This window comes from Eublepharis macularius, chromosome 19, assembly GCF_028583425.1.
Source record: "Eublepharis macularius isolate TG4126 chromosome 19, MPM_Emac_v1.0, whole genome shotgun sequence".
Lineage (NCBI taxonomy): Eukaryota > Metazoa > Chordata > Lepidosauria > Squamata > Eublepharidae > Eublepharis > Eublepharis macularius.
This window is the reverse complement of record NC_072808.1, coordinates 25,686,892-25,755,945: the sequence shown is the minus strand read 5'-3', so window position 1 is coordinate 25,755,945 and position 69,054 is coordinate 25,686,892. Positions and strand designations below refer to the sequence as shown.

Here is a 69,054-nt window from a genome sequence, read left to right as displayed (position 1 = left end):
CACAGGTATATACGGCTAGATGCTAGTGCACCTCTTTATGGACACACACGTTTAAAAGGAATCAAAGAGCTGAATATTTTTCTGAAAAAGGAACAGCTAGCTAGTTAATGCAGCTGAGGAAGCCCGGAAGCTGTTTGTCTGTTAGGAGCACCAAGTTTTGACAGAAGCAGAAAGAACGTAATTTGGTATCACTGCCTATTTTCAAGGGCTTGGGGACCCAGCTGCATCAATTGCGCCCCCCCCCCCAAGAAGCAAAGGGCTCCGAGCGCAAGCAGGAGGCAATGACCTTGCGTCTTCCCATCCACATACCTATAGACACTTCGGACGTCTTCTTGGCAAACCAATTCCTCTTCTTGGAAAACCAATTCCGCAGCCTTCGCCACCCGGACAGTCTCTTAACACCTACCTGGTGGATGTCAGAGCAGAGACTGAGCATCACTTTCAAAGTCGCAGGGCACAACCTTCAGCATTGGGGAACATGGGGTGTAACTGGGGTTCATGCTAAAGGCTCTTTGCCAGGGCGCCAAGCTGGCAAATACCCACCATACCTGCAGCACTTCATTGGCCTCACGAAGGTCCGTCCCTCAATAGCACACAGAATGGATTTTATTTTTGTTTCTAGCCATTCTACCCGCCCCCATGAAGATGCATCTGCCTCTTTCTGGCCTCCAACCTATGAAGATGCGCCTGCCTCTTCCCTGTATTCTGGAGTTTCCTGGGCTGGGGGCAGATTGGGGAAATATTCCCCGGTGTCTCTGCAAATCAGGACGTGACCCAACATTTTGTTCTGAGAGCACACTGAGAAAACTAACGGAGGACTCATGAAGATCTGTGAAGATCCATCCTTTTCTTTTTTTACATACTAAAAGGCTTCATTCCTGTGGCTTTGCGTTCTCCCAGCTCAGATTCAGCTGGGGTCTAGCTGCCGCCTGTATTCTTGAGGGATTGGGGGGGGGGGGGAGAAATCGGGGAAGCATTCCCCAGTGCCCCTGAAACTGAGGAGGTCTCCCCACATTTTGTCCTGAGAGCACACTGAGAAAGGATGTGGTGGCTCGAGCCAGGATGGGGCCAGATCTGCCCCATCTTGACTCCCCGGCTGCACCAAAGTGAGCAGGGAACATGGGAGCCGGTCGCTCGCCCTCCCTGCCCAAAGGGCCTGCTGGGATCAGCACCGCAGGAAAGGGGACACGGGGGGGGGGGGAGGAACGAGGCTGCAGGCCGTGGGAGTGGCAGAGCCCAATGGAAAGGGGGCTCCTGGACTCATCCCCCACCTCACCCCAGTCCTTGGGGGAGCTTGAGCCAGGGGTCCTACCTCCTCCATGTCGAGAGACAGTTGGGGATAACGGACGCCTTCAGAATCTATCCTCAGGGTGACATCATCAAGCTTTCCTGGCCATCAGGAAATTTTACGTGAGCCAGTTTGTTTAGATGAGTAACAATAACAATAGCACTTATATACCGCTCTTCTAGACAGATTAGTGCCCCATCCAGAGCAGGGAACAAGTCAGCGTTATCATTATCCCCACAATACAGCTGGGGAGTTGGGGCTGAGAGGAGTGGATTACCCAAGGCCAGGGCTTTTTTTCAGCTGGAACAAAGTGGGAGTTCCAGCTCCTCTTAAAAATGGTCACATGGCAGGTGGCCCTGCCCCGATCTCCAGACCGAGGGGAGTTTAGATCGCCCTCCGCGGAGGGCGATCTAAACTCCCCTCTGCCTGGAGTTCAGGGGGTGGGGCCACTAGCTATGTGACCATTTTCAGAGGGAGATTTAAACTTTTAAAAACTCCCTGCTTGTTCCAGCTGACTCAAAGTGATGTCATTGTGCAGTCCTGGGAGTGTGCGCGCACTTTGCGCATGCGCACGTGGTACCAGGGGCACCACCTCCCACCAGGAGTTGCCCCGTGCTGGCAATCCGCTGAGTTCCACTACCTCTTTTCCCAGAAAAAAAGCCCTGCCCAAGGCCACCTACTGAGCTTGTGGCAGAAGTGGGATTTGATCTTCTGTCTACCACCTGCTTTTTTTATTCCAAACCCTTGGAGGCCATCCAGCCCGGACTACACTCCTCTTTCCTCTAGGTTTGCCAGTCTCCAGGTGTGACCAGGAGTTCTCCGAGAATTATAACGCATCTCAGACCAGTGCCCTCCGGAGAATGTGGGTGCTTTGAAGGGTGGACTCAACGGCATTATACCCCACTGGCAGGCCGTTCTTCCCCTCCCAAATGCTGGCCTCCCAGCTTCCCCCCCCCCCCCCAAAATCTCCAGGAGTTTGGCAACCGCACATCCCAGCTCAGCCTTCTCACTTTGCTGGGCCTCCCCATGGCTCCTGCGCATCCCTTCGCTTCCTGTAACCCCTTCCAGTCATTTGCGCATCTCTCAGCCCCTGGCCTTCATTTTTATAGCAACAGGCAGAGGCTGGGATCCTGTGCTTCCCTGGGATGAATTCAGCGGGATCGACGTGCGGAGGCCTGCTTGAGCGGCTACCCTTTACCAGAGTTGTTAATTGCTATTATTTTTGGAAGGGGAAGGAGAGCTCTTGAAGGGGGCGGCATCCTTTCAGGCTCCCTCGCCTCGTCTCTCCAACCAGCCAGGAACTTCAGTTGAGCCACATTCCCGGGTATCCTTCTCATTTCCCCTTTGCTCTTTGGGTTGCCAAATATTTGGGGGCAGGTGGGGTGCCACAGCCTGTGTGTCAGAACTGTGGCTAGATAATGTCCTTACTTCAGACTTCCTTCTGCAATCAGACAACTGTCCATTGTTTCCAAAAGGAATTTATTGAAGAAATAGTTCATTATAGTCCACTAGCCTGAATGCAATATTCAGGATGGTACATATGCATTGTTACCAATGATAGGCAAGGCATAAGGTACAGAGTAACAGATCCCAGCGGGCCCCTCCTCCCCCCCACGGTTCCCAAAACAACGCCTTTGAAGTAGGGAGAGCAGTAGTTTCCCAAGGCTGATTCTCGGTGGAACATCGGTAGCCAAAACAATCCTCTTCTGTTAGATAGCTGCCTGGGAACCTTGGCACCTGTGAAAAGAGCACTAAATACTGAGAGGATTAAATATGGAGTTGGTTAAGCAAAGATGTACTATACAGCATTCTGAACCTGACACTGTGTAGGACAAAAAGAACACACTGCGCAGCTCCCCTGGCCTGACGCTGCTTGGAAGGCCATCTTGGGGGTCACTCACAGCCCATGCACTCACCCCCCCCCCCATCACATGCTGAGCTCAGTTCTCTTGGCACCAAGGAAGTCACTGCAGGGTCTCCCGACATTCTGCTGACGGGCCAAGGAGTGGGACCCACAGGGCCAGGCTCAGTCTGGGTTGGGTGTCTCCACTGAAAACGTCCATTTGTCCCCTTAATGCCTGGAGCCAAAGACTGAATGCTCCAGTGTTGGAATCATAGGGCTGGAACCTCGAGGATCATCTAGTCCAACCCCTCTGCACAATGCAGGAAATTCACAAGTATCTCTGCACCCCCCCCCCAGAAGATGGCAAAACACTGTCAGGATCCCTAGCCAAACTGGCCTGGGGGGGATGGGGGGGAGCAGGAGGCTCAGATTGTCAATCTGAGATTGCCTTGCCTGCCACCCTTCTGCATTTTCTGTTCATCTCCTGTGCCAGGCATAGCTTGCAGGTCCTCATACTCTGAACATATGGAGGCGTCAGGCTGCATTTCTTTGTGCTTGAAAGCCACCCCCCCCCCGCCACTGTTTTATTCTCTGCCCTTTTTCTGGCACACTGGCAGTTAAGGGGGGGGTCTGGACTTGTGGTTCAGTATCCCTTCCTCCCATTTCTGAATCATCCTTAGAGAGGGGCGGGTGAGGTTGTGTCCTATATGGACTCACTTATGAAGCAGCTCTGTGTAATGGTTGGCGCATCAGAGGTGGCCCTGGGGTCCCCAGGTCCAAACCCCTGCTCTGCCAGGACCTCGGCCCAGTGACACACGCAATCTAGCCTACCTCTCAGGGCCGTTGTGAGGCTAAAATGAAAGCAGGGGAAAACGGATGGCTTCAGCTTCTTGGAGTAAGGGGGAGATTGCAAGGTAAGCCGGGGCTCCCCAGTGCCCTTTAAGCTCCAGGGGAGCCCCTTGGCGGCAGGGAGCGCTTGCGACTGAAGCGCGTCTGAATTCGGGGCGCTTCCGAGCCCGGTTGCCCGCGCTTGGGTCGTGTCGAGCGCGCGGCTCCCGCTCCTGCCTTCGCCACGGCGGGAGAGGGCGCCGCCCTCAGCCCCGGTCGCAGCAGAGGCCCGCGAGAGGCCGGCCCGGGACGACACGAGCCCGGGACGGGACAGGGGGCGCCGCCGGAAGAGACGCGCGGCCAGCGGCCCGCCGGGCGGAGGAGGAAGGCCCGGCTGGCGGGAGGGCTGGGCGGGCAGCTCCTCCTCCCCGGGGGAGGCAGGCAGGCAGGCGCGGCGAGCGGAGGCGAGAGGAAGCGCAGGCCGAGCCGGGAGGGAGGGAGGCGGCGGGCTCGGGCCATGTTCCCCCGCGGCTCGCGGCGTCGCCGATCCGCCCGGACCGTGAGTGGCGCGGCGCGGCCCGGGGCAGGGCGGGGCGGCGGCGCTGCGGACGGGCCTCTCGCCTCCGCAGAGCCGGGCTGGGCCGCTGCGGCGAGCGCTGGGCAGGGACGCGGCGCCCTGGCCGGCCCAGGCGGCGGCGCGGTCTGTGCGGGAGAAGCCCCCGGCTGGCCCCGCTGCCCTCCCGGGCCGGGCCGGCGCAGGCGGGCAGGAGCCCTCCGAGGCCGCCCGAGCGCCGCGGGGCTGGGGCGGGGGGCGGGGGGCGCACGCGGGGCCCGGCGGTCTGGCGGCTGCCCGCCGCGGGGCCGCTCCCTCGCCGCCCTGGGCTCCTGCTCGCGTGCCAGGCCGGGGCTCGCCCGGGGGCTTCGCCCGCGTTGCCTCTGCCCTGAGAGCGGGCCGGCCGGGGGCGGTCGCGCGTGCGCGGCTCCGCGCGTGTGCCGCAGTCTTGCTAGCTCAGGCCCGTCACGCCCACTGGCAGGGGTATGGCTGGGGTTGCCGTCCTCCCGGTGGTGGCTGGAGACCTCCCGGGATTTCAGCTGAGCCCCAGCTGGCAGGGTTCAGGCCGCCTGGAGAAGACGGCTGCTTTAGAGGGCGCGCTTTATGGCATTACAGCCTGCCGAGGTCCCTTCCCTCACCGAAGCTCACCCTCTCTAGGCTCCACCTCCCAAAGCGCCAGGAATTTCCCCACCTGGGGCTGGCAACCCTAGGTATAGCAGGGCCTTGGTGTGAGTGTCTGCGTGGCTCCTCTGGGCTGCTTCCTGACTTGGCACGCCCAAGCCTTACAATCCAGACCGTCCCCCGGCACAGGCCTTCCATGTGCCACGTCCAAAAGAGCAGTGGAGCGTAGGTATTTTTGGCCCATGGACTTAGTGGTCTTATAGGGGCCCCTTTTTATTGAAGAGCATACACTTCACATGCAAAGGACAGAAGGGGCTTTCAACAAGTGTGTCTCGTTCCATGCGCTGGCTCCACAGATAAACACACCTGAGATGACCTGATTAATAATAATGATGATGCTCAGGGCTTTTTTTCAGCCGGAACGTGGCGGGATGGAGTTCCGGCACCTTTGAAAATGGTGCCAAGTGGCTTGTAGCGAGACTTGCGAAATAGCGCAATAACAAGTCAGTATGGAAACAATCCGGATTTGCTCTTGGAATTTTGCCCTGCTGCCTATATGCTCCGATGCCATCCTGTCTTCTCAGAAAAGTGCCATCTTGCCCCAGCCAGCCAGCAATTCAGCACATCGGCCCAGAAGCACCCTCAATTGGTGGAAGGCCCCCCCTCCACTTGCACCTGCCCCCCCCCACAGAGTACTGCTAGTATTTTTGCCCATGGTGGGGGAAGGAAGAAGAGGCCCCGGGAACGTTTCTGACCACCAGAACTTGCCATCAGTGGCTCGGAATAGATATTATCCAAAGCCACACTCTCTCTCCCCTGCAGGGCTGCCGAAACCATGCGGGGCCCCCAGACAGAGATTCCACCCGGGCCCCTCCCCATGTGACCCTGATCCAAACCAAACAGTATTGCTGTTACCATGAATCGATAGCGATAAAAGGATCCGCCTGTCCATCCGTTGGCATCTGTCCATTTGCGGCCGGCGTTAGAAAATTGTCATGTATGTCTGTACCCATCCATCCTTGTCATTGTTCTATAGGGTTGCCAGCTCCAAGTTGGGAAATTCCTGGAGATCTCTGGGGGGGGGGGTGAAACCTGGAGAAAGTGGAGTTTGGGGAGGGAAAGGACCTTGACATAGCATAATTCCATAGAGTTCACCCCCACCCCCCAAAGTAGCCATTTTCTCCAGGTGAACTGATCTCTGTGGCCTGGAGACCAGTTGTAATTCCAGGAGATCTCCAGCCGCTACCTGGAGGCTGGCAAGCCTCTTGTTCTAGGGGATGATGATTGTCTGTACTATGGTTTGATTTCATATTGGAAAGACTGTGTGCATCACTTTTGTTTCTCTCCCTCCCTGCCTGGGAACTCAGCTTCATAATCTGGGTATTTCTCTGAAGCTCCCCGAAATGACCTTGGACTGTCTGAAATGTTACTATTACTCTTATGCCTCTGTCTTGTCTAGCTCTAGTATAAACTCCAGCAAAGATTCCCAGACTTTTTTCCGCTGGAAGTGGTGGGTTGGGGGGGGGGATGTTTGAGTATTTAGACCTGTATGTTCCTTAAGCCCCATTCCTTTCAAGGAAGCTGTACTGCCTAGAAGCATTTTAGCTCTTAAGTAAACTACGGACCTGCACATGGAAATGATTTGATTTCTGAATAAAAGCCATTAACCAGGAACCTGTGTCTTGATGCCAGTGGCCCAGAGATCCGTCTGCTGTATCCTGTCATCCATAGCCTGACAAAAATAAAGCTCAGGATCTGAAATGGACCGTCACCTTCAGCATGATTGTGAGTGTTTCAGAGTTAAAAAGGAAGAGAATCGGAACATCTGGCCCAGGTTGTCTCCAGGTCTCCCCCCCCTCCCCTCCTGCTATTTGCAACAGAAGCGGACGGTCTCTCTTTCCGGCAGGCCTCTCCCCTCAAGAAAGCAGTACAACGTGTTTGAAAACTGGCCCCCACCCTCAGGATGCCGAAGGGAGCTGCAGCTCCAAAGGGAAGAGAATCGGGACATCCCGGCCCAGGTTGTCTTCAAGGCAGGCAACATGTCATGCGAGCTTTTCAGCAACCGGTCGTCTTTCCCTAATACGCCATCCCCCCAGTCTGCCATAGAAAGCTGATGGGTGGCCTTGGACCAGTCATGCTCAGCCAGACATCCTTCACAGGTAGGGCGGCCGGGTCCCCTGGTGGGGGCAGAGGATCCCCTGTCCCCGCCCCCCTCACCAGGCCCGCAGGGGGAGGGGGAAAGCTGTGGGAAGAAGCCTCCTGGCGTGCTCCCAGGGTGGCATGGAGACATCACTCCCGGAAGGGACATCATCGTGCACGGCCCTGAAGCACTCCTGCGTTTCTCAGAGGGCCAGTTGGGCCCCCAGTGGGGAGGGTTGTTTGAACAGGTGATGTGAGCTCTCTGCAGCTGGAGTGGCCCTGTGAGGGGGCGTGGGGTCTCAATAAACAGTGAACAAGGGAATGAAGTGGTACGCTGGAGCTTTCCCAAAGTCTGCAGGGGCGCAGATGGGGGCGGCTGCCCGGCCCACCAGACAGCTGCAGCAATGAGACGGTTGTGTCCCACACAGCCTCTGCCAGCGCTCTCAGCAGAGGCAGGGCGGAGGAGGGGGCTGCTTTCTGCCAGCACCAAGCTGCTTCGCAGTGCAGCTGAGAGAATGCTGCAGACAGTGTTTTCGTGATGAAGGGGAACTACACAAACGGACTGTCGTGTTCTTATGTGCCTTGCCCATGAGCATTCCTTGCGGTGATTTTAGTTTGCGATCCCTCCTCAACGGATGAGGTAGAAGAACCTGAAAAGCTTGATATATTTTAAAAGCATGAGCCGAAGGGCCGGAATCGAGCAATAACAGAGGCAGGGCCTTTTCCAGAAAACCTGGGAGGGAAAACCGTTGTTGAACTGGAAAGCCTGCCATTTTGGAAAAGGAAACTGAGGCACGTACCTTCCTCGCCTTCACACCCAATGAACAAAGAACGGTCACTGACAGCTACGGCGGTGCCATTTCATCCCCCTCTCGCACAGGCTGGTCCACACGTGAATATGCATTACTTGCCAACTCAGTGCAATGACTTGTGGCTGGATGCGTAAGCCGGCACGGGCCCAGTTCTCTCTGAGGTCCAGCCCTCAGGTTGCGGGGAGCATTTCACCTGGCTGAGTGCCTCCTGATTTCAAAACCCCTTGCAAACCTAGTTTCAAAAAGCCTTGGACGCCGAAAACTAAATGTTAGGGAGAAGTCCAGCCCATCCTGGCATTCTCCAGCCTAGCCTGGCATTCGGTCCTGCGGGGGCCATCCCAGGTGGGGCCCTGCCCTGCCCTGGAGCAGCTGCGGCCTTTAGCCTCTGCTGCCGCTGCCGCACCCCACGGGGATAAACAATTTTAAACAGGGCCTCTTTAAGCTAAGTGAGATGGTGTGAAAGATGGCAGTTAAAGGACGCCTCTTTTTTGCTAATAGTTCCTGTTTCTGAACAAAGATTTTCTGGAGGCTTTTTAAACTCAAAAACAGAACCTTGGGTTGGCAGTTTGTATCAGTTATGGGGTGGTATAAATTACTTGTCATTTGTCTTTCATAATTCAGTTCAAAAAAATTAATGAACACTTTAATAATTCAAACGACAAAGAAGAACTGCAATAAGAACGTTAATAACTATAAACACAACAATTACTCCAATATTAATAATGATAATAATAATGAGAAGTAATAATACAAATACTATAATCATAAGGTTACTAACTCAATAGGAAGGGCAATATTATGAATAATGACACAATAACATCTGCAAAGATCTTACTTACTTACTTACTTACTAACTAACTAACTAACTAACTAACTAACTAACTAACTAACTAACTAACTAACTAACTAACTAACTAACTAACTAACTAACAGACCCAAGAACTGCAATGGTGATGTTGGGGGGTGTCAGCTCTTTCCTCCCCCAGCTTTCCACACATGGTCTGTTGGGCTGTAGGGCCCTCGGTGGTTGATGGGCAACGGAGCCACGTCTGAGCTGACTGCAGGCAGTGGTGGCGCTGGTGCCGCATGGAAGCAGGCAGCTGCCCTCACACACGACTACCTCTCCCAGCCCCGCCTCACATATAAGACAGACAGTATCTGGAGTCAACGGGCCACTAGTCATCTTGGGTCAAGTGACGTTTCCTAGATATGAGGTTGTGCATATGATACTTCCTGATGGAACAAAGAGAAGCAGGCTGGGTCAGCCAATCAATCTACCCAGAAGAGGTGGTTCCGACTGGGATTCCTGCGATAGATGGCATGAACGGCATTGCAAGAGGACGGAAAATCCCCCTTCTCAGCTGCGGGCTTGCCCCACAATGAGAGAGCAGCTCAGATCTGTCGCCAGGCAGGATTGGTGAATGCTGTTTGGTGTGATGGACTACCATCGACAGAGTTTTGCCACTGCGTTTGCTGCTACGGGAGTGAACATGGAGACCGCTAAGCTCGGCAAATCAGACTTTGAAGAAGAAGAAATAGAGGGCCACTTTGGATCATCAGAAAAACGTGACAGGGTTTCCTGGAATGGATTTGAATACATCCTGGGATTGTAAAAAAATGTGTCCCAGAAGAGGTCTGTGGCAGTTTTTCTGACCTTGAAGGCAGTTGCAATGCCAGACTGCTTTGCAAGGTTACCGGAGGAGGGGCGGGCTAGGGAAGGCGGTTGCGGAGGCAGAGGTTAGAAACCCCCCTTTCTGAATTGTTTGCCCTGCCCGTCTCCTGCTGTCATAATCTTTACCTGTTCTGTAATGTGATAATGAAATTTTCTAAAGCCTTTTCAATAAATTAAGAAAGGGTGACAGGTGCCCTGTCCCCTTCTAGGGCCTAAGACCCACCCCTAGCCCCTGGAAGCACTACCTGTCAGGTCATGGCACTACCCCAGGGGACAGGAACGGACCTCCTGCACCCCTGCTCCATAGAAGGGCCTAGCGGGTCCATGTGACCCCTCTATGCATTCAGCTCAACCCCTGGACCAACAGGAAAGGGTTTGGTTTTATGGGGTGCTAGTGTGGAATGCCGGGGGGCAGGCCCAGCACCCCTGCTCCTCAGAAGCGCCTAGCGGGTCCATGTGACCCCTCTACGCATTCAGCTCAACCCCTGGACCAACAGGAAAGGGTTTGGTTTTATGGGGTGCTAGTGTGGAATGCCGGGGGGCAGACCCAGCACCCCTGCTCCTCAGAAGGGCCTAGCAGGTTCATGTGACCCCTCTATGCATTCAGCTCACCCCCTGGACTAATAGGAAAGGGTTTGGTTTTATGGGGTGCTAGTGTGGAATGCCGTGGGGCAGGCCCAGCACCCCTGCTCCTCAGAAGGGCCTAGCAGGTTCATGTGACCCCTCTATGCATTCAGCTCACCCCCTGGACTAATAGGAAAGGGTTTGGTTTTATGGGGTGCTAGTGTGGAATGCCGGGGGGCAGGCCCAGCACCCCTGCTCCTCAGAAGGGCCTAGCGGGTCCATGTGACCCCTCTATGCATTCAGCTCACCCCCTGGACAAATAGGAAAGGGTTTGGTTTTATGGGGTGCTAGTGTGGAATGCCGGGGGGCAGACCCAGCACCCCTGCTCCTCAGAAGGGCCTAGCGGGTCCATGTGACCCCTCTACGCATTCAGCTCAACCCCTGGACCAACAGGAAAGGGTGTGGTTTTATGGGGTGCTAGTGTGGAATGCCGGGGGGCAGGCCCAGCACCCCTGCTCCTCAGAAGGGCCTAGCGGGTCCATGTGACCCCTCTACGCATTCAGCTCAACCCCTGGACCAACAGGAAAGGGTGTGGTTTTATGGGGTGCTAGTGTGGAATGCCGGGGGGCAGGCCCAGCACCCCTGCTCCTCAGAAGCGCCTAGCGGGTCCATGTGACCCCTCTATGCATTCAGCTCACCCCCTGGACAAATAGGAAAGGGTTTGGTTTTATGGGGTGCTAGTGTGGAATGCCGGGGGGCAGGCCCAGCACCCCTGCTCCTCAGAAGGGCCTAGCGGGTCCATGTGACCCCTCTATGCATTCAGCTCAACCCCTGGACCAACAGGACAGGGTTTGGTTTTATGGGGTGCTAGTGTGGAATGCCGGGGGGCAGGCCCAGCACCCCTGCTCCTCAGAAGGGCCTAGCGGGTTCATGTGAACCCTCTATGCATTCAGCTCAACCCCTGGACCAGTAGGAAAGGGTTTGGTTTTATGGGGTGCTAGTGTGGAATGCCGGGGGGCAGGCCCAGCACCCCTGCTCCTCAGAAGGGCCTAGCGGGTTCATGTGAACCCTCTATGCATTCAGCTCAACCCCTGGACCAGTAGGAAAGGGTTTGGTTTTATGGGGTGCTAGTGTGGAATGCCGGGGGGCAGGCCCAGCACCCCTGCTCCTCAGAAGGGCCTAGCGGGTCCATGTGGCCCCTCTATGCATTCAGCTCAACCCCTGGACCAACAGGAAAGGGTGTGGTTTTATGGGGTGCTAGTGTGGAATGCCGGGGGGCAGGCCCAGCACCCCTGCTCCTCAGAAGGGCCTAGCGGGTCCATGTGACCCCTCTACGCATTCAGCTCAACCCCAGGACCAACAGAAAAGGGTTTGGTTTTATGGGGTGCTAGTGTGGAATGCCGTGGGGCAGGCCCAGCACCCCTGCTCCTCAGAAGGGCCTAGCGGGTTCATGTGACCCTTCTATGCATTCAGCTCACCCCCTGGACTAATAGGAAAGGGTTTGGTTTTATGGGGTGCTAGTGTGGAATGCCGGGGGACAGCCCCAGCACCCCTGCTCCTCAGAAGGGCCTAGCGGGTTCATGTGACCCCTCTACGCATTCAGCTCAACCCCTGGACCAACAGGACAGGGTTTGGTTTTATGGGGTGCTAGTGTGGAATGCCGGGGGGCAGGCCCAGCACCCCTGCTCCTCAGAAGGGCCTAGCGGGTTCATGTGACCCCTCTACGCATTCAGCTCAACCCCTGGACCAACAGGAAAGGGTTTGGTTTTATGGGGTGCTAGTGTGAAATGTCGGGGGGCAGGCCCAGCACCCCTGCTCCTCAGAAGGGCCTAGCGGGTTCATGTGACCCCTCTATGCATTCAGCTCAACCCCTGGACCAACAGGAAAGGGTTTGGTTTTATGGGGTGCTAGTGTGGAATGCCAGGGGGCACGCCCAGCACCCCTGCTCCTTAGAAGGGCCTAGCAGGTTCATGTGACCCCTCTATGCATTCAGCTCACCCCCTGGACTAATAGGAAAGGGTTTGGTTTTATGGGGTGCTAGTGTGGAATGCCGTGGGGCAGGCCCAGCACCCCTGCTCCTCAGAAGGGCCTAGCGGGTTCATGTGACCCCTCTATGCATTCAGCTCACCCCCTGGACTAATAGGAAAGGGTTTGGTTTTATGGGGTGCTAGTGTGGAATGCCGTGGGGCAGGCCCAGCACCCCTGCTCCTCAGAAGGGCCTAGCGGGTTCATGTGACCCCTCTATGCATTCAGCTCACCCCCTGGACTAATAGGAAAGGGTTTGGTTTTATGGGGTGCTAGTGTGGAATGCCGTGGGGCAGGCCCAGCACCCCTGCTTCTCAGAAGGGCCTAGCAGGTTCATGTGACCCCTCTATGCATTCAGCTCACCCCCTGGACTAATAGGAAAGGGTTTGGTTTTATGGGGTGCTAGTGTGGAATGCCGTGGGGCAGGCCCAGCACCCCTGCTCCTCAGAAGGGCCTAGCGGGTTCATGTGACCCCTCTATGCATTCAGCTCACCCCCTGGACTAATAGGAAAGGGTTTGGTTTTATGGGGTGCTAGTGTGGAATGCCGGGGGGCAGGCCCAGCACCCCTGCTTCTCAGAAGGGCCTAGCAGGTTCATGTGACCCCTCTATGCATTCAGCTCACCCCCTGGACTAATAGGAAAGGGTTTGGTTTTATGGGGTGCTAGTGTGGAATGTCGGGGGGCAGGCCCAGCACCCCTGCTCCTCAGAAAGGCCTAGCGGGTCCATGTGACCCCTCTATGCATTCAGCTCAACCCCTGGACCAACAGGAAACGGTTTGGTTTTATGGGGTGCTAGTGTGGAATGCCGGGGGGCAGGCCCAGCACCCCTGCTCCTCAGAAGGGCCTAGCAGGTCCATGTGACCCCTCTATGCATTCAGCTCACCCCCTGGACAAATAGGAAAGGGTTTGGTTTTATGGGGTGCTAGTGTGAAATGCCGGGGGGCAGGCCCAGCACCCCTGCTCCTCAGAAGGGCCTAGCAGGTTCATGTGACCCCTCTATGCATTCAGCTCACCCCCTGGACTAATAGGAAAGGGTTTTGAGTTTATGGGGGGCTAGGGTGGGATGTTGGAGGGGCAGCCCCAGCACCCCTGCTCCATAGAAGGGCCTAGCAGTTTCATGTGACCCCTCTATGAGCCCAGCTTGCCCCCCTGAACCAATTGGAAAGGGTTTTGTGTTTGTGGAGTGCTAGCGTGGAAAGTTGGGGTGCAGCTTTAGTACTCAAGCTCCATATAGGTTTCTAAGCGCTCACGTGATGCGGCTATGCTCGCGACATGAGCTGCCTTACCTCCTGGATGCTGTTCCAATGCGCCAATGAGTGTGAAGCAGCCGAGGAGCCGCCCTTTAAATGGAGATGCTGCAGGATGATCTCGGCAAAAATGCCGTTGACTGATAGGTGAGGAGGAGGAAGAGGCCGAAGGGGTGAAAAGCATGAGAAAGGATGAACCCATAATGGATCAGGAAGTGGTGACCGTTTATGAACAAATGCAGACTGTATAGGGAGTCCGAGAGTAGCCAGAAGAGGATTTGGTGTGTGAGGAAGACGGCACCATATCTGGGTCTCTGGAAAAAAAAAACCTTGCAGGGCATACCGACTCTCCACCCAATTGTGAGTTCTAAGAACAGGGGAAAGGGGAAACAGGGAATACCACACAGAGCTACTGTTCCTTTTGCAGACGGGAAAGCTAAACTTAGACATGCGCACAGACAGGGAAAACTCCACAGACCGTCAGACCATGGTCCATCGATTTTCACAGACCATAGACCACTCACAAACCCACCGTGGTTCGTGGACTGGTTCCTCGGGCCATGGTCCATCAGTGGCTAGGGGGAGACTTGCGCTCCTGTATACTGAATGGGGGAATGGGGGACACTTACACACCAGTACTCTGACTGTTGGCAGGAGCAATGCTCGATTTGCTGGAATCCTCTCAACCAGTTCCTTAAAGGATTTCTTGTTCCCGTGAGAGGCCTGCTCATTCACTGAGATTGGCCCCCCGAGTCTTTCCCGAGCAGGGACTCCATGGTTGTTATGGAATATGGTTCCCCGTGAGGTCAAGCCAGGATTGATGGTGTTGAGATGCTAGGCAGAGGCCATTTTATTCTGTCTGCTGTTTGGTTTAGTTGCTAATTTCCTTCTTATCTGAGATCCAAGCTCCACTCCCCATCGAAAAGTCCAACAGATCAAGTCACCGGTCTGACGGTGCTGCAAATATGCAGGAAAGAGGGTAACCCCCTCCCCAAGTATCAAAAGTGATGTCTGTGGATGAATGTGTGTGTCTGTGTGTGTTGTCAAGACACACTTGAGTGATGGCCACCCCGGCAAGAGCTTTCGAGGCAAGTGTTGGGCAGAGGTGGTTTGCCCTTGCCTTCACCTGCAGAGTCTTCCTTGGTGGCTGCCCGCTGTGGAGGAGTGGAATTTGGGAAACGGACATCCTCAGCTCAGCTGCCATACTGGTTCACTGTAGCAACCCAGACTGGGGCCAGGAAGACGAGGAGGAGGAGCCAGGCAGTAAAAAGGGCAAGAAAGGGGGGCCAGTCCCTGACGGGGGCAAGGGACAGAAAGGAGGAAAGTGGAGCCAGTCCTGGGGACAGGGCTGATTGGGGAAAGGGATTTCCCTTTCTGCTCTCACATCCTCGGAGATCCCCTCTTGGGTCTCCTAAATAGGAGGAAGGGATTCAGAGCCTCGCTACAAGCTATTTCGCAAGTCTTTCTGCAACCATCCAGTCATCAACGGGGGCAATTGCACGAGGAGCTGAGGTAGTGCAGGCCAGCTAGGGTGCAGGTAATGGTCTGTCGTCAGGGCACATCCCTCATGAGCAGCCACTTGAGGAAGGAAGCCTCCTCCCCTAAACGAGTGATCCTCACCTCTTTCCCTTTGCATCTTCCTCCGAGGCTCAAGAAAGCTGTCCAGACTCTCAGCCCCCGAAGGCCTGACCCTTCTTCGCCCTACAGTTATTGTGTTCTTCTCGTCACCCGCAGCCGTCCAGCAACCAAATGGGAGCGCCCTGGACAACCAGGCCGTGGAGGAGACGAACCGAGATGCAGGTTCCCAAAGTCCCCAAACCAAGAAACCTGGGTGACGGACATCCCCCAGAACCACAGCCCCCGCACTGATGATGCCTTCCGAGCGTGGGGCCCAGTGGCCTTTCGAGGAGCACTGGTGATGGCCTCTGAAAGTGTGGAGGTTGTGGAAGAAGTGCTCGAGGACTTTGCAGCTTTTCTGGAGCACAGGATTCCCTTGAGCTCAGACTTGTCTTTTGGGGACTGCAGGAGGAACCCCCCAGAGCCACACAGGTCGCCTCCCCACTTCTCGCGGCTTCCGTTTCCATTCCAAGAGGTCAGGGTGCCCATCGACACTCTGGAGGCCCATGCAGAGAAAGTGGTCACCGCAGTGCTCCAGATGATGAAACGGTCTTTTGATCAGATGATGAGATCTGCTGCCGTTCACCAAAGCCTGTTTTTCGAAAGCCACCTGATTGATCTGACTTTAGCGAATTTCAGACCGTTTCAAGACCTTTGGGACATGCTACGGGAGATAGAGCCAAGCCCTCCTTCTGCTACAGGTGAGTAGCTCAGGCTGGCCCCGGCCACACTAGCAAGAGAGGTCTGAGATTTTGACAAATGTCAAATATTTCAGTGGAGCAGACCAACAGAGATGCAGGTAATGGTCTGTCTTCAGGGCCTGTCCCTAATTTTTCCAGGTCTGGGAGGCATTTTGGCACTTCCCTCACCTCTCACCCCATTGTGTTCTTTTTGTCCTCCATAGGCAGCCCGAAGTTCAAAGAAAAGTTGTAGTCCTGGATCCAGTGGACTACACAGGGCACGGCTCCTTCCTGACTATGTGCAGTGCCCAACAGCTGGACTGAGATCACAGCAGATTTCCTGGAAGATGCTTTCGGGAAGGTTGTAATTGAAATGCACTGTCTACATAGTTATATGTCCCTGGCCACTGAAGAGTACTTGGCCCACTACGTAAGCAGGCCCTTGGGAGAGCTAAATGGCACTCACTGCCGTCTACAACCAGTCCCCTCTGGGGTCTCCTAAATAGGAGGAAGGGATTCAGTTTCCAAGACGTATATGAAAGAGCCCCAGTGAGCAGCCACTTGAGGAAGGAGGGCTCCTCCCCCAAACGAGTGATTTTTTTTTTAAAGAAATTTTTATTGGGTGAGTAAAAATTAATATTACAGATTTTCAATTGAAACCCTCATTTCCATATTCTCCCACCCTTTCCCCTCCCCCCTTAATCTAAGACTTCCAACAGTTTTCCAACCCGCTGTCTAAATCTACTACTTATATCTGCTTTTCTATTCTTAACTGTCTTAATACTCTACTAAGATAGATAATATATATTAAATTAAGCAAAACCTAACATCAAACTATCAATTACATTATATTTCTAACTTATCTCCTCTCTTCTCTTGTAAAGATCAGTATCTCTTCCTTTCTGTAAGCTTAATAGTTATCTAACAACCATAATTCTCCCTTTACGTCCCACTTCTTTTCCAAATACTGTTTTAATTTCCCCCAGTCATTAAAAAATTCTTCTGGATTCTGTTCTCTCAGCTTTCTCGTCATTTTGTCCATTTCTGCCATGTACAGCAATTTTTGTATCCAATTTTCAATAGATGGTACTTCTTGCGTCTTCCATTTCTGAGCATATAAAATTCTTGCCGCTGTTGTCATATAGAATAATAAAGTTCTTTGTTGCCTGGGAATCTCCTCTAATTTCAGGTTTAACAACAGCAGTTGTGGGTTCTTATTTATTGGGATTTGTAAAATTTCAGTCAAAGCTTCTATAATATCTCCCCAGAACTGCTTTGCTACCTCAGAGGTCCACCACATATGATATAATGAACCTTCATGGTTTTTACATTTCCAACACATCTGACATTTTATTGTTCCCATATGCTATTTTCTTCGGCGTTAGGTACCATCTATATATCATCTTGTAGACATTTTCTTTGATATTGGTACAAGTCGATATCTTCAATGTATTTTTCCACAAGTGTTCCCATGCCTCCATTGTTATGTCTCTATTGCAATTTATGGCCCATTTCACCATCTGGACTTTAACAGTTTCATCTTCTGTATACCATTTTAACAAAATCTTGTAAACTTTAGAAATCATTTTCTTGCCTTCTTGTAGTATACTTTCTTCCAATTCAGAATTTTTCCACTTAAACCCCGATTTTGAACGATCCATGTCATATAAGCCTTTAATCTGTCTGTATTGGAACCATCCATAGTGGGAGGATAGTTCGTCTCCTGTTTTAAGCTTAATCATATTTTGCTCCATTTTCAACACCTCCTTATATGGCAAACATTCCTCTCGGTTGTAAATTGTTCTCGGGTCAATAACTTCCAATGGCACCGCCCACGTCAGGATACCTTCGTCTAAATATTTTTTATAATTTTGCCAGACCGTGTAGAGGCTTCGTCTAATATAATGATGCAGAAACATAGAGTCCGCTTTGATTTTATCATACCATAAGTACGCATGCCAACCAAAGAGTTTCCTATATCCTTCAAGTGTTAAGAGTTTAGGATTTTCTAACGACATCCATTCCCTGAGCCACACCAGACATGTTGCTTCATGGTATAGTCTTATATTTGGTAACTGTAGTCCCCCTCTTTCTTTGGCATCACATAGAACTTTCATCTTCACTCGGGGCTTCTTCCTTGCCCATACAAACTCCGATATCTTCCTTTGCCACTTGTCAAATTGCTTATTATCTCTTATTATTGGTATTGTTTGCAGTAAAAACATAATCCGTGGAAGTACATTCATTTTAATTACTGCTATTCTTCCCAGCCACGACAAATTCAACTTATTTCCATTCTGTCTATTTGTTGCCATAGCTTTTCATAATTGTTCTTGAATAAATCAATATTTTTAGCAGTAAGTTCTATTCCTAAATATTTTACTTTATGTGTTACCCCAAACGAGTGATTCTCACCTCTTTCCCTTTGCATCTTCTTCCAGGGCTCAATAAAGCTGTCCAGGCTCTCAGGCCCTGAAGTCCTGAACCTTCTTCGCCTGACAGTTATTGTGTTCTTCTTGTCACCCGCAGCCATCCAGAAACCAAATGGGAGCGCCCTGGACAACCAGGCCGTGGAGGACACCAGCAGGGATGCAGGTAATGGTCTGCCATCAAGGCACGTCCCTCATTTTTCCGGGTCTGGGAGGCATTTTTGGCACTCCACAACCACACTCGATTACCTTCCCTCACCTCTCACCCCGTTGTGTTCTTTTTGTCTTCCTTAGGCAGCCCGAAGTTGAAACAAAACGTTGTAGTCCTGGATCCAGCGGACTACACAGGGCACTGCTCTTTCCTGAGGGGCCTGTTCGCAGTGCCCAACAGCTGGACTGAGATCACAGCCGATTTCCTGGAAGACGCTTTCCGGAAAGTTTTAACTGAAATGGACTATCTAGGTAGTTACACGTCCCTGGCCATTCAAGACTACTTGGCCCACTACCTGAGCAGGCACCGGGGAGAGCTAAATGGCACCCGCGACCATCCACAACCAGTCCCCTCTTGGGGCTCCTAAACAGGAGGGATTCAGTTTCCAAGACGTATATGAAAGAGCCCCAGTGAGCAGCCACTTGAGGAAGGAGGGCTCCTCCCCCAAATGAGTGATTCTCATCTCTTTCCCTTTGCATCTTCTTCCAGGGCTCAATAAAGCTGTCCAGGCTCTCAGGCCCTGAAGTCCTGAACCTTCTTCGCCTGACAGTTATTGTGTTCTTCTTGTCACCCGCAGCCACCCAGAAACCAAATGGGAGCGCCCTGGACAACCAGGCCGTGGAGGACACCAGCAGGGATGCAGGTAATGGTCTGCCATCAAGGCACGTCCCTCATTTTTCCGGGTCTGGGAGGCATTTTTGGCACTCCACAACCACACTCGATTACCTTCCCTCACCTCTCACCCCGTTGTGTTCTTTTTGTCTTCCTTAGGCAGCCCGAAGTTGAAACAAAACGTTGTAGTCCTGGATCCAGCGGACTACACAGGGCACTGCTCTTTCCTGAGGGGCCTGTTCGCAGTGCCCAACAGCTGGACTGAGATCACAGCCGATTTCCTGGAAGACGCTTTCCGGAAAGTTTTAACTGAAATGGACTATCTAGGTAGTTACACGTCCCTGGCCATTCAAGACTACTTGGCCCACTACCTGAGCAGGCACCGGGGAGAGCTAAATGGCACCCGCGACCATCCACAACCAGTCCCCTCTTGGGGCTCCTAAACAGGAGGAAGGGATTCAGTTTCCAAGACGTATATGAAAGAGCCCCAGTGAGCAGCCACTTGAGGAAGGAGGGCTCCTCCCCCAAACGAGTGATTCTCACCTCTTTCCCTTTGCATCTTCTTCCAAGGCTCAATAAAGCTGTCCAGGCTCTCAGGCCCTGAAGTCCTGAACCTTCTTCGCCTGACAGTTATTGTGTTCTTCTTGTCACCCGCAGCCATCCAGCCATCAACTGGGGCAGTTGCGGTGAGAGAGGAGTGTGGTAGAATTTGGGGGTGTTTGGTTCTGAAACCAGGCCATTAAGAACATGAACCCGACTCAGGCTCTTTGGAAAGCTCCTAAAAGCCTCCTCAGGGAAAGCTTTAGTTTTTCTTTTCCATAACTCCCTGAAGGCTGGCTGGAGTTTCGCTTTCTGGGAAAAGGGGGAGAACACTAAGTTAATTAGCACAAATTGACACATAATGGTGTGCAAGGTCTTTCGCCTTGCTTCTAAATTACAGCGGGTCATTTAGATAGAGGGGCTCCAGGTCATCTTCATCTTGTTTTGAAGTACATTGGGGGAGCCTGGGCCGGCAAAGTGTGAAATTCCTTTTTGTGACCTGTAGAAGATGTTCTGATTTATTGGACCACTTGTTCCTGGGAAAGGAACAACGTGGACCCACAGAGAACAGTTTTTTGTATACAACACCACGACTTTGGACCATAAAAGGAGGAGCCGAAATCCCTTCACTGCTGCACTGCCAATTGGCAGGGAAACTTCTAGGAGTTCCCCAGCGATTGGTGGGCAGCCCGAAAGCTTTCGACTTGGGAGGGAGGAGGAAATAGTGTGTTGGTACCTTTAGCCTTAAGCCTTCAACCTATATATATATATATATTTCTTAAGTCTTAGTGTTAAGCTGTTTCCTTTTGTGGTTTGCATTATAACCTTTGAGATATATTCAATAAACTTTTAGATTTGGTTAAGCATCTTACTTTTGTGCAGAGGGCACCTTTTCTAGATAGGGACAGTTAGAAAGTTGAGTCTGCACCATATAATCGCCTTGGTAAGAGGCAACCTGAGCGGCGAACCGAGGGGGAGTCGCAGGGCCCGGCTGGGTCTTCCCCAAACAACAATTCTCGCAACAAGGAGGAGGAGAATGAGGCAGAAGTGCAGGCCAGCCAGGAGGTGTTCTGAAGGGGGAAAGGGGGGAGACCTGCGCTTCTGTAGTCTGACTGGGTCAGGGAGGGGGTCCCTGCCCACCTCCCAGCTGAACTCGCCCATCTGCAGATGAAATAGCAGCTCGATACGCTGTTCTCTGTTTCCCCTTTCCCCTGTTCTTAGTGCTCACAGTTGGGTTCAGAGAGTGTATGCCCTGCACCGCTTTTTGTTTCAGAGGCCCAGGTACCCCTGCCGTCTTCCTCATACAACAAATCCTCTTCTGGCTGTTTTTGGATACCCTTTCTAGTCTGCATTTCTCCACTTCCTGAGCGAGTGAAGCCGATTTTGGAGAAATGGGAAGGGAGCCGTTTTGCAGAGGGGAGCCGTGGTAGGGAGCCGTGGGGTAGCAGGAAGGAAGCCTTGGTGCAGAACCATGGTGCAGAGGGAAGGGAGCCCTGGTCCGGTAAGAAGGGAGCCGTGGTGCAGAACCATGGTGCAGAGCGAAGGGAGCCCTGGTCCGGTAAGAAGGGAGCTGTGGTGCAGAACCATGGTGCAGTGGGAAGGGAGCCATGGTGCAGTGGGAAGGGAGCCATGGTGCAGAACCATGGTGCAGTGGGAAGGGAACCAAGGTGCAGAACCGTGGTGCAGCGGGAAGGGAGCCATGGTGCAAAGGGAAGGGATCCGTGGTGCAGAACCATGGTGCAGCGGGAAGGGAGCCCTGGTGCAGAACCATGGTGCAGTGGGAAGGGAGCTGTGTTGCAGAGGTCGGTTCGTGTTATGTGGGGTAGTGCTTCCAGGGACTAGGGGTGGGTCATAGGCTCTAAACACCCTAAATGTGTATGGATTGTAAGGGCCTTTGGCCACAAACAAGAAACCTGCCTACCTACCTTAGGCCCTAAATGGGGGCAGGGCACCTGTCACTTTTTCTGATGATCCAAAGTGGCCCTATTTCTTCTGAAGAGAACAGCTCCAGGGCTCCATGGAAAAGGTGTGCCTGTTTTTGAACTTGAGACACGATCCAACCATTGAATGAGTGATCACACCTCGCCTTGCTTTGACCACCGCAGAGTGGCCAGTATGAAAAGCACGCCTCAGTTATTCTGGCAGATACAAGTTCTTATAACAAAGCTCTACGATGGGTCCCAGCAGCCTGGGAAGAAGAGCCAGGCCGGCGTGGCCTTCCTTGTCACATGTGCGCAGATCTGGCCGCTATCCATGAACGGGCTAGGGGAGTGGAAGGCAGGAATTTGCCCGTGACTGAGATTCCTGTTCTTACTTTGCCCAACAATGATGTTACTCAGCCCCTTCCTGACTTGGCGGATGCTTTCCTGAAGGACAGATGTACGGGGATAGGCAGCTGCACAACAACCAGGTTTAGCTATCTTTGTCTCGGTTGATGAAGTCAGCTATTGGAGAGGGGATGACGAGGAAGCGGCCTTGGTGGGGAGAGGCTTGGGCGGGCACGTCAATCCCCCTCCTCTTCCTCCTCCTCTTCTCTCTCTAGCCTTTCCGGCATTGCTAGGAGATCCGCTCTCGGATCAAGCCCTCGTCTTGCTGTTGGCCCCATCAGTCCCCCTGGGAGGAAGCTGGTGGCCTTGGCTCCCTGCCTGTGTGCTGTGTGGGCAGGAAGTTGTTGGCATCGGGGTCATGGCTGCATCCACAGGGGTTTGCCATCTTTGTTTCTACCGGTCCAGGGCCATCATCAGCCCTCTGAGCCATGGTTTCTGGATGATGGCAGGCTTGCCGCTGACCCGCCGCATTTCCTAGGCTGCCAGGACTAGTTAGTGTCACTTCTTTCCACTCTGCCTGGCAGCATCACCAAAAAGCTAGTTTCTAAAAGATGTCATGCCTCCCAAAGGAACGATTCTGACTCCCTGGTTCAGGTTCAGGTTTGTTGTTCCGGACTGCAACCAGCACAAGGAAGACAATCTACATAAATCAATTTAAAAACAATTAGGATTGAGTACGAAAGGAGAACCATGAGTAAATACAGAAGTAGGAAAGTAAAACCATACCATAAATTAGTTGTTTAAAAAGTTAAAATACATTCAGACCGCCATATGTAATTTACGATGCTTATAAACCTGGGCACAGAATCTCGCTACTTGTCATGTTGTCTGGTGATTCCGATCCGACAGAAGATAGCCAAGTATGATTTTATTCAAACTACCAGGGAACCTTTCTACTAATAGACCTGATGGTTGCACCCCTAATTTTTCTGTGATTTGGACCGTTGAAGAAAATATGTTCCATTGACTCAATTTCTCCTCGGGGGCAGGAGCAAAGCCCCGGAGAAGAAGGGACTGCTTTAAACTTTCCTTCTAGAACTGCAGGGGGCAGAGTCAAGCTTCTAGCTAGAGAAGATGCCCTTCTGGAATTACTGGATTCATAAAAATAGAAGTCAGCTGCAGGGGTGGCAATATATGGCATTTCCCGAGGAAATAAAATCTGGTGATAGGAATAAATCTGTGTGTCTTTCAATATCTGTCACTCTCTGCTTAATGAGTGATTCTGCCCAGTCTGTCTCAATGCCTAACAAACTTTGGGGGGTAAAGACCCAGTTTTTCTAGCCATTTCAACGTCTCCTTTTGCCAACTGGATTGTGTCTTGGAGTATTAGAGGCAACAGACCTTGGGGGTTTACACCTCCTATCAGCCATTGGAAAATGGAAAGGATACAGATTCTGGCCTCTACCTGTAACATTCCTGTTTCCAGTCTGACCCACGAGTTTGGCACACATCTGGGCACTTGTAGTAAGAGAGCTCTGAGGAATTTGGACTGCCCTCTCTCGAGGGGAGCGAAAGAAGAGGATGGCGGCCCCAAAAATGATCCGTATAATAACTGAGCCCGTGATTTGGCTTTAAACATTCGGAGTGTGGCCGGTACTTAACGTCGCCCTTGTGATAGAATTTCAGTATCCTGTTTGCTGGTTTTTCTCTTACATCGGCAACAAAGCCGCTATGTGTTGTTTGGGTTTCCCCCAAAGTCTAATTCTAGAGACTGTGTCAACAGCTGCTTTGAGGTCAATAAATGCCACATCAGGCGACGTTTGGCCTCCCGTGGCGCATTTCTCTATAAGGCAATTTCTCTGTCAGGCAATAGTCTACCGTTGACCTGCCAGCTCTGAACCCTGCTTGCTCGTCGACAATTATATCTTCGTGTTCTAGCTAGTCTCAGAATTTCTCCAGCAGGTATTCTGAGTGTAAACAAGAATCCAATTTTTCCAGAGGAAAATGTAGCTTCCATAGGGAACAACTTTGCACATTGCACATTTTGTACATTTTTAGATACCTTAGGACCATCTGCCCTTTTCTCCAGAATTTCATTTATTTCATTTATGTTATTTATACTCATCCTTTCTCAGATGAGACTCAAAGGGGATCACATAATGTAAATCAATATGATCTACTGCTGGGATATTCAATAAACAGTGCAATAGGGTATGGGATAGCAGAATATCTCGGGTGGGTTGAAATTTGGGTTTGAAAGAAATGGGGGAGATTGTGCATGGCACTTCGTAGATGCATGCAAGCATTTGGACCTCAGGTTCCCCCCACCCCCCATGAAAACTGCTTCGTGTGTGGGAAGGGGAAGAACTACTGCTAGGGCAGCCGATCTCCAGGTGGTGGCTGGAGATCTCCCAGAATTACAACTAGTGACAGAGATCAGTTCCCCTGGAGAAAGGTGGATTCTAGGGCATTATACCCAGCTTAGTTCCCTTTCCTCCCCTGGCTCCGCCCCCCCCGAATCTCCAGGAATTTCCCAACATGGGCCTGGCAACCGAATCCCAGTGTAGTGTAGTGGTTAGAGTACTCCTTCTCCATTCTCAGGCTAGTAACGCCGATTGCAAGTGTACCTGTCAGGTCTGTTGCCCAGTGCCCACAGTCCTTCCATATTGCCTGCTTGCTGTATTTTTCCAGTAATGTTTTTGTGTGTGTATTGTGTGTGTTCCCAAGACAGCCTTATGTGAGATGGCTCACCACAGCGGCCTTGGGACAGCTCCTTTCACTTTCCCACCTTCTGTACCAGCTGGGTAGACACCGAGGGTGGGGGGTGGTTTAGAGGGTTTGATATACTGTAGCAAGCCCTTAATACGTCATTCTCAACAAGAGATCTATGTACAGCCAGAAGCCTGCTTTGGCCTTTGGATAGCCTATGGACACTTGTACTTTCTGAATATATAAGCTCTCGATAAAGAACCTCTGACTCAAGAGACCTTGGATTTCTCGCTGCAAGGGGTGGGAGAATAAATCAGAGTACCCTGTTTTCCTGACTGACAGTACCTCTGATTGGCTGACAGTCATAGAAAAGATGGCTCCTCTCAGCTCTCACAACCACGCTACACACTCGCACTGAGACTTCGTTGGATTATTCCACGCTATCCTTTTCCATCAGCATGTGAGAGACTTTGCTCCATGCCAGGCCTGAGATGACCAGACCTGCCTGGCATGGTTGATGGACTATGTTTGTGAGTGTGATCCTCAAGCCTCTTCAGAGAAAGGCAAGCTAGCCAGCTTATGTTTTCAGTCAGTTAGCCATAGTAAAGAACAGGCAAGTTATTGGTTGTTTTAATGCCCTTTGCTTGTGCCTTAATAGCGCGGTTCCTGCTACCTGCATACACTCTTCTTAACTAATAAACATCATTTATATCTAAGCCTCGTGTCTTTGAGTGTCTGACCAACTGTGTGCAGAATCCCCCAGGTTGAAAGAACCCGGAGACTGGCGAGTCTCAAACAAACGGGGTAAGCCATCCTCCCAGGAGGCCTGCTAGGGGTTTGAGTGGCTGTAAGCAGCGCTTGAAACGGCAGGCAGGAGGTGGTGACCACCCGTTCCCCCCCCCCCCGACACCAGGCGCACCCCTTCCTGGCTCTCCCGGCAGCAGCCCAGGGCTGTGCAGCTTGGCCTTCACCCAAAAGCAGACACTACAGTGTAGTGCTTAAAGTGTCAGAACAAGAAATGGGAGACCCAGGGCTGTTTCCGCACAACTTACCTGAACCCAGAACGCTGTGCAACATGCAGAAAAAAATGCGGAAGATTGCGTTTTCTTGTGTGAGTTTCGCGCGACATTGTGCAACATCGTGCAAAACTTGTGCAGCGTTCCGGGTTCAGGTCAGCCATGTGGAAATGGCCCCAGGCTCGAATCCCTGAGCGCCCCCCCCCCCGCGGGGAAGGCAAGGCAAGAACAGAGAGAGAGAAAGAGAAATTACCATCTTCGGAGTCAAGAGTAGGTGACATGCTGATAACTGAAGATGTCTCGTCGAGACTGACGCTGGGGGTAGAGTAGAGAAGAATTTCCTCCAGAGGCTGTGAAAGAAAGGACAACAACATTCGACTTATAGACCGCCCTTCAGGACAACTTGACGCCACTCAGGGCGGTTTCCAAAGGGTGTTGTTATTATCCTCTGGACAATCTTGACAACCTCCCTGTGAGGTGGGTGGGGCTGAGAGAGCTCCGAGAGAGCTGTGATCGACCCAAGGTCACCCAACTGGCTTCAAGTGGAGGAGAGGGGGATCAAACGTGGTTCTCTAGATTAGAGTCCTGCCGCTCTTAACCGTGACACCAAACTGTCTCTCCGCTGCAGCTACGGATGCCCCAGGCAGCTGCCTTCTGTCTCCGCACAGCCAGGTCCCTGGAGTGCCGTCTCGTCTGCTCAGTGTTTAGCATTCAGCATTCCCCAGTGCAGAGCCCAAGGGCACAGGGATGATCCCTGCTGGGGCATCCCCTGGAACTCTCCACATCTGCCAGGAAAGGGCTAGGGCCACTTCCCGGAAGGGATGGTGGCTGGCTGCCAAGTCCATCCCCCACTCCGAAAAAAGAGAGCGCTTCTCTGGACTGCAACAGAGGCTGCTGCCAGTAGACAGTCTGGCCGTGGCCCTTCCACTGGACTCCCAACTTCTGGGACTGGTCTGGGGTGGGGAGGCTTGGCGAGTGAGCTCCTTTGGCTGTCCCAGTCCCTCCCCCCCCCCCGCTTCCCTGAGGAGCAGGGAGCTCCAAGGGGATGAGTCTCACCGTGGGAGCAGCACGTCCATCCACGTCCCCGAGGGGAGGAGCTGGCTCACTGGGTGATGCTTCTCCTGCTGCTGCCGCGTCTTCACTCCCCTGCGCACTGAACGCCCTTGGCCCATCTTCCCCGGGAGGTGTCCCCTGCCACTCTCCGATGTCTGCTATACGGGGGACATTTCCAAGGAGGCTCTCAGACAGAAACACACCGGGGCAAGGCAGGCTCTGGCCGGCCAGAGGCACGCTCCCAAATGCCAGCTGAACCCAGAGAAAGCCCAACAGAACCAAACTGAAGCAAGGGAGCGGAATCCCATCCCCCCCCCCCCCCCCCGCTGCCAGAACCGAAGTGAATCAAGGGGACCAACATCAAACCTGAGAAACATGTCAAAACAGGGAATTCCACCCAAACCAAACTGGAGCAAGGGACACTGTTGCAACAGAGCCCAGCTGAATCAGGGCCACTCACAGAAGCCAGGCAGACAAGGGCCGTTTCCAGATGGCTTACCTGAAGCCGCTCCACGCCGCAATGTTGTGGATCGTGCCGGGGAAAGGGCAAAATACCGCGTTTCCCCCGGCACGATCCACAACATTGCGGCATGGAGCGGCTTCAGGTAAGCCATCTGGAAACGGCCAAGAAGAGCTCTTGCACGGATTGGCCACTCGCTCCCCGCTCCCTGCCTCACTCCCTCCTCCCCCTCTCCCCCTGACACTTGACACATCAGGAAATACTTGACATTTGTCGAAATCTCAGACCTCTCTTGCTAGTGGGGCCGGGGCCAGCATGAGCTACTCACCTGCAGCAGAAGGAGGGCTTGGCTGTATCTGCCGCAGCATGTCCCAAAGGTCTTCGAAGGGTCGGAAGTTTGCTAGGATCAGATCTATCAGTTGGCTTTCAAAGAATAGGCTTTGCCGGATGGCAGCAGATGTCATCATCTGGTCGAATGACCGCTTCATCATTTGCAGGAGTGCGATGGCCACTTTTTCCGCGTGGGCCTCAAGAGTGTAGATGGGCACTCTGACCTCCTGGAAGGGGAACGGACGCCGTGAGTAGTGGGGAGGGGACCTGCGTGGCTCTGGCTGGTTCCGCCTACAGTCCCCGAAAGACAGGTCTGAGCTGACAGGTATCCTGTGCTCGAGGAAAGCTGAAAACTCCTCGAGCACTTCCTCTATGACCTCCACCACTTCAGAGGCTGTCACCAATGCTCCTTCATAGGCCACGGGGCCCCACGCTCTGAAGACATCATAAATGCGGGTTTCTTGGTTTGGGGAGTCCTCGTGCATTATTTCGACTCCTCTGCTGTCCCGCTCGGGGAGGGAGTCAGAATCGATCCTTTCGGAGGCGTGGCATAGTTTTGTGATGACCTTTTTGGTGATGCTGCAGGCCAGGAAAACGGCAGCATTTGGGAAAGAACCTGCACCACGGAGCTCTCCCCGGTGCCGGCTTAGGTAATGGATCAGGTAGTCCTCAATGGCCAGGGACACGTAACTGTCCAGGCACTGCATTTCTGCTAAAACCTTCCTGAAAGCGTCGCTCAGGAAATCAGCTGTTATTTCCATCCAGTTGTTGGGCACTGCAAGAAGGCTGCTGAGGAAAGCGCAGTGCCCTGGATAATCTGCTGGATCCAGGATGACACCATTCTGCTCCACCTTTGGGCTGCCTGTGGAAGACAAAAGGTGAGAGGTGAGGGAAGGTCATCGCGTATGGTTGTGGAGTGCCAAAAATACCTCCCAGACCTGGAAAAATGAGGGACGTGCCCTGAGGGCAGACCATTACCTGCATCCCTGCAGGCGTCCTCTACGGCCTGGTTTTCCAGGGCGCCCACATCTGGTTGCTGGATGGCTGCGGGTGACAAGAAGAACACAATAACTGTAGGGAGAAGAAGGGTCAGGCCTTTGGGGGCTGAGAGCCTGGACATCTTTATTGAGCCTTGGAGGAAGATGCAAAGGGAAAGAGGTGAGAATCACTTGTCTGGGGGGGGGGGCGGAGGCTTCCTTCCTCAAGTGGCTGCTCACTGGGGCTCTTGCATATACTTCTTGGAAACGGAATCCCTTCCTCCTATTTAGGAGCCCTGAGAGCGGACCTCTGAAGACATTAGAGAAGAAAGGGAAATCTCTTTCCCCAATCAGCCCTGTCCCTGAGATGCTTCTGCCCCCACGACTGGCTCCACTTTTCTCCTTTCTTCTCCAGAGAGTGGCTCCCCTCTCTTTCCCTTTTTACTGACTGGCTCTTCCTCCTGGCTCCTCCTCCTCATCTTCCTGGCCCCATTCTGGGTTGCTACAGTGAACCAGTATGGCAGCTGAGCTGAGGATGTCCGTTTTCCACTCCTCCACAGCGGGCAGCCACCAAGGAAGACTCTGCAGGGGAAGGCAAGGGCAAACCACCTCTGCCCAACACTTGCCTCGAAAGCTCTTGCTGTGCGTCTTGACAACACACAGACACACACATTCATCCACAGACATCACTTTTAATACTTGCTGAGGGGGTTACCCTCTTTCCTGCATATTTGCAGATCCGTCAGATTGGTGATTGTATCTCTTGGACTTTTTTATGGGGATTGGAGCTTGGATCTCAGATAAGGAAATCAGCAACTGAACCAAACACCAGGCAATGGTGGTGCTACAACCATGGAGTCCCTGCTCTGGAAAGACTCGGAGGCCGATCTCAGTGCATGGGCAGGCCCCTCGCAGGAACAAGAAACCCTTTAAGGAACTGGTTGAGAGGATTCTAGCAAACCAAGAGAGAGAGAGGATTCAAAGCCAGCGGACTTCAAAGGTGAAAGTGATCTCCTCTATCCGTAGGCCGCACAAGCGGATGAAGCTGTCAGTATTCAAGTCAAATGGGAATCATGCCCTTTTGGCTCAGCTGCCTACTGGAAGGCCACAGTGCCTGCATCTCCACGGGAGGGGCAGTGGACATGCCGACGTTATAACTGCACTATCAGTTGAACGGGGCTGACCCTCTTCACAAAGTCCTGGGGAGTGTAGTTTGAGCAGGGGCTGAGAGTCATTTCCACACCGCTTTGCAGATAGCTTCCCCTCCTATTTGCTATTCTACGAGAACTCCAAATAGATTTGCAAGAAATTGGCTCCTTCTTCCCAGATAGTCAAGACAACACCCAAAGTCCATACATTTCTATAGTGAAAAGTGTCAATCAGCTGTCAGCCAGAGGACTCATGGATTCAAACACGCTTGTAGAGAACTAGTCCTCTGGCTACCGATAAGAACCATCTTCACACGGCTAGGCAAGGAAGCTTTGGTAAAATGGAAAAGGTGGGCCTTTTTCCTCTTGCAGGTGGTGGACATGCCACAGCTATATACGGCTAGATGCTAGTGCACCTCTTTATGGACACACAGATTTTTAAAAGGACTTCTCAGCCTTTCGGCTAAGATCAAATCTAGCTGGGCCTGCCCTGGGTGTAGGCGGAAGGGGCAGAGTGAGAGGCCCGGTATCAGCACAGTCCACCAGCAGTGATCCTTGCCTGTAAGAGGGACAGCCTGAAGAAAGGTAGAGCAGGGGAGTTGACAGAAAATGTCTGCTGGGCGGAGGAGGAGGGGTGCTGCAGGCCCCAGAGCGTTGGAGGGCGTTCAGGGAACCTAGGAGAACACGGTGCTTCATTGGCAGTAAGCCAAACATTTCTCTTACCTGGCTACGTCCCTGATACGGTTGAACCCTAACTTGTCCCGCCACCATCATGAAGTTCTCCTGTCCAAAACCTCACAAAGCCTCCGAGCGGAGCTCCCTCCCAGTCATTTCTATGAGATCTGCTGAGGAAAACTTCAGGTAGAGCTTACCGCTTGGGGGTCTTTATCTGCGGGGGGTGGGTGGGGGGTGGAATGTGGATTTCCAGAACCAGGGTCTCTTCGGCTTGCATTTAGCCTTCACTCACACCGCACCGCTCTGCTTCTCATGGTTCCATCTGCTACTGGGGCCCCCTTCTAACGGCCACTGGGAGGCAGCCTAGGCCTGCTTTTCCCAGAAGAGGTGTCAGAGGAGGAGCCGGGAGCCCCAGGTTCAAATCCCCGCTCTGCTACGGAAGCACACAGGGTGACATTCTGTCTGGTTCTGGTCTACCGCAAAGGGTGGTTGTTGCACAAATAAAACGGAGAAGGGGACGGCCAGGGTTCCCCTTGTGGAGAAGAGGAGGGTATAAAGCAGGGGTCCCCAACCATCCTCTGACAGGGGGCGGGGGACAGAAACTCTGCTTGAGAGGAAGCCTTTGAAAGTGAACATATTGATTAAACGTATTTCCTTGCAAACCCACAGCTCACATTCGTTAACACAGTAAAGATCCTTATGCTGTGTTGGCAGCTGCCATCAAAGAAGTTTTTAAGAACGTCTGCACAGCCAGTCATCTCTCTCATGGCCAATCAGAAGCCCAGCTAGCCAAAAAACCCACCCGCTTGCTAAAAACACTGGCCGGGCACCAGGAAAGGTGTTGGTGGGTGCCATGGGGACCTCTGGCACGAATCAAGAGGCTGTTTGGTAACGCAGGCCAGCAAGAGAGAAATTTGCAGGCCCGGGTGGATGTGAGTAGCTTGGTATCTTTGTTTACTTATCTGAACGTACCAGCTTGTGGCATTTTCAAAAAACGGATTCTATCCCTTATGTCAACAAAGAACGAGGCTGTGAAAGCAATCTGATCCCAGGCAAAGGCGTGAGCAGAAATGAACCAATGTTTCTGTTTCAGAAGTTTTTCAGGAGCAGAATCTGAGGTCTCACAAGGCGGGGGGGGGGGCAAGTTTCCAGACATGCAATGGGGAGTCACCGCAGGGGCTCCGTTTGGATTGAACGCTAAGCGGAAAATGCCGTGAAGGAGCTTGGACCGCCGTCTCTGTTGCAAAGGGGAAAGCATCATTACGCACTGGGGAAAATTCAGTCGGGTGGGAGAGGGGCCAGGTTGGGCTGATGACATGAGGCAAGATTCCTTCCTTCCATCAGCAGCTCAGCGGTGCAGCAGAGATGGGAATCGGGGCGGGTGAGCCCTGAGCCAGGCTTGTAGCACTCTGGGCTGGAAAGAAGAACATTCTGCCTCTCCCCACACGCTTGGGGTGGGGGGGAGTCCCAGTGGGCTGGGACTCAAAAGAAGAGAGATGCTGGATCACACCGAAGTGGCACCATCTAGTCCACCATCCCGTTTGGACACCTTTGGAAAATCCTCAAGCAAGGTGTGCACTGCCCCTTGCAACCGGTGCTTGGAGATGTGTTACATCTGAGCTTGGAGGGCCCACCAATAATAGTATTATAATAACATTCAATTTATTTACTGACCTTCAGGACAACTTAACACCCACTCAGAGCAGTTTACAAAGCATGTCGTTATTATCCCCACAACAAAACACCCTGTGAGGAGGGTGGGGCTGAGAGAGCTCCTAGAAGCTGTGACTGAGCCAAGGTCACCCAGCTGGTTTAAAGCGGAGGAGTGGGAAATCAAACCTGGCTCTCCAGATCAGAGTCCCACACTCTTAACCACGACACCCAACTGAGCCGTCAAGGTCAATACAGATTGATGGACTGGTCCTCTGTGTGTTCCTCACACTGCATTTTAAATCCATTTCAGGTTGTGTGACAGCTGCGACATCTTGTGTCGGTGGGTTCCAAAAGCCAATTTCACCTGGCTCAGGAATGAAAGGAATATCAAGAGTGAATGGGAGCAACATAGAGAGGGTGGAAACCACTGATGGCTTCGTACCCACAGAAGTGGCATGCCTGTTTTATACAGAGGGGTCTGGGGACAGTGTAACATGGAAATCAGTTCTGAACGCAGAAAAGAAGAACTTAAAAAAAAAAAAAACTAAGAGAAATGATACATATTTCATTTCCATTTTTCTCTGCAACAATGTAGTTACAGATCTGACACTTCCAGAGTTTACCTGGGTTTATTGCCCCCTTTCTATGTATTTCCCCAAATTAGCTTCTAAGCGCTGGATACTATTCTGAGAAAGGAACAGCTAGCTAGTTGTTAAAGCAGCTGAGGAAGCCCGGAAGCTGTTTGCCTGTTAGGAGCAGCAAGTTTTGACAGAAGCAGAAAGAACGTAATTTGGTATCACTGCCTATTTTCATGGTTGTGAACTGTTATTCACAACTATTTGTACTGTGTGTGTGTGTTTTTAAATTTTATTGGTGAGTACATCAAATATTACACAAATTCCCCATCTTACCTAAATTATATCAACCCCCACCCTTCCCCACCCTCCTTATAGACTTCCAACAGCTTTCCAACCCTTAGCCCATCTTATTATTTAAATTACTCTTAACTATAATTTTTCTAAATCTTATATATATTCTATCACTTATTCTAAGCCTATTCAAATTCTTCTATATCTCCAATTTACTAATATATCCAATCTACGTCTCCCTGTTTAACCTATCTATTTTTAATACATTCTTCTTAATACAAATATTAGCTTAGATTGATTAATAACTAAATTTCCCCATTAATGGTAAAGTTACTTCTCTCTCCCCTTTATAAAATCACGCGTTAATAATTCTCAAACTGCCACAGTCGCTATTTGTACTGTGTTGTGAACATTTGTGCTTTTTTAGTGATGAAAAACAGATCATATGAAAGGTTTTGATTCACCAGACAAAAGGGGGGAAATGGAAAAGGCTCTTAAAACCAAACGGAACGAAAAGGGCCATTCGGGATCTTGGGATCTGGAGTCAAGGGCATGGGGATCCAGCTGCGTCAATCGCCCCCCAGGAAGCAAAGGGCTCCGAGCGCAGGCAGGAGGCAATGCCCTTGCGTCTTCCCATCCACATACCTATAGACACTTTGGACGTCTTCTTGGCAAACCAATTCCTCTTCTTGGCAAACCAATTCCTCTTCCTGGAAAACCAATTCCGCAGCCTTCGCCACCCGGACAGTCTCTTAACACCTCCCTGGTGGATGTCAGAGCAGAGACTGAGCATCACTTTCAAAATCGCAGGGCGCAACCTTCAGCATTGGGGAACATGGGGTGTAACTGGGGTTCATGCTAAAGCCTCTTTGCCGGGGCGCCAAGCTGGCAAATACCCACCGTACCTGCAGCACTTCATTGGCCTCAAGAGGGTCCGTCCCTCAGTACCACACAGAATGGATTTTATTTTTGTTTCTAGCCATTCTACCTGCCCCCATGAAGATGTATCTGCCTCTTTCGGGCCTCCAACCTTTGAAGAGGTGCCTGCCTCCTACCTGTATTCTTGAGGGTTTTCTTGGGTGGGGGGAAGATTGGGGAAAGATTCCCCAGGGTGTCTGCAAATCAGGACCTGACCCAACATTTTGTTCTGGGAGCACACTGAGAAAACTAATGGAGGATCCATGAAGATCTGTGAAGATCTATGGTTTTCTTTTTCACTGCACTCTGCACAAACCCAGAGGCTTTGTTCCTGTGGCTTTGCGTGCTCCCAGCTCAGATTCAGCTGGGGTCTAGCTGCCCCCTTGCTGTGCTCTTCCTTCCCGTCTCTCCTGCCTGCAAACTATGAAGACACACCTGCCTCTTCCCTGTATTCTTGAGGGTTTTCTTGGGGGGGGGATCGGGGAAACATTCCCCAGTGCCCCTGAAACTGAGGAGGTCTCCCCACAGTTTGTCCTGAGAGCACACTGAGAAAGGATGTGGTGGCTCGAGCCAGGATGGGGCCAGATCTGCCCCATCTTGACTCCCCGGCTGCCCCAAAGTGAGCAGGGAACATGGGAGCCGGTCGCTCGCCCTCCCTGCCCAAAGGGCCTGCTGGGATCAGCACCGCAGGAAAGGGGACACGGGGGGGGGAGGAACGAGGCTGCAGGCCATGGGAGTGGCAGAGCCCAATGGAAAGGGGGCTCCTGGACTCATCCCCCACCTCACCCCAGTCCTTGGGGGAGCTTGAGCCAGGGGTCCTACCTCCTCCATGTCGAGAGACAGTTGGGGATAACGGACGCCTTCAGAATCTATCCTCAGGGATAAACCGCTCCTCAGATTCTATCCTCAGGGTGACATCATAAAGCCTTCCTGGCCATCAGGAAATTTTACGTGAGCCAGTTTGTTTAGATGAGTAACAATAACAATAGCACTTATATACCGCTCTTCTAGACAGATTAGTGCCCCATCCAGAGCAGGGAACAAGTCAGCGTTATTATTATCCCCACAATACAGCTGGGGAGTTGGGGCTGAGAGGAGTGGATTACCCAAGGCCAGGGCTTTTTTTCAGCTGGAACAAAGTGGGAGTTCCAGCTCCTCTTAAAAATGGTCACATGGCAGGTGGCCCTGCCCCGATCTCCAGACCGAGGGATCACGGAGGGTGATCTAAACTCCCCTCTGCCTGGAGTTCAGGGGGTGGGGCCACTAGCTATGTGACCATTTTCACAGAGGGAGATTTAAACTTTTAAAAACTCCCCGCTTGTTCCAGCTGACTCAAAGTGATGTCATTGTGCAGTCCTGGGAGCGTGTGCGCACTTTGCACATGCGCACGTGGTACCAGGGGCACCACCTCCCACCAGGAGTTGCCCCGTGCTGGCAATCCGCTGAGTTCCACTACCTCTTTTCCCAGAAAAAAGCCCTGCCCAAGGCCACCTACTGAGCTTGTGGCAGCAGTGGGATTTGATCTTCTGTCTACCACCTGCTTTTTTTATTCCAAACCCTTGGAGGCCATCCAGCCCGGACTACACTCCTCTTTCCTCTAGGTTTGCCAGTCTCCAGGTGTGACCAGGAGTTCTCCGAGAATTATAACGCATCTCAGACCAGTGCCCTCCGGAGAATGTGGGTGCTTTGAAGGGTGGACTCAACGGCATTATACCCCACTGGCAGGCCGTTCTTCCCCTCCCAAATGCTGGCCTCCCAGCTTCCCCCCCCCCCGAAATCTCCAGGAGTTTGGCAACCGCACATCCCAGCTCAGCCTTCTCACTTTGCTGGGCCTCCCCATGGCTCCTGCGCATCCCTTCGCTTCCTGTAACCCCTTCCAGTCATTTGCGCATCTCTCAGCCCCTGGCCTTCATTTTTATAGCAACAGGCAGAGGCTGGGATCCTGTGCTTCCCTGGGATGAATTCAGCGGGATCGACGTGCGGAGGCCTGCTTGAGCGGCTACCCTTTACCAGAGTTGTTAATTGCTGTTATTTTTGGAAGGGGAAGGAGAGCTCTTGAAGGGGGGGGCGGCATCCTTTCAGGCTCCCTCGCCTCGTCTCTCCAACCAGCCAGGAACTTCAGTTGAGCCACATTCCCGGGTATCCTTCTCATTTCCCCTTTGCTCTTTGGGTTGCCAAATATTTGGGGGCAGGTGGGGTGCCACAGCCTGTGTGTCAGAACTGTGGCTAGATAATGTCCTTACTTCAGACTTCCTTCTGCAATCAGACAACTGTCCATTGTTTCCAAAAGGAATTTATTGAAGAAATAGTTCATTATAGTCCACTAGCCTGAATGCAATATTCAGGATGGTGCATATGCATTGTTACCAATGATAGGCAAGGCATAAGGTACAGAGTAACAGATCCCAGCGGGCCCCTCCTCCCCCCCACGGTTCCCAAAACAACGCCTTTGAAGTAGGGAGAGCAGTAGTTTCCCAAGGCTGATTCTCGGTGGAACATCGGTAGCCAAAACAATCCTCTTCTGTTAGATAGCTGCCTGGGAACCTTGGCACCTGTGAAAAGAGCACTAAATACTGAGAGGATTAAATATGGAGTTGGTTAAGCAAAGATGTACTATACAGCATTCTGAACCTGACACTGTGTAGGACAAAAAGAACACACTGCGCAGCTCCCCTGGCCTGACGCTGCTTGGAAGGCCATCTTGGGGGTCACTCACAGCCCATGCACTCACCCCCCCCCATCACATGCTGAGCTCAGTTCTCTTGGCACCAAGGAAGTCACTGCAGGGTCTCCCGACATTCTGCTGACGGGCCAAGGAGCGGGACCCACAGAGCCAGGCTCAGTCTGGGTTGGGTGTCTCCACTGAAAACGTCCATTTGTCCCCTTAATGCCTGGAGCCAAAGACTGAATGCTCCAGTGTTGGAATCATAGGGCTGGAACCTCGAGGATCATCTAGTCCAACCCCTCTGCACAATGCAGGAAATTCACAAGTATCTCTGCACCCCCCCCCCAGAAGATGGCAAAACACTGTCAGGATCCCTAGCCAAACTGGCCTGGGGGGGATGGGGGGGAGCAGGAGGCTCAGATTGTCAATCTGAGATTGCCTTGCCTGCCACCCTTCTGCATTTTCTGTTCATCTCCTGTGCCAGGCATAGCTTGCAGGTCCTCATACTCTGAACATATGGAGGCGTCAGGCTGCATTTCTTTGTGCTTGAAAGCCACCCCCCCCCCGCCACTGTTTTATTCTCTGCCCTTTTTCTGGCACACTGGCAGTTAAGGGGGGGGGGTCTGGACTTGTGGTTCAGTATCCCTTCCTCCCATTTCTGAATCATCCTTAGAGAGGGGCGGGTGAGGTTGTGTCCTATATGGACTCACTTATGAAGCAGGTCTGTGTAATGGTTGGCGCATCAGAGGTGGCCCTGGGGTCCCCAGGTCCAAACCCCTGCTCTGCCAGGACCTCGGCCCAGTGACACACGCAATCTAGCCTACCTCTCAGGGCCGTTGTGAGGCTAAAATGAAAGCAGGGGAAAACGGATGGCTTCAGCTTCTTGGAGTAAGGGGGAGATTGCAAGGTAAGCCGGGGCTCCCCAGTGCCCTTTAAGCTCCAGGGGAGCCCCTTGGCGGCAGGGAGCGCTTGCGACCGAAGCGCGTCTGAATTCGGGGCGCTTCCGAGCCCGGTTTGCCCGCGCTTGGGTCGTGTCGAGCGCGCGGCTCCCGCTCCTGCCTTCGCCACGGCGGGAGAGGGCGCCGCCCTCGGCCCCGGTCGCAGCAGAGGCCCGCGAGAGGCCGGCCCGGTACGACACGAGCCCGGGACGGGACAGGGGGCGCCGCCGAAAGAGACGCGCGGCCAGCGGCCAGCCGGGCGGAGCGGCCGGGCGGAGGAGGAAGGCCCGGCTGGCGGGAGGGCTGGGCGGGCAGCTCCTCCTCCCCGGGGGAGGCAGGCAGGCAGGCGCGGCGAGCGGAGGCGAGAGGAAGCGCAGGCCGAGCCGGGAGGGAGGGAGGCGGCAGGCTCGGGCCATGTTCCCCCGCGGCTCGCGGCGTCGCCGATCCGCCCGGACCGTGAGTGGCGCGGCGCGGCCCGGGGCAGGGCGGGGCGGCGGCGCTGCGGACGGGCCTCTCGCCTCCGCAGAGCCGGGCTGGGCCGCTGCGGCGAGCGCTGGGCAGGGACGCGGCGCCCTGGCCGGCCCAGGCGGCGGCGCGGTCTGTGCGGGAGAAGCCCCCGGCTGGCCCCGCTGCCCTCCCGGGCCGGGCCGGCGCAGGCGGGCAGGAGCCCTCCGAGGCCGCCCGAGCGCCGCGGGGCTGGGGCGGGGGGCGGGGGGCGCACGCGGGGCCCGGCGGTCTGGCGGCTGCCCGCCGCGGGGCCGCTCCCTCGCCGCCCTGGGCTCCTGCTCGCGTGCCAGGCCGGGGCTCGCCCGGGGGCTTCGCCCGCGTTGCCTCTGCCCTGAGAGCGGGCCGGCCGGGGGCGGTCGCGCGTGCGCGGCTCCGCGCGTGTGCCGCAGTCTTGCTAGCTCAGGCCCGTCACGCCCACTGGCAGGGGTATGGCTGGGGTTGCCGTCCTCCCGGGGGTGGCTGGAGACCTCCCGGGATTTCAGCTGAGCCCCAGCTGGCAGGGTTCAGGCCGCCTGGAGAAGACGGCTGCTTTAGAGGGCGCGCTTTATGGCATTACAGCCTGCCGAGGTCCCTTCCCTCACCGAAGCTCACCCTCTCTAGGCTCCACCTCCCAAAGCGCCAGGAATTTCCCCACCTGGGGCTGGCAACCCTAGGTATAGCAGGGCCTTGGTGCGAGTGTCTGCGTGGCTCCTCTGGGCTGCTTCCTGACTTGGCACCCCCCCCCCCCCCCGCACAGGCCTTCCATGCGCCACGTCCAAAAGAGCGGCGGAGCGTAGGTATTTTTGGCCCATGGACTTAGTGGTCTTATGGGGGCCCCCTTTTATTGAAGAGCATACGCTTCGCATGCAAAGGACAGAAGGGGCTTTCAACAAGTGTGTCTCGTTCCATGCGCTGGCTCCACAGAGAAACACACCTGAGATGACCTGATTAATAATAATGATGATGCTCAGGGCTTTTTTTCAGCCGGAACGTGGCGGGATGGAGTTCCGGCACCTTTGAAAATGGTGCCAAGTGGCTTGTAGCGAGACTTGCGAAATAGCGCAATAACAAGTCAGTATGGAAACAATCCGGATTTGCTCTTGGAATTTTGCCCTGCTGCCTATATGCTCCGATGCCATCCTGTCTTCTCAGAAAAGTGCCATCTTGCCCCAGCCAGCCAGCAATTCAGCACATCGGCCCAGAAGCACCCTCAATTGGTGGAAGGCCCCCCCTCCACTTGCACCAGCCCCCCCCCCCCCACAGAGTACTGCTAGTATTTTTGCCCATGGTGGGGGAAGGAAGAAGAGGCCCAAGGGAACGTTTCTGACCACCAGAACTTGCCATCAGTGGCTCGGAATAGATATTCTCCAAAGCCACACTCTCTCTCCCCTGCAGGGCTGCCGAAACCATGCGGGGCCCCCAGACAGAGATTCCACCCGGGCCCCTCCCCATGTGACCCTGATCCAAACCAAACAGTATTGCTGTTACCATGAATCGATAGCGATAAAAGGATCCGCCTGTCCATCCGTTGGCATCTGTCCATTTGCGGCCGGCGTTAGAAAATTGTCATGTATGTCTGTACCCATCCATCCTTGTCATTGTTCTATAGGGTTGCCAGCTCCAAGTTGGGAAATTCCTGGAGATCTCTGGGGGGGGGGGGTGAAACCTGGAGAAAGTGGAGTTTGGGGAGGGAAAGGACCTTGACATAGCATAATTCCATAGAGTTCACCCCCACCCCCCAAAGTAGCCATTTTCTCCAGGTGAACTGATCTCTGTGGCCTGGAGACCAGTTGTAATTCCAGGAGATCTCCAGCCACTACCTGGAGGCTGGCAAGCCTCTTGTTCTAGGGGATGATGATTGTCTGTACTATGGTTTGATTTCATATTGGAAAGACTGTGTGCATCACTTTTGTTTCTCTCCCTCCCTGCCTGGGAACTCAGCTTCATAATCTGGGTATTTCTCTGAAGCTCCCCGAAATGACCTTGGACTGTCTGAAATGTTACTATTACTCTTATGCCTCTGTCTTGTCTAGCTCTAGTATAAACTCCAGCAAAGATTCCCAGACTTTTTTCCGCTGGAAGTGGTGGGTTGGGGGGGGGATGTTTGAGTATTTAGACCTGTATGTTCCTTAAGCCCCATTCCTTTCAAGGAAGCTGTACTGCCTAGAAGCATTTTAGCTCTTAAGTAAACTACGGACCTGCACATGGAAATGATTTGATTTCTGAATAAAAGCCATTAACCAGGAACCTGTGTCTTGATGCCAGTGGCCCAGAGATCCGTCTGCTGTATCCTGTCATCCATAGCCTGACAAAAATAAAGCTCAGGATCTGAAATGGACCGTCACCTTCAGCATGATTGTGAGTGTTTCAGAGTTAAAAAGGAAGAGAATCGGAACATCTGGCCCAGGTTGTCTCCAGGTCTCCCCCCCCTCCCCTCCTGCTATTTGCAACAGAAGCGGACGGTCTCTCTTTCCGGCAGGCCTCTCCCCTCAAGAAAGCAGTACAACGTGTTTGAAAACTGGCCCCCACCCTCAGGATGCCGAAGGGAGCTGCAGCTCCAAAGGGAAGAGAATCGGGACATCCCGGCCCAGGTTGTCTTCAAGGCAGGCAACATGTCATGCGAGCTTTTCAGCAACCGGTCGTCTTTCCCTAATACGCCATCCCCCCAGTCTGCCATAGAAAGCTGATGGGTGGCCTTGGACCAGTCATGCTCAGCCAGACATCCTTCACAGGTAGGGCGGCCGGGTCCCCTGGTGGGGGCAGAGGATCCCCTGTCCCCGCCCCCCTCACCAGGCCCGCAGGGGGAGGGGGAAAGCTGTGGGAAGAAGCCTCCTGGCGTGCTCCCAGGGTGGCATGGAGACATCACTCCCGGAAGGGACATCATCGTGCACGGCCCTGAAGCACTCCTGCGTTTCTCAGAGGGCCAGTTGGGCCCCCAGTGGGGAGGGTTGTTTGAACAGGTGATGTGAGCTCTCTGCAGCTGGAGTGGCCCTGTGAGGGGGCGTGGGGTCTCAATAAACAGTGAACAAGGGAATGAAGTGGTACGCTGGAGCTTTCCCAAAGTCTGCAGGGGCGCAGATGGGGGCGGCTGCCCGGCCCACCAGACAGCTGCAGCAATGAGACGGTTGTGTCCCACACAGCCTCTGCCAGCGCTCTCAGCAGAGGCAGGGCGGAGGAGGGGGCTGCTTTCTGCCAGCACCAAGCTGCTTCGCAGTGCAGCTGAGAGAATGCTGCAGACAGTGTTTTCGTGATGAAGGGGAACTACACAAACGGACTGTCGTGTTCTTATGTGCCTTGCCCATGAGCATTCCTTGCGGTGATTTTAGTTTGCGATCCCTCCTCAACGGATGAGGTAGAAGAACCTGAAAAGCTTGATATATTTTAAAAGCATGAGCCGAAGGGCCGGAATCGAGCAATAACAGAGGCAGGGCCTTTTCCAGAAAACCTGGGAGGGAAAACCGTTGTTGAACTGGAAAGCCTGCCATTTTGGAAAAGGAAACTGAGGCACGTACCTTCCTCGCCTTCACACCCAATGAACAAAGAACGGTCACTGACAGCTACGGCGGTGCCATTTCATCCCCCTCTCGCACAGGCTGGTCCACACGTGAATATGCATTACTTGCCAACTCAGTGCAATGACTTGTGGCTGGATGCGTAAGCCGGCACGGGCCCAGTTCTCTCTGAGGTCCAGCCCTCAGGTTGCGGGGAGCATTTCACCTGGCTGAGTGCCTCCTGATTTCAAAACCCCTTGCAAACCTAGTTTCAAAAAGCCTTGGACGCCGAAAACTAAATGTTAGGGAGAAGTCCAGCCCATCCTGGCATTCTCCAGCCTAGCCTGGCATTCGGTCCTGCGGGGGCCATCCCAGGTGGGGCCCTGCCCTGCCCTGGAGCAGCTGCGGCCTTTAGCCTCTGCTGCCGCTGCCGCACCCCACGGGGATAAACAATTTTAAACAGGGCCTCTTTAAGCTAAGTGAGATGGTGTGAAAGATGGCAGTTAAAGGACGCCTCTTTTTTGCTAATAGTTCCTGTTTCTGAACAAAGATTTTCTGGAGGCTTTTTAAACTCAAAAACAGAACCTTGGGTTGGCAGTTTGTATCAGTTATGGGGTGGTATAAATTACTTGTCATTTGTCTTTCATAATTCAGTTCAAAAAAATTAATGAACACTTTAATAATTCAAACGACAAAGAAGAACTGCAATAAGAACGTTAATAACTATAAACACAACAATTACTCCAATATTAATAATGATAATAATAATGAGAAGTAATAATACAAATACTATAATCATAAGGTTACTAACTCAATAGGAAGGGCAATATTATGAATAATAACACAATAACATCTGCAAAGATCTTACTTACTTACTTACTTACTAACTAACTAACTAACTAACTAACTAACTAACTAACTAACTAACTAACTAACTAACTAACTAACTAACAGACCCAAGAACTGCAATGGTGATGTTGGGGGGTGTCAGCTCTTTCCTCCCCCAGCTTTCCACACATGGTCTGTTGGGCTGTAGGGCCCTCGGTGGTTGATGGGCAACGGAGCCACGTCTGAGCTGACTGCAGGCAGTGGTGGCGCTGGTGCCGCATGGAAGCAGGCAGCTGCCCTCACACACGACTACCTCTCCCAGCCCCGCCTCACATATAAGACAGACAGTATCTGGAGTCAACGGGCCACTAGTCATCTTGGGTCAAGTGACGTTTCCTAGATATGAGGTTGTGCATATGATACTTCCTGATGGAACAAAGAGAAGCAGGCTGGGTCAGCCAATCAATCTACCCAGAAGAGGTGGTTCCGACTGGGATTCCTGCGATAGATGGCATGAACGGCATTGCAAGAGGACGGAAAATCCCCCCTTTCTCAGCTGCGGGCTTGCCCCACAATGAGAGAGCAGCTCAGATCTGTCGCCAGGCAGGATTGGTGAATGCTGTTTGGTGTGATGGACTACCATCGACAGAGTTTTGCCACTGCGTTTGCTGCTACGGGAGTGAACATGGAGACCGCTAAGCTCGGCAAATCAGACTTTGAAGAAGAAGAAATAGAGGGCCACTTTGGATCATCAGAAAAACGTGACAGGGTTTCCTGGAATGGATTTGAATACATCCTGGGATTGTAAAAAAATGTGTCCCAGAAGAGGTCTGTGGCAGTTTTTCTGACCTTGAAGGCAGTTGCAATGCCAGACTGCTTTGCAAGGTTACCGGAGGAGGGGCGGGCTAGGGAAGGCGGTTGCGGAGGCAGAGGTTAGAAACCCCCCTTTCTGAATTGTTTGCCCTGCCCGTCTCCTGCTGTCATAATCTTTACCTGTTCTGTAATGTGATAATGAAATTTTCTAAAGCCTTTTCAATAAATTAAGAAAGGGTGACAGGTGCCCTGTCCCCTTCTAGGGCCTAAGACCCACCCCTAGCCCCTGGAAGCACTACCTGTCAGGTCATGGCACTACCCCAGGGGACAGGAACGGACCTCCTGCACCCCTGCTCCATAGAAGGGCCTAGCGGGTCCATGTGACCCCTCTATGCATTCAGCTCAACCCCTGGACCAACAGGAAAGGGTTTGGTTTTATGGGGTGCTAGTGTGGAATGCCGGGGGGCAGGCCCAGCACCCCTGCTCCTCAGAAGGGCCTAGCGGGTCCATGTGACCCCTCTACGCATTCAGCTCACCCCCTGGACTAATAGGAAAGGGTTTGGTTTTATGGGGTGCTAGTGTGGAATGCCGGGGGGCAGGCCCAGCACCCCTGCTCCTCAGAAGGGCCTAGCGGGTCCATGTGACCCCTCTGCGCATTCAGCTCAACCCCTGGACCAACAGGAAAGGGTGTGGTTTTATGGGGTGCTAGTGTGGAATGCCGGGGGGCAGGCCCAGCACCCCTGCTCCTCAGAAGGGCCTAGCAGGTTCATGTGACCCCTCTATGCATTCAGCTCAACCCCTGGACCAACAGGAAAGGGTTTGGTTTTATGGGGTGCTAGTGTGGAATGCCGGGGGGCAGGCCCAGCACCCCTGCTCCTCAGAAGGGCCTAGCGGGTCCATGTGACCCCCTCTATGCATTCAGCTCAACCCCTGGACAAATAGGAAAGGGTTTGGTTTTATGGGGTGCTAGTGTGGAATGCCGGGGGGCAGGCCCAGCACCCCTGCTCCTCAGAAGGGCCTAGCGGGTTCATGTGACCCCTCTATGCATTCAGCTCACCCCCTGGACAAATAGGAAAGGGTTTGGTTTTATGGGGTGCTAGTGTGGAATGCCGGGGGACAGCCCCAGCACCCCTGCTCCTCAGAAGGGCCTAGCGGGTTCATGTGACCCCTCTACGCATTCAGCTCAACCCCTGGACCAACAGGACAGGGTTTGGTTTTATGGGGTGCTAGTGTGGAATGCCGGGGGGCAGGCCCAGCACCCCTGCTCCTCAGAAGGGCCTAGCGGGTTCATGTGACCCCTCTACGCATTCAGCTCAACCCCTGGACCAACAGGAAAGGGTTTGGTTTTATGGGGTGCTAGTGTGGAATGCTGGGGGGCAGGCCCAGCACCCCTGCTCCTCAGAAGGTCCTAGCGGGTCCATGTGACCCCTCTACGCATTCAGCTCAACCCCTGGACCAACAGGAAAGGGTTTGGTTTTATGGGGTGCTAGTGTGGAATGCCGGGGGGCAGGCCCAGCACCCCTGCTCCTCAGAAGGGCCTAGCGGGTCCATGTGACCCCTCTACGCATTCAGCTCAACCCCAGGACCAACAGAAAAGGGTTTGGTTTTATGGGGTGCTAGTGTGGAATGCCGTGGGGCAGGCCCAGCACCCCTGCTCCTCAGAAGGGCCTAGCGGGTTCATGTGACCCCTCTACGCATTCAGCTCAACCCCAGGACCAACAGAAAAGGGTTTGGTTTTATGGGGTGCTAGTGTGGAATGCCGTGGGGCAGGCCCAGCACCCCTGCTCCTCAGAAGGGCCTAGCGGGTTCATGTGACCCTTCTATGCATTCAGCTCACCCCCTGGACTAATAGGAAAGGGTTTGGTTTTATGGGGTGCTAGTGTGGAATGCCGGGGGACAGCCCCAGCACCCCTGCTCCTCAGAAGGGCCTAGCGGGTTCATGTGACCCCTCTACGCATTCAGCTCAACCCCTGGACCAACAGGACAGGGTTTGGTTTTATGGGGTGCTAGTGTGGAATGCCGGGGGGCAGGCCCAGCACCCCTGCTCCTCAGAAGGGCCTAGCAGGTTCATGTGACCCCTCTACGCATTCAGCTCAACCCCTGGACAAATAGGAAAGGGTTTGGTTTTATGGGGTGCTAGTGTGGAATGCCGGGGGGCAGGCCCAGCACCCCTGCTCCTCAGAAGGGCCTAGCGGGTCCATGTGACCCCTCTATGCATTCAGCTCACCCCCTGGACAAATAGGAAAGGGTTTGGTTTTATGGGGTGCTAGTGTGGAATGCCGGGGGGCAGACCCAGCACCCCTGCTCCTCAGAAGGGCCTAGCGGGTCCATGTGACCCCTCTATGCATTCAGCTCACCCCCTGGACAAATAGGAAAGGGTTTGGTTTTATGGGGTGCTAGTGTGGAATGCCGGGGGGCAGGCCCAGCACCCCTGCTCCTCAGAAGGGCCTAGCGGGTCCATGTGACCCCTCTATGCATTCAGCTCACCCCCTGGACAAATAGGAAAGGGTTTGGTTTTATGGGGTGCTAGTGTGGAATGCTGGGGGGCAGGCCCAGCACCCCTGCTCCTCAGAAGGGCCTAGCGGGTCCATGTGACCCCTCTATGCATTCAGCTCACCCCCTGGACAAATAGGAAAGGGTTTGGTTTTATGGGGTGCTAGTGTGGAATGCCGGGGGGCAGACCCAGCACCCCTGCTCCTCAGAAGGGCCTAGCGGGTTCATGTGACCCCTCTATGCATTCAGCTCAACCCCTCGACCAACAGGACAGGGTTTGGTTTTATGGGGTGCTAGTGTGGAATGCCGGGGGGCAGGCCCAGCACCCCTGCTCCTCAGAAGGGCCTAGCGGGTTCATGTGAACCCTCTATGCATTCAGCTCAACCCCTGGACCAGTAGGAAAGTGTTTGGTTTTATGGGGTGCTAGTGTGGAATGCCGGGGGGCAGGCCCAGCACCCCTGCTCCTCAGAAGGGCCTAGCGGGTTCATGTGACCCCTCTATGCATTCAGCTCAACCCCTCGACCAACAGGACAGGGTTTGGTTTTATGGGGTGCTAGTGTGGAATGCTGGGGGACAGGCCCAGCACCCCTGCTCCTCAGAAGGGCCTAGCGGGTTCATGTGGCCCCTCTATGCATTCAGCTCAACCCCTGGACCAACAGGAAAGGGTTTGGTTTTATGGGGTGCTAGTGTGGAATGCTGGGGGACAGGCCCAGCACCCCTGCTCCTCAGAAGGGCCTAGCGGGTTCATGTGGCCCCTCTATGCATTCAGCTCAACCCCTCGACCAACAGGACAGGGTTTGGTTTTATGGGGTGCTAGTGTGGAATGCTGGGGGACAGGCCCAGCACCCCTGCTCCTCAGAAGGGCCTAGCGGGTCCATGTGACCCCTCTATGCATTCAGCTCAACCCCTGGACCAACAGGAAAGGGTTTGGTTTTATGGGGTGCTAGTGTGGAATGCCGGGGGGCAGGCCCAGCACCCCTGCTCCTCAGAAGCGCCTAGCGGGTCCATGTGACCCCCTCTATGCATTCAGCTCAACCCCTGGACAAATAGGAAAGGGTTTGGTTTTATGGGGTGCTAGTGTGGAATGCCGGGGGGCAGGCCCAGCACCCCTGCTCCTCAGAAGGGCCTAGCGGGTTCATGTGACCCCTCTATGCATTCAGCTCAACCCCTGGACCAACAGGAAAGGGTTTGGTTTTATGGGGTGCTAGTGTGGAATGCCGGGGGGCAGGCCCAGCACCCCTGCTCCTCAGAAGGGCCTAGCGGGTTCATGTGACCCCTCTATGCATTCAGCTCAACCCCTGGACCAGTAGGAAAGGGTTTGGTTTTATGGGGTGCTAGTGTGAAATGCCGGGGGGCAGGCCCAGCACCCCTGCTCCTCAGAAGGGCCTAGCGGGTTCATGTGACCCCTCTATGCATTCAGCTCAACCCCTGGACCAACAGGAAAGGGTTTGGTTTTATGGGGTGCTAGTGTGGAATGCCGGGGGGCAGGCCCAGCACCCCTGCTCCTCAGAAGGGCCTAGCGGGTTCATGTGACCCCTCTATGCATTCAGCTCATCCCCTGGACCAACAGGAAAGGGTTTGGTTTTATGGGGTGCTAGTGTGGAATGCCGGGGGGCAGGCCCAGCACCCCTGCTCCTCAGAAGGGCCTAGCGGGTCCATGTGACCCCCTCTATGCATTCAGCTCAACCCCTGGACAAATAGGAAAGGGTTTGGTTTTATGGGGTGCTAGTGTGGAATGCCGGGGGGCAGACCCAGCACCCCTGCTCCTCAGAAGGGCCTAGCGGGTCCATGTGACCCCTCTATGCATTCAGCTCACCCCCTGGACCAATAGGAAAGGGTTTGGTTTTATGGGGTGCTAGTGTGAAATGCCGGGGGGCAGGCCCAGCACCCCTGCTCCTCAGAAGGGCCTAGCAGGTTCATGTGACCCCTCTATGCATTCAGCTCACCCCCTGGACTAATAGGAAAGGGTTTTGAGTTTATGGGGGGCTAGGGTGGGATGTTGGAGGGGCAGCCCCAGCATCGCTGCTCCATAGAAGGGCCTAGCAGTTTCATGTGACCCCTCTATGAGCCCAGCTTGCCCCCCTGAACCAATTGGAAAGGGTTTTGTGTTTGTGGAGTGCTAGCGTGGAAAGTTGGGGTGCAGCTTTAGTACTCAAGCTCCATATAGGTTTCTAAGCGCTCACGTGATGCGGCTATGCTCGCGACATGAGCTGCCTTACCTCCTGGATGCTGTTCCAATGCGCCAATGAGTGTGAAGCAGCCGAGGAGCCGCCCTTTAAATGGAGATGCTGCAGGATGATCTCGGCAAAAATGCCGTTGACTGATAGGTGAGGAGGAGGAAGAGGCCGAAGGGGTGAAAAGCATGAGAAAGGATGAACCCATAATGGATCAGGAAGTGGTGACCGTTTATGAACAAATGCAGACTGTATAGGGAGTCCGAGAGTAGCCAGAAGAGGATTTGGTGTGTGAGGAAGACGGCACCATATCTGGGTCTCTGGAAAAAAAAAACCTTGCAGGGCATACCGACTCTCCACCCAATTGTGAGCTCTAAGAACAGGGGAAAGGGGAAACAGGGAATACCACACAGAGCTACTGTTCCTTTTGCAGACGGGAAAGCTAAACTTAGACATGCGCACAGACAGGGAAAACTCCACAGACCGTCAGACCATGGTCCATCGATTTTCACAGACCATAGACCACTCACAAACCCACCGTGGTTCGTGGACTGGTTCCTCGGGCCATGGTCCATCAGTGGCTAGGGGGAGACTTGCGCTCCTGTATACTGAATGGGGGAATGGGGGACACTTACACACCAGTACTCTGACTGTTGGCAGGAGCAATGCTCGATTTGCTGGAATCCTCTCAACCAGTTCCTTAAAGGATTTCTTGTTCCCGTGAGAGGCCTGCTCATTCACTGAGATTGGCCCCCCGAGTGTTTCCCGAGCAGGGACTCCATGGTTGTTATGGAATATGGTTCCCCGTGAGGTCAAGCCAGGATTGATGGTGTTTAGATGCTAGGCAGAGGCCATTTTATTCTGTCTGCTGTTTGGTTTAGTTGCTAATTTCCTTCTTATCTGAGATCCAAGCTCCACTCCCCATCGAAAAGTCCAACAGATCAAGTCACCGGTCTGACGGTGCTGCAAATATGCAGGAAAGAGGGTAACCCCCTCACCAAGTATCAAAAGTGATGTCTGTGGATGAATGTGTGTGTCTGTGTGTGTTGTCAAGACACACTTGAGTGATGGCCACCCCGGCAAGAGCTTTCGAGGCAAGTGTTGGGCAGAGGTGGTTTGCCCTTGCCTTCACCTGCAGAGTCTTCCTTGGTGGCTGCCCGCTGTGGAGGAGTGGAATTTGGGAAACGGACATCCTCAGCTCAGCTGCCATACTGGTTCACTGTAGCAACCCAGACTGGGGCCAGGAAGACGAGGAGGAGGAGCCAGGCAGTAAAAAGGGCAAGAAAGGGGGGCCAGTCCCTGACGGGGGCAAGGGACAGAAAGGAGGAAAGTGGAGCCAGTCCTGGGGACAGGGCTGATTGGGGAAAGGGATTTCCCTTTCTGCTCTCACATCCTCGGAGATCCCCTCTTGGGTCTCCTAAATAGGAGGAAGGGATTCAGAGCCTCGCTACAAGCTATTTCGCAAGTCTTTCTGCAACCATCCAGTCATCAACGGGGGCAATTGCACGAGGAGCTGAGGTAGTGCAGGCCAGCTAGGGTGCAGGTAATGGTCTGTCGTCAGGGCACATCCCTCATGAGCAGCCACTTGAGGAAGGAAGCCTCCTCCCCTAAACGAGTGATCCTCACCTCTTTCCCTTTGCATCTTCCTCCGAGGCTCAAGAAAGCTGTCCAGACTCTCAGCCCCCGAAGGCCTGACCCTTCTTCGCCCTACAGTTATTGTGTTCTTCTCGTCACCCGCAGCCGTCCAGCAACCAAATGGGAGCGCCCTGGACAACCAGGCCGTGGAGGAGACGAACCGAGATGCAGGTTCCCAGAGTCCCCAAACCAAGAAACCTGGGTGACGGACATCCCCCAGAACCACAGCCCCCGCACTGATGATGCCTTCCGAGCGTGGGGCCCAGTGGCCTTTCGAGGAGCACTGGTGATGGCCTCTGAAAGTGTGGAGGTTGTGGAAGAAGTGCTCGAGGACTTTGCAGCTTTTCTGGAGCACAGGATTCCCTTGAGCTCAGACTTGTCTTTTGGGGACTGCAGGAGGAACCCCCCAGAGCCACACAGGTCGCCTCCCCACTTCTCGCGGCTTCCGTTTCCATTCCAAGAGGTCAGGGTGCCCATCGACACTCTGGAGGCCCATGCAGAGAAAGTGGTCACCGCAGTGCTCCAGATGATGAAACGGTCTTTTGATCAGATGATGAGATCTGCTGCCGTTCACCAAAGCCTGTTTTTCGAAAGCCACCTGATTGATCTGACTTTAGCGAATTTCAGACCGTTTCAAGACCTTTGGGACATGCTACGGGAGATAGAGCCAAGCCCTCCTTCTGCTACAGGTGAGTAGCTCAGGCTGGCCCCGGCCACACTAGCAAGAGAGGTCTGAGATTTTGACAAATGTCAAATATTTCAGTGGAGCAGACCAACAGAGATGCAGGTAATGGTCTGTCTTCAGGGCCTGTCCCTAATTTTTCCAGGTCTGGGAGGCATTTTGGCACTTCCCTCACCTCTCACCCCATTGTGTTCTTTTTGTCCTCCATAGGCAGCCCGAAGTTCAAAGAAAAGTTGTAGTCCTGGATCCAGTGGACTACACAGGGCACGGCTCCTTCCTGACTATGTGCAGTGCCCAACAGCTGGACTGAGATCACAGCAGATTTCCTGGAAGATGCTTTCGGGAAGGTTGTAATTGAAATGCACTGTCTACATAGTTATATGTCCCTGGCCACTGAAGAGTACTTGGCCCACTACGTAAGCAGGCCCTTGGGAGAGCTAAATGGCACTCACTGCCGTCTACAACCAGTCCCCTCTGGGGTCTCCTAAATAGGAGGAAGGGATTCAGTTTCCAAGACGTATATGAAAGAGCCCCAGTGAGCAGCCACTTGAGGAAGGAGGGCTCCTCCCCCAAACGAGTGATTTTTTTTTTTAAAGAAATTTTTATTGGGTGAGTAAAAATTAATATTACAGATTTTCAATTGAAACCCTCATTTCCATATTCTCCCACCCTTTCCCCTCCCCCCTTAATCTAAGACTTCCAACAGTTTTCCAACCCGCTGTCTAAATCTACTACTTATATCTGCTTTTCTATTCTTAACTGTCTTAATACTCTACTAAGATAGATAATATATATTAAATTAAGCAAAACCTAACATCAAACTATCAATTACATTATATTTCTAACTTATCTCCTCTCTTCTCTTGTAAAGATCAGTATCTCTTCCTTTCTGTAAGCTTAATAGTTATCTAACAACCATAATTCTCCCTTTACGTCCCACTTCTTTTCCAAATACTGTTTTAATTTCCCCCAGTCATTAAAAAATTCTTCTGGATTCTGTTCTCTCAGCTTTCTCGTCATTTTGTCCATTTCTGCCATGTACAGCAATTTTTGTATCCAATTTTCAATAGATGGTACTTCTTGCGTCTTCCATTTCTGAGCATATAAAATTCTTGCCGCTGTTGTCATATAGAATAATAAAGTTCTTTGTTGCCTGGGAATCTCTTCTAATTTCAGGTTTAACAACAGCAGTTGTGGGTTCTTATTTATTGGGATTTGTAAAATTTCAGTCATAGCTTCTATAATATCTCCCCAGAACTGCTTTGCTACCTCACAGGTCCACCACATATGATATAATGAACCTTCATGGTTTTTACATTTCCAACACATCTGACATTTTATTGTTCCCATATGCTATTTTCTTCGGCGTTAGGTACCATCTATATATCATCTTGTAGACATTTTCTTTGATATTGGTACAAGTCGATATCTTCAATGTATTTTTCCACAAGTGTTCCCATGCCTCCATTGTTATGTCTCTATTGCAATTTATGGCCCATTTCACCATCTGGACTTTAACAGTTTCATCTTCTGTATACCATTTTAACAAAATCTTGTAAACTTTAGAAATCATTTTCTTGCCTTCTTGTAGTATACTTTCTTCCAATTCAGAATTTTTCCACTTAAACCCCGATTTTGAACGATCCATGTCATATAAGCCTTTAATCTGTCTGTATTGGAACCATCCATAGTGGGAGGATAGTTCGTCTCCTGTTTTAAGCTTAATCATATTTTGCTCCATTTTCAACACCTCCTTATATGGCAAACATTCCTCTCTGTTGTAAATTGTTCTCAGGTCAATAACTTCCAATGGCACCACCCACGTCAGGATACCTTCGTCTAAATATTTTTTATAATTTTGCCAGACCGTGTAGAGGCTTCGTCTAATATAATGATGCAGAAACATAGAGTCCGCTTTGATTTTATCATACCATAAGTACGCATGCCAACCAAAGAGTTTCCTATATCCTTCAAGTGTTAAGAGTTTAGGATTTTCTAACGACATCCATTCCCTGAGCCACACCAGACATGTTGCTTCATGGTATAGTCTTATATTTGGTAATTGTAGTCCCCCTCTTTCTTTGGCATCACATAGAACTTTCATCTTCACTCGGGGCTTCTTCCTTGCCCATACAAACTCCAATATCTTCCTTTGCCACTTGTCAAATTGCTTATTATCTCTTATTATTGGTATTGTTTGCAGTAAAAACATAATCCGTGGAAGTACATTCATTTTAATTACTGCTATTCTTCCCAGCCACGACAAATTCAACTTATTTCCATTCTGTCTATTTGTTGCCATAGCTTTTCATAATTGTTCTTGAATAAATCAATATTTTTAGCAGTAAGTTCTATTCCTAAATATTTTACTTTATGTGTTACCCCAAACGAGTGATTCTCACCTCTTTCCCTTTGCATCTTCTTCCAGGGCTCAATAAAGCTGTCCAGGCTCTCAGGCCCTGAAGTCCTGAACCTTCTTCGCCTGACAGTTATTGTGTTCTTCTTGTCACCCGCAGCCATCCAGCAACCAAATGGGAGCGCCCTGGACAACCAGGCCGTGGAGGACACCAGCAGGGATGCAGGTAATGGTCTGCCATCAAGGCACGTCCCTCATTTTTCCGGGTCTGGGAGGCATTTTTGGCACTCCACAACCATACTCGATTACCTTCCCTCACCTCTCACCCCGTTGTTCTTTTTGTCTTCCTTAGGCAGCCCGAAGTTGAAACAAAACGTTGTAGTCCTGGATCCAGCGGACTACACAGGGCACTGCTCTTTCCTGAGGGGCCTGTTCGCAGTGCCCAACAGCTGGACTGAGATCACAGCCGATTTCCTGGAAGACGCTTTCCGGAAAGTTTTAACTGAAATGGACTATCTAGGTAGTTACACGTCCCTGGCCATTCAAGACTACTTGGCCCACTACCTGAGCAGGCACCGGGGAGAGCTAAATGGCACCCGCGACCATCCACAACCAGTCCCCTCTTGGGGCTCCTAAACAGGAGGAAGGGATTCAGTTTCCAAGACGTATATGAAAGAGCCCCAGTGAGCAGCCACTTGAGGAAGGAGGGCTCCTCCCCCAAATGAGTGATTCTCATCTCTTTCCCTTTGCATCTTCTTCCAGGGCTCAATAAAGCTGTCCAGGCTCTCAGGCCCTGAAGTCCTGAACCTTCTTCGCCTGACAGTTATTGTGTTCTTCTTGTCACCCGCAGCCACCCAGAAACCAAATGGGAGCGCCCTGGACAACCAGGCCGTGGAGGACACCAGCAGGGATGCAGGTAATGGTCTGCCATCAAGGCACGTCCCTCATTTTTCCGGGTCTGGGAGGCATTTTTGGCACTCCACAACCACACTCGATTACCTTCCCTCACCTCTCACCCCGTTGTGTTCTTTTTGTCTTCCTTAGGCAGCCCGAAGTTGAAACAAAACGTTGTAGTCCTGGATCCAGCGGACTACACAGGGCACTGCTCTTTCCTGAGGGGCCTGTTCGCAGTGCCCAACAGCTGGACTGAGATCACAGCCGATTTCCTGGAAGACGCTTTCCGGAAAGTTTTAACTGAAATGGACTATCTAGGTAGTTACACGTCCCTGGCCATTCAAGACTACTTGGCCCACTACCTGAGCAGGCACCGGGGAGAGCTAAATGGCACCCGCGACCATCCACAACCAGTCCCCTCTTGGGGCTCCTAAACAGGAGGAAGGGATTCAGTTTCCAAGACGTATATGAAAGAGCCCCAGTGAGCAGCCACTTGAGGAAGGAGGGCTCCTCCCCCAAACGAGTGATTCTCACCTCTTTCCCTTTGCATCTTCTTCCAAGGCTCAATAAAGCTGTCCAGGCTCTCAGGCCCTGAAGTCCTGAACCTTCTTCGCCTGACAGTTATTGTGTTCTTCTTGTCACCCGCAGCCATCCAGCCATCAACTGGGGCAGTTGCGGTGAGAGAGGAGTGTGGTAGAATTTGGGGGTGTTTGGTTCTGAAACCAGGCCATTAAGAACATGAACCCGACTCAGGCTCTTTGGAAAGCTCCTAAAAGCCTCCTCAGGGAAAGCTTTAGTTTTTCTTTTCCATAACTCCCTGAATGCTGGCTGGAGTTTCGCTTTCTGGGAAAAGGGGGAGAACACTAAGTTAATTAGCACAAATTGACACATAATGGTGTGCAAGGTCTTTCGCCTTGCTTCTAAATTACAGCGGGTCATTTAGATAGAGGGGCTCCAGGTCATCTTCATCTTGTTTTGAAGTACATTGGGGGAGCCTGGGCCGGCAAAGTGTGAAATTCCTTTTTGTGACCTGTAGAAGATGTTCTGATTTATTGGACCACTTGTTCCTGGGAAAGGAACAACGTGGACCCACAGAGAACAGTTTTTTGTATACAACACCACGACTTTGGACCATAAAAGGAGGAGCCGAAATCCCTTCACTGCTGCACTGCCAATTGGCAGGGAAACTTCTAGGAGTTCCCCAGCGATTGGTGGGCAGCCCGAAAGCTTTCGACTTGGGAGGGAGGAGGAAATAGTGTGTTGGTACCTTTAGCCTTAAGCCTTCAACCTATATATATATATATATTTCTTAAGTCTTAGTGTTAAGCTGTTTCCTTTTGTGGTTTGCATTATAACCTTTGAGATATATTCAATAAACTTTTAGATTTGGTTAAGCATCTTACTTTTGTGCAGAGGGCACCTTTTCTAGATAGGGACAGTTAGAAAGTTGAGTCTGCACCATATAATCGCCTTGGTAAGAGGCAACCTGAGCGGCGAACCGAGGGGGAGTCGCAGGGCCCGGCTGGGTCTTCCCCAAACAACAATTCTCGCAACAAGGAGGAGGAGAATGAGGCAGAAGTGCAGGCCAGCCAGGAGGTGTTCTGAAGGGGGGAAGGGGGGAGACCTGCGCTTCTGTAGTCTGACTGGGTCAGGGAGGGGGTCCCTGCCCACCTCCCAGCTGAACTCGCCCATCTGCAGATGAAATAGCAGCTCGATACGCTGTTCTCTGTTTCCCCTTTCCCCTGTTCTTAGTGCTCACAGTTGGGTTCAGAGAGTGTATGCCCTGCACCGCTTTTTGTTTCAGAGGCCCAGGTACCCCTGCCGTCTTCCTCATACAACAAATCCTCTTCTGGCTGTTTTTGGATACCCTTTCTAGTCTGCATTTCTCCACTTCCTGAGCGAGTGAAGCCGATTTTGGAGAAATGGGAAGGGAGCCGTTTTGCAGAGGGGAGCCGTGGTAGGGAGCCGTGGGGTAGCAGGAAGGAAGCCTTGGTGCAGAACCATGGTGCAGAGGGAAGGGAGCCCTGGTCCGGTAAGAAGGGAGCCGTGGTGCAGAACCATGGTGCAGAGCGAAGGGAGCCCTGGTCCGGTAAGAAGGGAGCTGTGGTGCAGAACCATGGTGCAGTGGGAAGGGAGCCATGGTGCAGTGGGAAGGGAGCCATGGTGCAGAACCATGGTGCAGTGGGAAGGGAACCAAGGTGCAGAACCGTGGTGCAGCGGGAAGGGAGCCATGGTGCAAAGGGAAGGGATCCGTGGTGCAGAACCATGGTGCAGCGGGAAGGGAGCCGTGGTGCAGAACCATGGTGCAGAGGGAAGGGAGCTGTGTTGCAGAGGTCAGTTCGTGTTATGTGGGGCAGTGCTTCCAGGGGCTAGGGGTGGGTCATAGGCTCTAAACACCCTAAATGTGTATGGATTGTAAGGGCCTTTGGCCACAAACAAGAAACCTGCCTACCTACCTTAGGCCCTAAATGGGGGCAGGGCACCTGTCACTTTTTTTGATGATCCAAAGTGGCCCTATTTCTTCTGAAGAGAACAGCTCCAGGGCTCCATGGAAAAGGTGTGCCTGTTTTTGAACTTGAGAAACGATCCAACCATTGAATGAGTGATCACACCTCGCCTTGCTTTGACCACCGCAGAGTGGCCAGTATGAAAAGCACGCCTCAGTTATTCTGGCAGATACAAGTTCTTATAACAAAGCTCTACGATGGGTCCCAGCAGCCTGGGAAGAAGAGCCAGGCCGGCGTGGCCTTCCTTGTCACATGTGCGCAGATCTGGCCGCTATCCATGAACGGGCTAGGGGAGTGGAAGGCAGGAATTTGCCCGTGACTGAGATTCCTGTTCTTACTTTGCCCAACAATGATGTTACTCAGCCCCTTCCTGACTTGGCGGATGCTTTCCTGAAGGACAGATGTACGGGGATAGGCAGCTGCACAACAACCAGGTTTAGCTATCTTTGTCTCGGTTGATGAAGTCAGCTATTGGAGAGGGGATGACGAGGAAGCGGCCTTGGTGGGGAGAGGCTTGGGCGGGCACGTCAATCCCCCTCCTCTTCCTCCTCCTCTTCTCTCTCTAGCCTTTCCGGCATTGCTAGGAGATCCGCTCTCGGATCAAGCCCTCGTCTTGCTGTTGGCCCCATCAGTCCCCCTGGGAGGAAGCTGGTGGCCTTGGCTCCCTGCCTGTGTGCTGTGTGGGCAGGAAGTTGTTGGCATCGGGGTCATGGCTGCATCCACAGGGGTTTGCCATCTTTGTTTCTACCGGTCCAGGGCCATCATCAGCCCTCTGAGCCATGGTTTCTGGATGATGGCAGGCTTGCCGCTGACCCGCCGCATTTCCTAGGCTGCCAGGACTAGTTAGTGTCACTTCTTTCCACTCTGCCTGGCAGCATCACCAAAAAGCTAGTTTCTAAAAGATGTCATGCCTCCCAAAGGAACGATTCTGACTCCCTGGTTCAGGTTCAGGTTTGTTGTTCCGGACTGCAACCAGCACAAGGAAGACAATCTACATAAATCAATTTAAAAACAATTAGGATTGAGTACGAAAGGAGAACCATGAGTAAATACAGAAGTAGGAAAGTAAAACCATACCATAAATTAGTTGTTTAAAAAGTTAAAATACATTCAGACCGCCATATGTAATTTACGATGCTTATAAACCTGGGCACAGAATCTCGCTACTTGTCATGTTGTCTGGTGATTCCGATCCGACAGAAGATAGCCAAGTATGATTTTATTCAAACTACCAGGGAACCTTTCTACTAATAGACCTGATGGTTGCACCCCTAATTTTTCTGTGATTTGGACCGTTGAAGAAAATATGTTCCATTGACTCAATTTCTCCTCGGGGGCAGGAGCAAAGCCCCGGAGAAGAAGGGACTGCTTTAAACTTTCCTTCTAGAACTGCAGGGGGCAGAGTCAAGCTTCTAGCTAGAGAAGATGCCCTTCTGGAATTACTGGATTCATAAAAATAGAAGTCAGCTGCAGGGGTGGCAATATATGGCATTTCCCGAGGAAATAAAATCTGGTGATAGGAATAAATCTGTGTGTCTTTCAATATCTGTCACTCTCTGCTTAATGAGTGATTCTGCCCAGTCTGTCTCAATGCCTAACAAACTTTGGGGGGTAAAGACCCAGTTTTTCTAGCCATTTCAACGTCTCCTTTTGCCAACTGGATTGTGTCTTGGAGTATTAGAGGCAACAGACCTTGGGGGTTTACACCTCCTATCAGCCATTGGAAAATGGAAAGGATACAGATTCTGGCCTCTACCTGTAACATTCCTGTTTCCAGTCTGACCCACGAGTTTGGCACACATCTGGGCACTTGTAGTAAGAGAGCTCTGAGGAATTTGGACTGCCCTCTCTCGAGGGGAGCGAAAGAAGAGGATGGCGGCCCCGAAAATGATCCGTATAATAACTGAGCCCGTGATTTGGCTTTAAACATTCGGAGTGTGGCCGGTACTTAACGTCGCCCTTGTGATAGAATTTCAGTATCCTGTTTGCTGGTTTTTCTCTTACATCGGCAACAAAGCCGCTATGTGTTGTTTGGGTTTCCCCCAAAGTCTAATTCTAGAGACTGTGTCAACAGCTGCTTTGAGGTCAATAAATGCCACATCAGGCGACGTTTGGCCTCCCGTGGCGCATTTCTCTATAAGGCAATTTCTCTGTCAGGCAATAGTCTACCGTTGACCTGCCAGCTCTGAACCCTGCTTGCTCGTCGACAATTATATCTTCGTGTTCTAGCTAGTCTCAGAATTTCTCCAGCAGGTATTCTGAGTGTAAACAAGAATCCAATTTTTCCAGAGGAAAATGTAGCTTCCATAGGGAACAACTTTGCACATTGCACATTTTGTACATTTTTAGATACCTTAGGACCATCTGCCCTTTTCTCCAGAATTTCATTTATTTCATTTATGTTATTTATACTCATCCTTTCTCAGATGAGACTCAAAGGGGATCACATAATGTAAATCAATATGATCTACTGCTGGGATATTCAATAAACAGTGCAATAGGGTATGGGATAGCAGAATATCTCGGGTGGGTTGAAATTTGGGTTTGAAAGAAATGGGGGAGATTGTGCATGGCACTTCGTAGATGCATGCAAGCATTTGGACCTCAGGTTCCCCCCACCCCCCATGAAAACTCCTTCGTGTGTGGGAAGGGGAAGAACTACTGCTAGGGCAGCCAATCTCCAGGTGGTGGCTGGAGATCTCCCAGAATTACAACTAGTGACAGAGATCAGTTCCCCTGGAGAAAGGTGGATTCTAGGGCATTATACCCAGCTTAGTTCCCTTTCCTCCCCTGGCTCCACCCCCCCGAATCTCCAGGAATTTCCCAACATGGGCCTGGCAACCGAATCCCAGTATAGTGTAGTGGTTAGAGTACTCCTTCTCCATTCTCAGGCTAGTAACGCCGATTGCAAGTGTACCTGTCAGGTCTGTTGCCCAGTGCCCACAGTCCTTCCATATTGCCTGCTTGCTGTATTTTTCCAGTAATGTTTTTGTGTGTGTATTGTGTGTGTTCCCAAGACAGCCTTATGTGAGATGGCTCACCACAGCGGCCTTGGGACAGCTCCTTTCACTTTCCCACCTTCTGTACCAGCTGGGTAGACACCGAGGGTGGGGGGTGGTTTAGAGGGTTTGATATACTGTAGCAAGCCCTTAATACGTCATTCTCAACAAGAGATCTATGTACAGCCAGAAGCCTGCTTTGGCCTTTGGATAACCTATGGACACTTGTACTTTCTGAATATATAAGCTCTCGATAAAGAACCTCTGACTCAAGAGACCTTGGATTTCTCGCTGCAAGGGGTGGGAGAATAAATCAGAGTACCCTGTTTTCCTGACTGACAGTACCTCTGATTGGCTGACAGTCATAGAAAAGATGGCTCCTCTCAGCTCTCACAACCACGCTACACACTCGCACTGAGACTTCGTTGGATTATTCCACGCTATCCTTTTCCATCAGCATGTGAGAGACTTTGCTCCATGCCAGGCCTGAGATGACCAGACCTGCCTGGCATGGTTGATGGACTATGTTTGTGAGTGTGAGCCTCAAGCCTCTTCAGAGAAAGGCAAGCTAGCCAGCTTATGTTTTCAGTCAGTTAGCCATAGTAAAGAACAGGCAAGTTATTGGTTGTTTTAATGCCCTTTGCTTGTGCCTTAATAGCGCGGTTCCTGCTACCTGCATACACTCTTCTTAACTAATAAACATCATTTATATCTAAGCCTCGTGTCTTTGAGTGTCTGACCAACTGTGTGCAGAATCCCCCAGGTTGAAAGAACCCGGAGACTGGCGAGTCTCAAACAAACGGGGTAAGCCATCCTCCCAGGAGGCCTGCTAGGGGTTTGAGTGGCTGTAAGCAGCGCTTGAAACGGCAGGCAGGAGGTGGTGACCACCCGTTCCCCCCCCCCCCCGACACCAGGCGCACCCCTTCCTGGCTCTCCCGGCAGCAGCCCAGGGCTGTGCAGCTTGGCCTTCACCCAAAAGCAGACACTACAGTGTAGTGCTTAAAGTGTCAGAACAAGAAATGGGAGACCCAGGGCTGTTTCCGCACAACTTACCTGAACCCAGAACGCTGTGCAACATGCAGAAAAAAATGCGGAAGATTGCGTTTTCTTGTGTGAGTTTCGCGCGACATTGTGCAACATCGTGCAAAACTTGTGCAGCGTTCCGGGTTCAGGTCAGCCATGTGGAAATGGCCCCAGGCTCGAATCCCTGAGCCCCCCCCCCCCCCGCGGGGAAGGCAAGGCAAGAACAGAGAGAGAGAAAGAGAAATTACCATCTTCGGAGTCAAGAGTAGGTGACATGCTGATAACTGAAGATGTCTCGTCGAGACTGACGCTGGGGGTAGAGTAGAGAAGAATTTCCTCCAGAGGCTGTGAAAGAAAGGACAACAACATTCGACTTATAGACCGCCCTTCAGGACAACTTGACGCCACTCAGGGCGGTTTCCAAAGGGTGTTGTTATTATCCTCTGGACAATCTTGACAACCTCCCTGTGAGGTGGGTGGGGCTGAGAGAGCTCCGAGAGAGCTGTGATCGACCCAAGGTCACCCAACTGGCTTCATGTGGAGGAGAGGGGGATCAAACGTGGTTCTCTAGATTAGAGTCCTGCCGCTCTTAACCGTGACACCAAACTGTCTCTCCGCTGCAGCTACGGATGCCCCAGGCAGCTGCCTTCTGTCTCCGCACAGCCAGGTCCCTGGAGTGCCGTCTCGTCTGCTCAGTGTTTAGCATTCAGCATTCCCCAGTGCAGAGCCCAAGGGCACAGGGATCCCTGCTGGGGCATCCCCTGGAACTCTCCACATCTGCCAGGAAAGGGCTAGGGCCACTTCCCGGAAGGGATGGTGGCTGGCTGCCAAGTCCATCCCCCACTCCGAAAAAAGAGAGCGCTTCTCTGGACTGCAACAGAGGCTGCTGCCAGTAGACAGTCTGGCCGTGGCCCTTCCACTGGACTCCCAACTTCTGGGACTGGTCTGGGGTGGGGAGGCTTGGCGAGTGAGCTCCTTTGGCTGTCCCAGTCCCTCCCCCCCCCCGCTTCCCTGAGGAGCAGGGAGCTCCAAGGGGATGAGTCTCACCGTGGGAGCAGCACGTCCATCCACGTCCCCGAGGGGAGGAGCTGGCTCACTGGGTGATGCTTCTCCTGCTGCTGCCGCATCTTCACTCCCCTGCGCACTGAACGCCCTTGGCCCATCTTCCCCGGGAGGTGTCCCCTGCCACTCTCCGATGTCTGCTATACGGGGGACATTTCCAAGGAGGCTCTCAGACAGAAACACACCGGGGCAAGGCAGGCTCTGGCCGGCCAGAGACACACTCCCAAATGCCAGCTGAACCCAGAGAAAGCCCAACAGAACCAAACTGAAGCAAGGGAGCGGAATCCCATCCCCCCCCCCCCCCGCTGCCAGAACCGAAGTGAATCAAGGGGACCAACATCAAACCTGAGAAACATGTCAAAACAGGGAATTCCACCCAAACCAAACTGGAGCAAGGGACACTGTTGCAACAGAGCCCAGCTGAATCAGGGCCACTCACAGAAGCCAGGCAGACAAGGGCCGTTTCCAGATGGCTTACCTGAAGCCGCTCCACGCCGCAATGTTGTGGATCGTGCCGGGGAAAGGGCAAAATACCGCGTTTCCCCCGGCACGATCCACAACATTGCGGCATGGAGCGGCTTCAGGTAAGCCATCTGGAAACGGCCAAGAAGAGCTCTTGCACGGATTGGCCACTCGCTCCCCGCTCCCTGCCTCACTCCCTCCTCCCCCTCTCCCCCTGACACTTGACACATCAGGAAATACTTGACATTTGTCAAAATCTCAGACCTCTCTTGCTAGTGGGGCCGGGGCCAGCATGAGCTACTCACCTGCAGCAGAAGGAGGGCTTGGCTGTATCTGCCGCAGCATGTCCCAAAGGTCTTCGAAGGGTCGGAAGTTTGCTAGAATCAGATCTATCAGTTGGCTTTCAAAGAATAGGCTTTGCCGGATGGCAGCAGATGTCATCATCTGGTCGAATGACCGCTTCATCATTTGCAGGAGTGCGATGGCCACTTTTTCCGCGTGGGCCTCAAGAGTGTAGATGGGCACTCTGACCTCCTGGAAGGGGAACGGACGCCGTGAGTAGTGGGGAGGGGACCTGCGTGGCTCTGGCTGGTTCCGCCTACAGTCCCCGAAAGACAGGTCTGAGCTGACAGGTATCCTGTGCTCGAGGAAAGCTGAAAACTCCTCGAGCACTTCCTCTATGACCTCCACCACTTCAGAGGCTGTCACCAATGCTCCTTCATAGGCCACGGGGCCCCACGCTCTGAAGACATCATAAATGCGGGTTTCTTGGTTTGGGGAGTCCTCGTGCATTATTTCGACTCCTCTGCTGTCCCGCTCGGGGAGGGAGTCAGAATCGATCCTTTCGGAGGCGTGGCATAGTTTTGTGATGACCTTTTTGGTGATGCTGCAGGCCAGGAAAACGGCAGCATTTGGGAAAGAACCTGCACCGCGGAGCTCTCCCCGGTGCCGGCTTAGGTAATGGATCAGGTAGTCCTCAATGGCCAGGGACACGTAACTGTCCAGGCACTGCATTTCTGCTAAAACCTTCCTGAAAGCGTCGCTCAGGAAATCAGCTGTTATTTCCATCCAGTTGTTGGGCACTGCAAGAAGGCTGCCGAGGAAAGCGCAGTGCCCTGGATAATCTGCTGGATCCAGGAGGACACCATTCTGCTCCATCTTTGGGCTGCCTGTGGAAGACAAAAGGTGAGAGGTGAGGGAAGGTCATCGCGTATGGTTGTGGAGTGCCAAAAATACCTCCCAGACCTGGAAAAATGAGGGACGTGCCCTGAGGGCAGACCATTACCTGCATCCCTGCAGGCGTCCTCTACGGCCTGGTTTTCCAGGGCGCCCACATCTGGTTGCTGGCTGGCTGCGGGTGACAAGAAGAACACAATAACTGTAGGGAGAAGAAGGGTCAGGCCTTTGGGGGCTGAGAGCCTGGACATCTTTATTGAGCCTTGGAGGAAGATGCAAAGGGAAAGAGGTGAGAATCACTTGTCTGGGGGGGGGGGGCAGAGGCTTCCTTCCTCAAGTGGCTGCTCACTGGGGCTCTTGCATATACTTCTTGGAAACGGAATCCCTTCCTCCTATTTAGGAGCCCTGAGAGCGGACCTCTGAAGACATTAGAGAAGAAAGGGAAATCTCTTTCCCCAATCAGCCCTGTCCCTGAGATGCTTCTGCCCCCACGACTGGCTCCACTTTTCTCCTTTCTTCTCCAGAGAGTGGCTCCCCCCTCTTTCCCTTTTTACTGACTGGCTCTTCCTCCTGGCTCCTCCTCCTCATCTTCCTGGCCCCAGTCTGGGTTGCTACAGTGAACCAGTATGGCAGCTGAGCTGAGGATGTCCGTTTTCCACTCCTCCACAGCGGGCAGCCACCAAGGAAGACTCTGCAGGGGAAGGCAAGGGCAAACCACCTCTGCCCAACACTTGCCTCGAAAGCTCTTGCTGTGCGTCTTGACAACACACAGACACACACATTCATCCACAGACATCACTTTTGATACTTGGTGAGGGGGTTACCCTCTTTCCTGCATATTTGCAGATCCGTCAGATTGGTGATTGTATCTCTTGGACTTTTTTATGGGGATTGGAGCTTGGATCTCAGATAAGGAAATCAGCAACTGAACCAAACACCAGGCAATGGTGGTGCTACAACCATGGAGTCCCTGCTCTGGAAAGACTCGGAGGCCGATCTCAGTGCATGGGCAGGCCCCTCGCAGGAACAAGAAACCCTTTAAGGAACTGGTTGAGAGGATTCTAGCAAACCAAGAGAGAGAAAGGATTCAAAGCCAGCGGACTTCAAAGGTGAAAGTGATCTCCTCTATCCGTAGGCCGCACAAGCGGATGAAGCTGTCAGTATTCAAGTCAAATGGGAATCATGCCCTTTTGGCTCAGCTGCCTACTGGAAGGCCACAGTGGCTGCATCTCCACGGGAGGGGCAGTGGACATGCCGACGTTATAACTGCACTATCAGTTGAACGGGGCTGACCCTCTTCACAAAGTCCTGGGGAGTGTAGTTTGAGCAGGGGCTGAGAGTCATTTCCACACCGCTTTGCAGATAGCTTCCCCTCCTATTTGCTATTCTACGAGAACTCCAAATAGATTTGCAAGAAATTGGCTCCTTCTTCCCAGATAGTCAAGACAACACCCAAAGTCCATACATTTCTATAGTGAAAAGTGTCAATCAGCTGTCAGCCAGAGGACTCATGGATTCAAACACGCTTGTAGAGAACTAGTCCTCTGGCTACCGATAAGAACCATCTTCACACGGCTAGGCAAGGAAGCTTTGGTAAAATGGAAAAGGTGGGCCTTTTTCCTCTTGCAGGTGGTGGACATGCCACAGCTATATACGGCTAGATGCTAGTGCACCTCTTTATGGACACACAGATTTTTAAAAGGACTTCTCAGCCTTTCAGCTAAGATCAAATCTAGCTGGGCCTGCCCTGGGTGTAGACGGAAGGGGCAGAGTGAGAGGCCCGGTATCAGCACAGTCCACCAGCAGTGATCCTTGCCTGTAAGAGGGACAGCCTGAAGAAAGGTAGAGCAGGGGAGTTGACAGAAAATGTCTGCTGGGCGGAGGACGAGGGGTGCTGCAGGCCCCAGAGCGTTGGAGGGCGTTCAGGGAACCTAGGAGAACACGGTGCTTCATTGGCAGTAAGCCAAACATTTCTCTTACCTGGCTACGTCCCTGATACGGTTGAACCCTAACTTGTCCCACCACCATCATGAAGTTCTCCTGTCCAAAACCTCACAGAGCCTCCGAGAGGAGCTCCCTCCCAGTCATTTCTATGAGATCTGCTGAGGAAAACTTCAGGTAGAGCTTACCGCTTGGGGGTCTTTATCTGCGGGGGGTGGGTGGGGGGTGGAATGTGGATTTCCGGAACCAGGGTCTCTTCGGCTTGCATTTAGCCTTCACTCACACCGCACCGCTCTGCTTCTCATGGTTCCCTCTGCTACTGGGGCCCCCTTCTAACGGCCACTGGGAGGCAGCCTAGGCCTGCTTTTCCCAGAAGAGGTGTCAGAGGAGGAGCCGGGAGCCCCAGGTTCAAATCCCCGCTCTGCTACGGAAGCACACAGGGTGACATTCTGTCTGGTTCTGGTCTACCGCAAAGGGTGGTTGTTGCACAAATAAAACGGAGAAGGGGACGGCCAGGGTTCCCCTTGTGGAGAAGAGGAGGGTATAAAGCAGGGGTCCCCAACCATCCTCTGACAGGGGGCGGGGGACAGAAACTCTGCTTGAGAGGAAGCCTTTGAAAGTGAACATATTGATTAAACGTATTTCCTTGCAAACCCACAGCTCACATTCGTTAACACAGTAAAGATCCTTATGCTGTGTTGGCAGCTGCCATCAAAGAAGTTTTTAAGAACGTCTGCACAGCCAGTCATCTCTCTCATGGCCAATCAGAAGCCCAGCTAGCCAAAAAACCCACCCGCTTGCTAAAAACACTGGCTGGGCACCAGGAAAGGTGTTGGTGGGTGCCATGGGGACCTCTGGCACGAATCAAGAGGCTGTTTGGTAACGCAGGCCAGCAAGAGAGAAATTTGCAGGCCCGGGTGGATGTGAGTAGCTTGGTATCTTTGTTTACTTATCTGAACGTACCAGCTTGTGGCATTTTCAAAAAACGGATTCTATCCCTTATGTCAACAAAGAACGAGGCTGTGAAAGCAATCTGATCCCAGGCAAAGGCGTGAGCAGAAATGAACCAATGTTTCTGTTTCAGAAGTTTTTCAGGAGCAGAATCTGAGGTCTCACAAGGCGGGGGGGGGGGGGGGGCAAGTTTCCAGACATGCAATGGGGAGTCACCGCAGGGGCTCCGTTTGGATTGAACGCTAAGCGGAAAATGCCGTGAAGGAGCTTGGACCGCCGTCTCTGTTGCAAAGGGGAAAGCATCATTACGCACTGGGGAAAATTCAGTCGGGTGGGAGAGGGGCCAGGTTTGGGCTGATGACATGAGGCAAGATTCCTTCCTTCCATCAGCAGCTCAGCGGTGCAGCAGAGATGGGAATTGGGGCGGGTGAGCCCTGAGCCAGGCTTGTAGCACTCTGGGCTGGAAAGAAGAACATTCTGCCTCTCCCCACACGCTTGGGGTGGGGGGTGGGGAGTCCCAGTGGGCTGGGACTCAAAAGAAGAGAGATGCTGGATCACACCGAAGTGGCACCATCTAGTCCACCATCCCGTTTGGACACCTTTGGAAAATCCTCAAGCAAGGTGTGCACTGCCCCTTGCAACCGGTGCTTGGAGATGTGTTACATCTGAGCTTGGAGGGCCCACCAATAATAGTATTATAATAACATTCAATTTATTTACTGACCTTCAGGACAACTTAACACCCACTCAGAGCAGTTTACAAAGCATGTCGTTATTATCCCCACAACAAAACACCCTGTGAGGAGGGTGGGGCTGAGAGAGCTCCTAGAAGCTGTGACTGAGCCAAGGTCACCCAGCTGGTTTAAAGCGGAGGAGTGGGAAATCAAACCTGGCTCTCCAGATCAGAGTCCCACACTCTTAACCACGACACCCAACTGAGCCGTCAAGGTCAATACAGATTGATGGACTGGTCCTCTGTGTGTTCCTCACACTGCATTTTAAATCCATTTCAGGTTGTGTGACAGCTGCGACATCTTGTGTCGGTGGGTTCCAAAAGCCAATTTCACCTGGCTCAGGAATGAAAGGAATATCAAGAGTGAATGGGAGCAACATAGAGAGGGTGGAAACCACTGATGGCTTCGCACCCACAGAAGTGGCATGCCTGTTTTATACAGAGGGGTCTGGGGACAGTGTAACATGGAAATCAGTTCTGAACGCAGAAAAGAAGAACTTTAAAAAAAAAAAACTAAGAGAAATGATACATATTTCATTTCCATTTTTCTCTGCAACAATGTAGTTACAGATCTGACACTTCCAGAGTTTACCTGGGTTTATTGCCCCCTTTCTATGTATTTCCCCAAATTAGCTTCTAAGCGCTGGATACTATTCTGAGAAAGGAACAGCTAGCTAGTTGTTAAAGCAGCTGAGGAAGCCCGGAAGCTGTTTGCCTGTTAGGAGCAGCAAGTTTTGACAGAAGCAGAAAGAACGTAATTTGGTATCACTGCCTATTTTCATGGTTGTGAACTGTTATTCACAACTATTTGTACTGTGTGTGTGTGTTTTTAAATTTTATTGGTGAGTACATCAAATATTACACAAATTCCCCATCTTACCTAAATTATATCAACCCCCACCCTTCCCCACCCTCCTTATAGACTTCCAACAGCTTTCCAACCCTTAGCCCATCTTATTATTTAAATTACTCTTAACTATAATTTTTCTAAATCTTATATATATTCTATCACTTATTCTAAGCCTATTCAAATTCTTCTATATCTCCAATTTACTAATATATCCAATCTACGTCTCCCTGTTTAACCTATCTATTTTTAATACATTCTTCTTAATACAAATATTAGCTTAGATTGATTAATAACTAAATTTCCCCATTAATGGTAAAGTTACTTCTCTCTCCCCTTTATAAAATCACGCGTTAATAATTCTCAAACTGCCACAGTCGCTATTTGTACTGTGTTGTGAACATTTGTGCTTTTTTAGTGATGAAAAACAGATCATATGAAAGGTTTTGATTCACCAGACAAAAGGGGGGAAATGGAAAAGGCTCTTAAAACCAAACGGAACGAAAAGGGCCATTCGGGATCTTGGGATCTGGAGTCAAGGGCATGGGGATCCAGCTGCGTCAATCGCCCCCCAGGAAGCAAAGGGCTCCGAGCGCAGGCAGGAGGCAATGCCCTTGCGTCTTCCCATCCACATACCTATAGACACTTTGGACGTCTTCTTGGCAAACCAATTCCTCTTCTTGGCAAACCAATTCCTCTTCCTGGAAAACCAATTCCGCAGCCTTCGCCACCCGGACAGTCTCTTAACACCTCCCTGGTGGATGTCAGAGCAGAGACTGAGCATCACTTTCAAAATCGCAGGGCGCAACCTTCAGCATTGGGGAACATGGGGTGTAACTGGGGTTCATGCTAAAGCCTCTTTGCCGGGGCGCCAAGCTGGCAAATACCCACCGTACCTGCAGCACTTCATTGGCCTCAAGAGGGTCCGTCCCTCAGTACCACACAGAATGGATTTTATTTTTGTTTCTAGCCATTCTACCTGCCCCCATGAAGATGTATCTGCCTCTTTCGGGCCTCCAACCTTTGAAGAGGTGCCTGCCTCCTACCTGTATTCTTGAGGGTTTTCTTGGGTGGGGGGAAGATTGGGGAAAGATTCCCCAGGGTGTCTGCAAATCAGGACCTGACCCAACATTTTGTTCTGGGAGCACACTGAGAAAACTAATGGAGGATCCATGAAGATCTGTGAAGATCTATGGTTTTCTTTTTCACTGCACTCTGCACAAACCTAGAGGCTTTGTTCCTGTGGCTTTGCGTGCTCCCAGCTCAGATTCAGCTGGGGTCTAGCTGCCCCCTTGCTGTGCTCTTCCTTCCCGCCTCTCCTGCCTGCAAACTATGAAGACACACCTGCCTCTTCCCTGTATTCTTGAGGGTTTTCTTGGGGGGGGGGGATCGGGGAAACATTCCCCAGTGCCCCTGAAACTGAGGAGGTCTCCCCACAGTTTGTCCTGAGAGCACGCTGAGAAAGGATGTGGTGGCTCGAGCCAGGATGGGGCCAGATCTGCCCCATCTTGACTCCCCGGCTGCCCCAAAGTGAGCAGGGAACATGGGAGCCGGTCGCTCGCCCTCCCTGCCCAAAGGGCCTGCTGGGATCAGCACAGCAGGAAAGGGGACACGGGGGGGGGGGGAGGAACGAGGCTGCAGGCCGTGGGAGTGGCAGAGCCCAATGGAAAGGGGGCTCCTGGACTCATCCCCCACCTCACCCCAGTCCTTGGGGGAGCTTGAGCCAGGGGTCCTACCTCCTCCATGTCGAGAGACAGTTGGGGATAACGGACGCCTTCAGAATCTATCCTCAGGGATAAACCGCTCCTCAGATTCTATCCTCAGGGTGACATCATAAAGCCTTCCTGGCCATCAGGAAATTTTACGTGAGCCAGTTTGTTTAGATGAGTAACAATAACAATAGCACTTATATACCGCACTTCTAGACAGATTAGTGCCCCATCCAGAGCAGGGGACAAGTCAGCGTTATTATTATCCCCACAATACAGCTGGGGAGTTGGGGCTGAGAGGAGTGGATTACCCAAGGCCAGGGCTTTTTTTCAGCTGGAACAAAGTGGGAGTTCCAGCTCCTCTTAAAAATGGTCACATGGCAGGTGGCCCTGCCCCGATCTCCAGACCGAGGGATCGCGGAGGGTGATCTAA

At 52.4% G+C, this 69,054-nt stretch overlaps 3 protein-coding genes and 1 long non-coding RNA gene across 8 annotated transcripts; 3 read left to right on the top strand and 1 right to left on the bottom strand.

The window, feature by feature from the left end:
• The first annotated feature begins 13,487 nt into the window (after positions 1-13,487).
• On the top strand, positions 13,488-16,322 carry LOC129346077 (uncharacterized). The gene is made up of 3 exons (XM_055003347.1): positions 13,488-13,739; positions 15,240-15,910; positions 16,114-16,322. The coding sequence occupies exons 1-3, from the start codon at positions 13,618-13,620 to the stop codon at positions 16,140-16,142; spliced, it is 822 nt and encodes a 273-aa protein (XP_054859322.1). The 5' UTR covers positions 13,488-13,617; the 3' UTR covers positions 16,143-16,322.
• On the top strand, positions 16,237-20,539 carry LOC129346032 (uncharacterized). Its single transcript, XM_055003281.1, has 6 exons — positions 16,237-16,250; positions 16,303-16,511; positions 18,419-18,484; positions 18,613-18,780; positions 19,107-19,172; positions 19,301-20,539. The coding sequence occupies exons 1-6, from the start codon at positions 16,237-16,239 to the stop codon at positions 19,582-19,584; spliced, it is 807 nt and encodes a 268-aa protein (XP_054859256.1). The 3' UTR covers positions 19,585-20,539.
• A 15,494-nt stretch (positions 20,540-36,033) lies between these two features.
• Positions 36,034-37,580, bottom strand: LOC129346338 (uncharacterized). The gene is made up of 2 exons (XR_008598759.1): positions 37,246-37,580; positions 36,034-36,308 (listed from the first exon to the last, which is right to left on the bottom strand). It is a non-coding gene; the product is annotated as an uncharacterized LOC129346338 (long non-coding RNA).
• Positions 37,581-37,757: 177 nt separating this feature from the next.
• On the top strand, positions 37,758-54,025 carry LOC129346070 (uncharacterized). Of its 5 annotated transcripts, XM_055003337.1 has the most exons (7): positions 37,766-37,815; positions 40,111-40,203; positions 40,325-40,577; positions 52,478-52,543; positions 52,670-52,837; positions 53,168-53,233; positions 53,362-54,025. In XM_055003337.1, the coding sequence occupies exons 3-7, from the start codon at positions 40,532-40,534 to the stop codon at positions 53,643-53,645; spliced, it is 630 nt and encodes a 209-aa protein (XP_054859312.1). In that variant the 5' UTR covers positions 37,766-37,815; positions 40,111-40,203; positions 40,325-40,531; the 3' UTR covers positions 53,646-54,025. The 5 variants fall into 5 exon arrangements, 2 of the variants coding, with proteins under 2 accessions (XP_054859312.1, XP_054859313.1); XM_055003338.1 differs by lacking the exon at positions 40,111-40,203; XR_008598697.1 differs by lacking the exons at positions 40,111-40,203; positions 40,325-40,577; positions 53,168-53,233; positions 53,362-54,025 and adding exons at positions 49,298-49,968; positions 50,172-50,570 and having other exon boundaries at positions 37,758-37,815; positions 52,390-52,543; positions 52,670-52,693.
• Positions 54,026-69,054: the final 15,029 nt, after the last annotated feature.

Coding starts and splice junctions, on each gene's coding strand:
- LOC129346032 (XM_055003281.1), top strand. Junction 16,512..18,418: donor TTTAAAGAAATTTTTATTGG/GTGAGTAAAAAT, acceptor TGTCACCCGCAG/CCATCCAGAAACCAAATGGG. Junction 18,485..18,612: donor GGACACCAGCAGGGATGCAG/GTAATGGTCTGC, acceptor TGTCTTCCTTAG/GCAGCCCGAAGTTGAAACAA.
- LOC129346077 (XM_055003347.1), top strand. CDS start 13,618: ATGAGCTGCCTTACCTCCTGGATGCTGTTCCAATGCGCCAATGAGTGT. Junction 13,740..15,239: donor AAAATGCCGTTGACTGATAG/GTGAGGAGGAGG, acceptor TCTTCCTCCGAG/GCTCAAGAAAGCTGTCCAGA. Junction 15,911..16,113: donor AAGCCCTCCTTCTGCTACAG/GTGAGTAGCTCA, acceptor TGTCCTCCATAG/GCAGCCCGAAGTTCAAAGAA.
- LOC129346070 (XM_055003338.1), top strand. CDS start 40,532: ATGGGTGGCCTTGGACCAGTCATGCTCAGCCAGACATCCTTCACAG. Junction 52,838..53,167: donor AACTGAAATGGACTATCTAG/GTAGTTACACGT, acceptor TGTCACCCGCAG/CCACCCAGAAACCAAATGGG. Junction 53,234..53,361: donor GGACACCAGCAGGGATGCAG/GTAATGGTCTGC, acceptor TGTCTTCCTTAG/GCAGCCCGAAGTTGAAACAA.